The 72,089-nt window shown below is 39.3% G+C and overlaps 2 protein-coding genes across 2 annotated transcripts; both read left to right on the plus strand.

Moving 5' to 3' along the window:
• Positions 1-19,714: 19,714 nt before the first annotated feature.
• Positions 19,715-43,408, plus strand: LOC101407350 (myosin heavy chain 2). Its single transcript, XM_004433059.3, has 38 exons — positions 19,715-19,918; positions 20,009-20,152; positions 21,829-21,985; positions 23,099-23,126; positions 23,210-23,318; positions 23,405-23,497; positions 23,718-23,781; positions 23,906-24,004; positions 24,656-24,759; positions 25,291-25,429; positions 25,791-25,909; positions 25,998-26,147; positions 27,474-27,644; positions 27,770-28,079; positions 28,705-28,772; positions 29,559-29,646; positions 29,737-29,854; positions 31,220-31,343; positions 31,432-31,568; positions 32,964-33,219; positions 34,811-35,053; positions 35,145-35,321; positions 35,404-35,549; positions 35,629-35,719; positions 35,806-36,195; positions 36,853-36,979; positions 37,661-37,779; positions 37,921-38,117; positions 38,815-38,998; positions 39,076-39,241; positions 39,333-39,457; positions 39,628-39,936; positions 40,024-40,227; positions 40,773-40,898; positions 40,989-41,159; positions 41,243-41,347; positions 41,468-41,563; positions 43,256-43,408. Exons 1-38 carry the CDS (start codon positions 19,715-19,717, stop codon positions 43,406-43,408), a joined length of 5,811 nt encoding a protein of 1,936 aa, XP_004433116.2.
• Positions 43,409-47,983: 4,575 nt separating this feature from the next.
• On the plus strand, positions 47,984-71,852 carry LOC101408049 (myosin heavy chain 1). The gene is made up of 38 exons (XM_087440166.1): positions 47,984-48,187; positions 48,286-48,429; positions 48,545-48,701; positions 49,249-49,276; positions 50,031-50,145; positions 50,231-50,323; positions 50,457-50,520; positions 51,189-51,287; positions 51,380-51,483; positions 51,636-51,774; positions 51,987-52,105; positions 52,194-52,343; positions 54,231-54,401; positions 55,209-55,518; positions 55,616-55,683; positions 56,799-56,886; positions 56,969-57,086; positions 57,386-57,509; positions 57,598-57,734; positions 57,832-58,087; positions 60,233-60,475; positions 60,567-60,743; positions 61,571-61,716; positions 61,796-61,886; positions 61,974-62,363; positions 62,950-63,076; positions 64,678-64,796; positions 64,954-65,150; positions 66,408-66,591; positions 66,862-67,027; positions 67,117-67,241; positions 67,654-67,962; positions 68,050-68,253; positions 68,712-68,837; positions 68,928-69,098; positions 69,369-69,473; positions 69,596-69,691; positions 71,700-71,852. The coding sequence occupies exons 1-38, from the start codon at positions 47,984-47,986 to the stop codon at positions 71,850-71,852; spliced, it is 5,817 nt and encodes a 1,938-aa protein (XP_087296292.1).
• Positions 71,853-72,089: the final 237 nt, after the last annotated feature.

Here is a 72,089-nt window from a genome sequence, read left to right on the forward strand (position 1 = left end):
AACAGTCAGGGCTGGGGGTTTCAAAAGTCATCCATGTTGACGGCATCTGCCAGGTATGGCAAGTTCTTGAACTGAAGAAGGCTTGAGCTTCTATCTGGGACTAGCTAGGTTTGGGGAGGCCTATAGTTGGTTCTGTTATAGCAGGAAAAGTGTATGTTTTAGGCAGGCTTCTCATGAATTTCACGGTTCTTTTATCCCTGAACATCTCTTTCTCCTCCCTGACTTTATCGCCCTGCTCTGTCATGACATGACCTCCAGCTTTTGGAGATTTGCTGGCTTCCAACTTCTGACCTGGCTTTGACTTGCTCTCCCATCTTGACCTTATGTTTCAGTACTGTCTGCATACAGACTGTCTTTTCAACTTGCTTCGGAATCCTCTTCCTATTTTTTTCCATGGCTCTCCTTATCCTGGATCATTGCTGTTCTCACAAATCTACCATTGCCCATAATCCGATTCTATGAAGAATACTGGCCTTAATTCAGAGAAAGGAAGAAGATTCAGAGGTCCAAGCATTGAAAAAATTGAATGCCTCCTCTATATAACTCAAGATAAAAGGGGAAATAGAGGCCACCCAGTATAAGTGTGATCCTTTTAGGGGAAGGATTCACACAGATCTCATTGAATCCCAGCTCTGCCCTTACAACCCGGGTAGCAATGAGCAAATTACTGAAACTTTCTGGGCACCAGGATCATAGGGCAAAAGTAAAGAAAATAATTCTCTCCCTGCATAGCGAAGATTAGGGGAAATATTGGACACAAAGAGCCTAGTATCTGGTTGTCATTCAGTAAATGTTAGTTTGACTTCAATTTCACAATTTGCTTCAGTTCTAATGGTTCTCCTTCATTTAAGTGATTGTTCCTTCCAAAACGTATATCTGAAAAAGAACTCAGCACCTAGAATATATAAAGAATTTCTACAATTCAATAAGAAAAAGACAAATAAACCAATTTTAAAAATAGACGAAAGATTTGAATGAGAACTTCCCAACAGAAGGTATCCAGTGGCCAATAAGCACATGAAAATATATTCAACATCATTAGTCATCAGGGAAATGCAAATTAAAACTACAGTGAGATACTTCTTTACATCTACCAGATAGCTAAAGTTTAAAAGTCTAACATTTTCTAGCGTTGGTGAGGATATGGAGAATCTGGAGCTCTCAAACGTTGCAGGTGGGAGTATAAAATGGTAAACCACTTTGAAAAGCTGTTTGGCAATTTATTATAAAGTTAATCACATACCACCCTATGACCTAGTAATTCCACTCTAGATATTTACCCAAAAGAAATGAAAATGCAAGTCCATACAAAAACTTTTACACACGTGCTCATAGAAGCTTTATCTACAACAGTGAAAAAGCAGAAACAACCCAACGTCCATCCACAGGAGAATGGAGAAACAGTTATATTTTTACATAGGTAGATAAACGTCAAAAACATTATGCTGAATTAAGAAGCCAGACACAACAGAGTACAACCTGAAGATTCCATTTATATGAAGTCCCTAAACAAACAAAACTAATTTATGGTGAAAAAAATTAGAAAGTGGCCACCTTTGTGGTTGGAATTGACTGGGAAGGACACAAGGAAACTTTCTGAGGTGGTGAAAATGTTTTATATCTTAATCTAGAAGGTGGTTACATAGGTGAAATTCCGTTAATCTGATTATACCTCAATTTTAAAAAGTTTAAATATTGTGACATAGAACCCCAAATTTACTTGTATAATATAATTAAAATACCATATTTCATCAATACTAAGACATATTTCTCCATACATTTCTGAAGTCAAGATATGACTTAATATCAATGGCATGTCATAGGTTATTGGCAGCATGTTTTCTTTCCTAGAAGTACATAAAATAATAGTACATCTTAGATTCCTTGAAAATTGGTAGCTTCTTTCTAATTTTTTTTTTATTTTGCAAAATTCTTGCTGAAGTCATCAAAATTAAACTTTTCTCAGAGAGTCCCTAGTTTAGCAGTACTCTAAGCACACACTTAGCCTATTCAGTAATCTAGGACTGCCTCAATTTTATGTCCTAGGAAATGACATTCTTTAAGAACTACTTCTTCAAGTAGTGAAGAACTTGGTGTTCTTCTAAACACCAAGTAGTTTAAGGACAAATTAAAATGGCTGCCTGGCTCCAGCCCCACATGGCTCCAGCATCCACATGGCTCCAGCATCCACACGGCTCCAGCATCCACAGCTGGAGCTTCAGCCTCTACTAATAGGCTCAGCCATGCCCCAGCCTTAAGGCCTCATCAAGGCAACGGCAGGGGAAACATGAGCACTGCCAAGGCTCAGCAGCTCCACTATTCTTGCTGCCAATCCCACTCTGTCCTGGTCCAGGCATAAGGACTAGTTTCACAGAATGGAGAGGGAAATATTTCTCTTCCCAGAATTAGTATGAAAGATACTACATGTTGGCTTACTTAGCATCTATTCCCAATCTCATTATTCCACGTCATCCTCTATTATAGAGGTTGGCAAGCGAAAGGCCAGCTTGTCCAACTTCCCTTGTTACTTGTGGTAGCCAGGTGACACAGTTCTGGCCAATGAAACATATTTTGAAGTCTACTGGTGCTGAGGAGGAGAGGAGGCATCTGGGAAAGCTTCTGATTTCTTGCTACTCTGCCTCCCAGTATCTTGCCTTAAACTTTGATGTGATGGCTGAAGCCAAAGAAGCTTTCTTGCAAACGGCAAAGATATAGAACCACACGCCAAGGAGGGTAGAGTGAGAAAATAGAAACAGTTTTGAAATTATAGTTAAATTTTTTATGAATGTTAATGATATTGTGGCTATTTTTCTAAGAGTCCTTGTCTTTTAGAAATCCACATTGAAGTATTTATAGATTAAATGTGATGTCTGTAACTTGCTTCAAAATAGCCCAGTGGGGGCTGCTGGGAAAATGAGTGGAGGTATAGATGAAACAAGATCAACCATAAATAGATAATTGTTGAAGCTAGATATAGATGCATATTCTCTCTACTTCTGTGTATGTTTCAAATTCTCCATAATAAAAAGACTAAAAGATTTGGCAGACACTACCTCTGTGATCAAGTTCAACATTATCAGTTGACTCTCACAAGTGGTTAACATCACCAGTGATTAGTCATGTTGATATCATGTACCCACCGCCTACCTAGATCTGATGCAATGAGAAGGGCACTCCATCTCTGTGGTATTCTTCCCATAAACCTATAACCCCAGGCTAATTATGAGGAAACATCAGACAAAACCATACTGAGGAACATTCTACAAAAATACCTGACCAGTACACTTTAAAAAGTGTCAATGTCATAAAAAAACAAGTGAAGACTGAGAAACTGTCACAGCCAAGAGGAGCCTAAGGAGACATGAAGACTAAATGCAACGTGTTACCTTGGACTGGATTCTGGAACAGGACAAACACATTAGTGGGAAAACTGGAGAAATTCCAATAAAGTCTGTAGTTTAGTTAATAGTAATGTACCAACATTCATTTCTTACTTTTGACAAATGTACTTTAGTTATGTAAGATGTTAACATCAGGAGAAACTGGGTGAAGAGTATATGAGAACTCTATGTACTTTCTTTGCAATTTTCCTGGGAATCTACAATTATTCCAAAATAAGCTTATTTTGAAAAAAGTCTAAAAGAAAAGAGTTTGGATTCCTAGCAGCATTATTGAACCACTGAACCAACACCAACAATGGCTTACCTCCAGATTTCTTGTTATGTGAGAAAAATAAAACATATTTTAAAAAGTGTCACTTAACTAATCTGTTACTTGAGCTGAATAAATATGAACTGATAAAATGTGTTTATCTGATGCAATTAGCGCTTAAATCCACAGCTGAGAATGATAGCACTAATTACCCGGCAGCAACTGGGGCGGGTTCCCTACTCTCAGCGCTGGCCAGCAATCTGTCATCTCAGCAGAATTTGCAGGACCAACGTGTCACCACTCCCATCCCTAGTTTACGTAAGGGAAAGACAGGAAGTGAGGGGGAAGAAGCTGTCTCTTTGGGAACCTGCCTAAAGCAAATGATTAGTAAGACCTTTGAGTAAGTAGTTGTGATACAAGATCAACACAAAAACAAGTTTTCTTTTCAACTATATTCATTGACTAGAGTGAATTAGTAAATATAATAGAAAACAAATCTCATTCAAGTAGCAACAAAACCTACAAAATATCTGGGAATAAAGTACTAAAAATGAGCAAGATGTATGTGAATAAAACTATAACTTGACAGGACATGAAAGAAGACGTGAATAAATGAAAAGAAAACATTATCATGTTCCTGGATATAAAGATGCTACATTGTAAAGATGTCAGTCTCCCTAAATTAATCTATAAATTAAATATATTGTAAATCAAAGTTCCAATGTAAAACCTGAATCTCATATACTATACAAAAATTAACTGAAAGTGGATCATATATCTTAATGTAAAACATAAAACCATAACACATTTACAAGAGAACAGAAAAGAAAATCTTTGTAATCACAGTTCTTGGACATGACACCAAAAGTACAATCCATCAAAGAAAAAAATAGATAAACTAGCCTTTATCAAAATGTAAAACTTTTCCTCTGAGAAAGACACTGTCAAGAGAGGGAAAAGGCAAGCTACAGACTGGGAAAAAATATTTGCAAATCACATATTCAACATACAGGACCAGCTTAAGGAGCCCAGTACAGATTGAAAATGTGGGACCCCTTGTTGAAAACTTATGAAGAATTTCAAGACTGCGACAGCAGAAGTGTGAGCCCCTTCTGAGTGTGGGGCCTTGTGTGACTGCATAGGTCACACTCCCATGAAGCTACCCCTGCCAACAAAGGATTTGTCCAGAAACCCAGAAATAAAGAATATTCAAAACTCGATAGTAAGGAAACAAATAACCCATTTTAAAAATGGCAAAATATTTGAACACACATTTCACCAAACAGAATATAAGGATGGCAAATAAGCACATGAAAAGATGTTCTACATCATTAACCATTAAGGAAACACAAAATAAAACCATGATAAGATACCACTACACACTGATCAGAATGACTAAAATAAAAAGTGTTGACAATACCAAGTGCTGGTGAGGATATGGAGGAACTAGAACTTTCACACACTGTTGGTGGGAATGCAAAATAGTACTGCCACTCTGGAAAACAGTTTGGCAGGTTTTTTTTGCATAATTAATCATATACTCACCATACAACCCAGCAATCCCATTTCTTGGTATTTACCCAAGAAAAATGAAAACTTATGTTCACACAAAAATCAGTATATGAACGTTTAATATAGTGGCCCCAAACTGCCAACAACCTAAATGTCCTTCAGCAGAGGAGAATGAATAAGCTGTGGTACATCCACACAATAGAAGACTACTTAACAATAAAAGGGAAAAAAACTCAAGAACTTGGATGAATCTCAAAGGCATTGCACTGAGTGCAAGAACAGTCTCAGAAGGCTACATGCTGTATGATTCCATTTATATGACATTCTCAAAAAGACAGAACTACAGTGACAGAATAGACAGTGGTTGTCAGGGGTTAGGGTTGGAGGATGGTGTGACAACAAAAGAGTGGCACGAGAGAGTGTTGGGTGATGAAACTGTTCTGTATGCTGACTGTGGTGGTGCCTACACAAATCTATACATGTGTGGAAACTCATAGAACTACACAGCTCCCCAAAAGTCAACTTTACTGTATGTTAATTTTTTAAAGTTTCCAATATAATTTTTAAATGGAACTTGACAAGCTAATACTAAAGCTCAGCCAGAATAGAAAGTGAACAGGATAATGAAAATATTTTGAAAAAGAACAGTGTTTGAAGACCCACCCTACCAGATTTGAAAATATCCTATAAGATTATCATAATTGTATGATATGAAAAGTGTGGTTGGTACAGACAAATAGATCTGTAGAAAGACACATAAATCCATGGAAGAATCAGAAGCAGGTATACATGGAAATTTAGCTTATGATAAAATTTAACATTTTAGACCGACAGGAACAAGATGGACTATTCAATAAATGGTTGGGAACTAATGGATATTTATTTCTCTTAAAGTAAAGTTAAATCACATGATGTATAAAAATAAATTTTAGCTGCATTTAAGAACAAATTGTACAAAACAAGATGATAAAACTGTTCTTCAGAAATTTATGTGTGGGAGTGTGTGTGTGTACACGAAGGTCACGGGAGCATCATTTGTATCAGCAAAGAGATAGAGAGAAAGAAAGAAGACAGAGAAAGAAAAAAATGTCCATCAGAAGTTAAATAATATACATTCATACTATGGAATAGGTATATCAATACATGTTCTGACATGAAAAGATTTTTTAAAATGTAGAGCAAAACGTACAGAATGATTTCTTCATATTATAGCTGCATTTACCAATTGATCTGGAGGGTTATGCTCCAAACTGCTAACAGGGGACAGAGGGGAAAAACAGGAAGGAGAATGTTCACCTTTTACTCTATATTCTTAATTTTTAAAACTTTATCACTACATGTAGCAATGTATTATTTACTGTTAAAAAACTAACTAACTTCACCACCATGTAATCAACATGAAGAAAGACGTCTGAATAAAGAGCCATGGATGTTGGAGAAAGGCTCATCAAGTCTGGGAGAGGCTGTCACCAGTCATTTGTGCTAGGTGACTGCCAGATCCCTTTTGGCCAGCCAGGCTTTTTGGTGAGGCCGGACTTGCCCCTTTGCCATCCAAGGTCCCAGTTCCCCAGTAAGAAGTCATTGTCGAGGAATAAGAAGACTCTTCTGGCTAAGATCCAGGGTTAGGAAGTGTTTACTGATTTGCATTTTCCAATACTTTTCACAGAAAAATAAAAGCAAGAAAAAGAAAACCAAGGCAGTGTTGGACTGTGAAAAGAATGCTCTATTCTGTGCTCTGAAACATGACAGCCAGTCATAGTCAGTGTAACTAAATGAGGTTTAGAGAGTGAATAGCTGACAACTAGACTCACTGAAATCCCTTGATAAGCATTTCCTGTAGGATTTATGAAAGCAAGCCATTAAAGAACACATACTTACACACTTATATGTAATCGTCTACTTATACACACACACGCATACATACAGTGTTATATATAGTGTTTTGCCATTTACAAAACCCTCTGCACATAACTTTGTATTTAAAGTTGGATGGGTGTCATTACCCTGACTTTACAGAGAGGAAACTAGAAGCTTGGAGACTCATGATCCGACAATTGTCTCATCAGGTCTCATGACCATCCCAGGTGGGTGCCTAGGCCTAGGTGAGGCACTTGTGCCACCAGAAGGTGTACCTCACAGAGCACACCAGAGGGAACGTTGCAGCTTCTTTAGAAAAACACAAAGAAAGGTCCCTCTCCTCTCAGCAATGGAAAGAAACAGTTTGAAAAACATGGCTCTAAAAAATACTTATTTAGTGATTATGTAAATATAACACATATATTTATACACATACATAAAAACTCCTTTTGTTAGAATTATTGATGCCTCAAATAATAAGAATAGAGTTCAAAATTACTTCAACAGCATAAACAATAATACTCTCAAGGTAATCAAGTCCTGCCTTGTGTTTTAAAGTTATTCTCAGTCACTTTCATTTTACCTGTAAAATACCTTGCTACAAGGAGGGAATGCCTTCAGCTGTGCTCCTTGTCTTAAAATCCTCTAATATTGCTTGAGTAAATTGGAGTTATATTTGGAAGTCATCGTGAGTTAACTATCACAGGTCATTGAGTAAAATTATCCTCTTATGACACAGTTTACCACTTTAAGTGAGCTAACACCACTTTCTACAAACAAGGACAAAAAAATAAAGAAAAAAATTTTTAATGTAATGTATATAGTTTTTTATAAAAACATTTGTAGCTTCAAGGATATAAGTCAACAATCCTCAGAACTAGTAAAACACATTTTTTAATATTACAGGAAATCTCTTTGCTCATCTTAAGAAAGAGACTTAGAGAGAAATTAAAATTCAGGCGGGACAACACAGAGTGTCTATTGATTTATCTTAAATCTTATGTAAGTATGTGCTAGTCTTTCTCTTCCAACAAGATGTGATTGCCAGCTGAGTGCTCATCTTCTCACAGAACCTAAGTCAACAGCCCCCTAACCCTTCAAGGTTCTTTTAAAACTGCCCCAGGGTCTGTAGTTTCTGTCTTCAGTTATAATTTCTAGCTAGGGATGAATTTATAAAGATGAGGCTTAAAATGTTCTGTTTCCATAACAGCTCATACTTAGTGTGCACTACTCTGGGTGCCTCACCTGCATGACATCCTTTAGTCCTCACTATGTTATAATGAAGGAAGCAACAGACACTGTTGAGTGTGGTCAAGGCCACACAGCAGTAAATTTCAGAAGTGAGACTTGAACCTTGCAGAGCCATGTGAATCCAGAGCGTGGCTCTTCATTGGAGAACATGAAAATAAAGACCTAAATGTGGGATCTAACACTTGAAAAGTGGTAACTCATGTTTAACTTTGTATTTTCTTCATCGGCATTTCATTCAAGAAATATTTATTGTGTCCGCCAGCTCCAGGAAATACCCTAAGTGCTGGTCAGATATGGTGGTGAATGAGATTCTTGGAGCTTACGTACTAGGGAAGTGATTTTCAAACTTTAGTGCATATCAAAATCGTAGACTGCTGTCCCATACACCCCCAGAGTTTCTGATTCGGTAGATTTGGGGTGGGGTCCAACAATTTGCATTTCTAACAAATTCCCAGGTGATACTGCTAGTCTGGGGACCCTACTTTGACAACCATGGGCCTAAAGCATAGACCCCAAGCACCTGCAGGTAATTCTGATGTGGGTTCAGGGTTGAGAACCACTGGAGTACCATCTGCCCATCACTGTGCCGGCTGCCGTTGATCCGGGAATTGCAAATAAGCACAAGTCCAGTCCCTGCTTCCAAGAAATCTACACTGATATAAGACACAAAGTCGAAATTTTAAGAACAAGTGGAAGTGCCTTTCTGGGTGGTGTTATTAAAAATGTGGGTTCTGGGGCCGGCCCTGTGGCCTAGTGGTTAAGCTGGGCGCGCTCAGCTTCAGCAGTCCAGGTTCAATTCCTTGGTGTGGACCTACACCACTGGTCAGTTGCCATGCTGTGGCAGCAACCCACATACAAAATACAGGAAGACTGGCACAGATGTTAGCTCAGGGAGAATCTTCCTCAGAAAAAAAAAAAAAAAAGTAGGTTCTCAGTAGAGGTTGGAATGGGTGGAGAAATTTACTGGTCCTTTAAAAATGAGCAGTGTTTGGGTAGTTAGTAGGAAATTGGGAAGTTATTCAGGGAAATTTAACCTAGAGTCCATTTCCTTCAAATGTGGCAGGGGCAACAAACACTAGTACTAGAAGTAGAACCTGTGACTTTTTCACCAAAACAAATTATAGGTATTTTCCCACCATATTTCTGTAGTTGTAGATATTTCAATTTATTGTTTACAGACATCACTGCTTTGAAATTATAACAGTTACAGGTCTGCCTCTAGATCTTAGGTGAAATGAGAATATACTTGCTTCTTTTATTAACAGAGCTTTTAAAATATTTTGATAACCATATTTCAGTATAACTTTATTTCTTTTTAAATCTTACATGTTTCATTGTATGCATTTAAAAACATTATTCTGGGAAGGGGTCTATGGCACAGAAACAGGTGGAGACAGCATTAACAAGGTACAGTGGTCAAGTGAAGTAGAGAATGCATGGAAGACAGTGAGCAGGGTGTAGGGTTGAAGATAAAAGTAAATTAAGTTTGGATTGGTTGGGTGGGGCCTTAAAATCCAAGGAGAGAATCCATAAGGTTTGGTGGATTAGTTGTCATCCAAGAAATGTAATTATCACCCTCATTTCTGACTAAAGAGCTACATCGGGGCTTCTCAAACTTTAGTACAAATAAAAATCATATGGAGAGCTTAATGAAAACACAGATTCCTAGGCCCCAACTGCAGAGATTCTGATTCAGTAGGTCTTGGGTGGGGGCCCCAAATCTGCATTTCTAATAAGCTCCTAGGTGACTCTGATGTGTCCTGTCCACACAGACCCACTGTGATTATCTCTGAGGTACTTAATGACTTACACACAGAAAAATCAAGTTCAGAGACAGCTCTACGCTGTGTTAACACTTTCCTGCATTTGGCATTATGGTGCAAGTACAAAATGAGAAGGAAAAAAGTCCCATGGCTAAATAAGTATGTGGAAAGAGAACAATAAAGTCAGACTTAACGCTAAGACGCTTTATCATGCCAATGTGCACAGTCACTCTTCAGGAGAAGGGTATAGCATACAGGGTGTCCCAAGCTTATGTGACCACAGAATCTCTTTACCATCAGTCATGCTGGACTAAGTGTCCAAAGGACACATTTTGAGTAAAGCTGGTCTGTGGTCCCTCTAGAAGAATTCCCCCAGGAGGAGAATACCAAGAGACCATTAAAAGCAGTCTACAGATGAAGACTGTTTTGTTCATAAGCCTTTGCCCACAGGTCCTGAGTAGCTCAACCAACATTACAAGATTCAATTGAAGACAGTTTCTAGGAGTTCAATTTCCTTATTTCACCTACATTATTGGTTTTCCTGAATGCCAACTTAGAATAATTTGTTCTAGTAAGACCTAGCGGGGAGGTCCCATCTAAACACCCAGCTACCCCTTGATGAGTCTGAAGCATCCAAGAATGATGAGTGGCTCTGTCATTCCTGCCTTTCTCCTAACTGCACAGGGCACTTTATATTAAGCACATGCATGCATGCTGGGCACACATAAACACACACCGCACCCACACGTGTGTACACACACAGGCATCTAATCTTTAATCCATCACTTCTTCACACAATTTTTACTTTGAGGACTGTTCAAGATTGGCCAGCTAACATTTTCCCTTGATGATATGACATATCTTGAGAGTTTCAATGGTTATTTTTGTTCTTATTGCTCAAGAGGGAAAGAACACAGAACATGAGGCTTGAGCCTCCCACAGGGCAATCAAAACAGAGTAAATTCCTGTGTTCAGTGACAGTTTTTAAAAGGGACAAAGAATGAGAAAATCCACTCAAATTTCTGCCGTCAAGTTTTTTGGATAGACCAAAAGAACAACCAGGTCTCCACAGAGTTTGGTTTCTTGAAGCTTGGCCCTTGGTTGCATTCCTTTTGAAGTATGCTTCTCGAGTCATGCCAAGTCCCAGCTTCTGCACAGGACTAGTACTTTGGATGACATTACCATCCTTTCCTTCAAATAAAAAAAAAGCCTTCTTCCTTGAGACCTAAAAATACTCCTTAGCCTTGGAGTGCAGCCTTGTTTTTATCATCGCCTGTCCAAGGACCAGTTGCTTGACTGGGACAAGCCAAAAGCAAAAAGAAAAAGAAGCAGATTTGAGGAAGCTGACCCACATTTGGGTCTCCTTGAAATGTCCAGCTCACAGAAACAGCAAAAGTCTTTCCTCCTTCAACCATGAGAATTCCACTCCCATACCGAACTCACACTCCTCTTTTTCTTTTCTCTTTCAAGGTTTTTTTTTTTTTTTTTTTTGAGGAGGAATGATCTTGACAAGACAGAATAAAAATTATTTTGATTGAGTTTTTATTCTTGGAGCTAGGATAAAGAAAATAGGATTAGGTTAATTGAATACTTTTTCCAGTCCTAAAAACTGACTTAAAAAATCTCATCATAGTCAAATAAAATAAAATTTTCTCAGAGAAACATTAGGTGGATTTTATGCTAAACAACGTAAGAGATGATTTTAGAGCTCAACGGTATTGCATTTTAAATTCATGGAAGTGTTGTTTTGGTCAGTAGTCCCATATTTGGGGGCTTGAATATTTATTTTATTCAAGTCAAACTCTTGTATCTAGCATTCAAGGCGCTTTGCTGTCACATGCTGCGAGTGGGCTTGGGAGGGCAGCATAGGTGCTGGGTACAAGTCACAGCTGTTTCCAGCTTCAAGAGACATCAGGGGGAGGAAGGACTGGGTCAAGGAAGGGGGCAAAGGGTTAGGTGCCCTGACAGTATAATCAAGTGTGGTCAAGGAAGAGGTCAAGGGCAGAAGAGGAGTCCAACAGTGGAGAGGCCATTATGGTGAGTGTGGATATGGGGGATGGAAAACCAATTAGAGTGCAGAAAGGGGTGAAACATAAGGAAACTAAAGGATCAACAGTCTGGGGACAAGGGCAAAAAGCTCCTGCAGCAGGTGCTCTGGTCAGCTTCATTTGCAGTTTTGGGACAAGACATTTTGTTCTTAATGAGTTAGTCACAGAAATGGCTTCTGACACATCCAGTCTCCATCTGTCTCCCTAGACTTCTCCCTTACATATATGTTAGACTCTAGTCAGACAAGACACCTCCCCTCCCTCTTCCTCAGATTTCAAACTTTCCCTCTTCCAACCTTTATTCATTCTGTTCCTGTTCTTGCACCTAGAACTTCTTTCTTCCTGAACCTCCACCTGTTGAATCCTACCCATTCCTTCATGTACCATTTCAGATGTCACTTCTATGAAGCCTTCCCTGATCCTTCAACTAGATGCCTTCCTTTCATTAAAGAAATGTGTATGTACTGTCTCAGTCGGTGCACTAATCTTAAGGCGATTGAGAGGATAAGGTAGCAAAGGGTTAGGAGGGAGCAGCTATTCCATCCCATCTCATCTGGGGCTCCACACTTAAAATGTTCTGCATTCCAGAATAACTACTGGTATATTTGTATTGGTATATCATCTTACCTTCCCCACAATATTGTAAGACGTCTGTTCAAGGCCAGCAATTTACTAACTCATATCCTAATGGTCAACCTGGAGGAGTTAAAGCAATTCTGGAATGAACAGCACTCAGAGTTACATATATTAGGCATTAAAGCAATGTAGAGTGGAGCAGGAAATCTTTATCTGAGTTCCATTCTGATTAGGCAAGCCATTTCTCACCCCTCTGAATCATGGCTTCTTCAAATATAAAATGAGGAGAGTTTATCTATCTTTTTTTTTTTGAAAGAAAAAAATGAGATAATGCTCATATTTATAGGCTATAAAATGCTATGGAAATAGTGGAATTATCAAAATAATGTTCATTTATTCCTTAGTCATTCAACTAACATGTGTTTATGCCTACTATTTAATAAGTAGGAGGATAATAGAAACCATATACCTACTGATTACATACCTCTTAATTGCATAATCAAACTAACCTGATACAAGCTGTAAGTGAATGTTAGGATGTCCAGAAGTGAATGCATTCTTCTCTACATCTACCATTAAGAAATAATTTCTTTTGACTTTCACTCTTTTGTTGTTCTTTTTCCAAATTTCTAGAATATCCGTATACCTATATTACTTTTATAATTAGGAAAACAAACAACATTGGTGTAGTCTTATGGGAGTCAATTTTGCTTCTCTCAAATTTCTCCGTGAAGAGTCACCAACCTCCCCTTATCTACACACAGATTATGTGCTTTGTGCTGGTAGAACTGCTGGGTGTTAGACACCAAGTATGGTCCATCTTCCTCTCTCCTAAGCACTTAATAGGAAGCTTTACATACAACAAGCCTTTGGATTCTTATATTTTAGTATGGCACAGTTCCAGCAGCTTCCTGAACAATTCTACCCATGAGTGCTCACAGATACAAGCTTTCCCTCTCCTGCATGTATTTCAAATTAGGACTAAATAATGTAGTATTTGAAAGCTCAATCTGCAACTACAAAAAAAGAGCCATGTGATATATGACAAAACCAAATTATAAATGGCTTTTGAATGATTCTCACCATCTCTCTCAATAACTTCAAATTATGAGCACTCCCATAGGCCTCTTGCTAGCCATTTTCTTTCTTCTTTGTAAAGCAAATTCTCAGGAAATTCTATGACTGGACATTCAGAAGTGTAGATTTCTACTGATGGGACTTCATACATGTGGGTTGCTGGTGCAAAGGTATCAAGTTTGGACCAGAATACCAACGCATTCCTAGAAAATGACATCAGCACCCATAGTTTTCAACATGTAGGTTGATGGACCTGGAGTCTAGTCTATGAAAAAGAGAGAGAAGTGGCCACTGGGAAACTTACATCTTGGATCCCGCTCCTCTAGGGCTTAATCTCTCATCTCTAATGCTGTGGTCCTATTTTTTTCAATTCCACCTATTCTTTTCTTTCATTTTTTAGAGGGATCCTCTTTTGACAAATCATCGTTTTTTATTTTTAAAGCAGTAATACATGCACCCAGCACAAAATTCAAAAGATACAGAAGGATATAGTGTGAAATGTCAGTCTCCCTTCAACCCTGTCACCAAACATTCAGTTTCCCTCCTCAGAAGTTACCAGTTAACCAATATCTTGAGCACTCCTTCTTTTTCATTGCCACCACCAACTCCCTAGACCAGGCTCTCATTTCTTCATACCTATCTTAACAGCTTACACCAGTTCGTGTCTTCCCAGGCCAAACTACCCTTCCTTTACCAGTAGACTAGCCAAGAAAAATGTCTAGGTAAGACCTGAGCTGGATGTTGATATACATAAGACATATTCATGATACGAAAGAGAGGAGGGCATTCCATGGTGGCAGTGGGGAGCTTACGTAAGATCCTGGCATATAGTAATGCTCTGTAAATGTTCACTGGGTAATTGAAATGATCAATGAAGCAAGTATGTCTTGTTATAGGAATCAGAAAGGAAACTACTTCACTGCAACAGAGAATTCAGAATAAGAACTAGCAAAAGATGGGGGCCACAGTAATCACAACTGTTAATATCTATTGAATTAGTAATGAGTGCCAGACACTGTTCTTATCTTATTTATTCCTCAAAAACTCTATGACATATCACTTCATTATCGATTCTATAGATCATGAAACAGAGTCTTGGGAAGGTTTAGTAAATTTCCAAGGATACCCAGCTGGTGTGTAGTCAAAAGTCAAATCCAGGATCCAATTTCAGTTGTCAGGGACAAGAGTGATTAGGATAAAGAAACCTGGAGCATCTGGAATTTGTAAACTAGAATTTGGGGGACACTTTCCATATGTTCACACCATCCTAGCTGTTGATGAAGATCAAATAGATGCATAAAATATGGCTCCTTCCTTGCAAAGAACTTGTACACTGTATTTTTTTAAACCTGCCATCACATTGTTTTGAACGTGACCTGAGCCACTTCATTCGTGCTCTCTTGGTTTCCCAGTTATATTATAACCTCCTGAAGACAGGGTCAGTGACTGATATTCCCTTTGAACCTCCTTGCACTACACAGATCAGTATTCACTCTTGAATTCCCTCTATTCCCGAGTTGTCACTAGACCTAAATGTGACAGATAACCCAAGGGGTAAGCAATGGAAAGTCAAAAGCCCCTGATTCTTTTTTTTTTTTTTTGTGAGGAAGATCAGCCCTGAGCTAACATCCATGCTAATCCTCCTCTTTTTGCTGAGGAAGACCGGCTCTGAGCTAACATCTATTGCCAACCCTCCTCCTTTTTTGTTTCCCCAAAGCCTCAGTAGATAGTTGTATGTCATAGTTGCACATCCTTCTAGTTGCTGTATGTGGGACATGGCCTCAGCATGGCTGGAGAAGCGGTGCATCGGTACGCACCAGGATCCGAACCCAGGCCGCCAGTAGTGGAGCGCGTGCACTTAACCGCTAAGCCACAGGGCCGGCCCAAAAGCCCGTGACTCTTTAGAGCAGTGGTCAAAATATTGGTGAAATCAAGAAAAATGCCTGAAGTGAATGTATACCTTTGACTTGTTCGCAGAGTGGAAAAGCAGATTATCCTGACTGACATATGTCTTAAGCCCTAGTTCTCAGAGAACATTTTACCAGTAGCAAGTTATGAGTCTCAAGTCCCCAGGTGGCATAGGGAACAATTAAGGTGTATTTTTCAACCATTGGGAATGAGGCTTTGCATTTTCTTCTTTACATTAAAAAAAATTAGACCATTTCTACCTTTAAAGATAGTATTCCCCGAAGGAGTTTACAAACTGAGGAAGCAGAGTATATAACCATGATATGACTTAAAAGTGAAAAGATACTTTGTAAAGAACATAAAACAAGAAATATTTAATGAAGCATAATGAAAATGCCGATGGGCATCAGGAATTGAACAAGAGACTATCAAAATATTGGTTTGGGCACTAAAATGGCTGCTTAGTATGGGGAAATAGAAACGCAGCTCACCTTAAAGCAGAGCTGCTCAACCAGTGTGTCTTGGGATCGAAAAGGTTATAGATGTGCCATAAAATGTTGATCCCATCAGTCTTGAGGTTGCTGGATGGGTAGGGGAGGCCAGAGCCTTGGGATGTGGTCTCTAGCTGTGAGAAGCCTAACCAAGGGTTCCTCAGAGGGTAGCCCGGGCTGAGTTAGAGTTTGACAGCGTACTCTACAATCCCCAAAGGAGGCGAACACAGTGGTGGCATTTCCCATGTGCTGAGTGGAACCAAGGAGGGCACTGATTTCAGCAGCCAGCTGAGTGTGAGGTTGCCGGCTGTAGACAAGAGACCCCTGAAATTTCTGGGATGATTGGTGTTTCAGGATGCCTGGAACAGGGCTTGGTGTTTCAGGATGCCTGGGACACGGTGTGCAGTCAGAGTGCAGCCAGCCAGCATAGGGGTGCTGGAAGGCCAAGTAAGTTGTCCTGGTGGAGACAGCTAGGACTTTGAATATTTCAGGCGCTCTGTGGCTGATGTCCCCTTTTAGTGGTGACTAACCAAGCTGCAGGGTGACTCCTTTAACACGTGGACTTTCTGAACATTAGAGCTTCATCGCCTCTTGAAATATTTGACATGAAAAAAAAGAGTTCAAGTGAATTCCAAATTTATTCTCATCATCCTAGAAATTTCAACATTATATTTGTCAATGAAGGAAAAAGAAGAGCTGGTAAATTTTTAAAATATAATTTCAACAGTTGTAAAAAAAAATATGGTTTTACTTTTTTATTGCTTTCTTGTGCAAAGTTTCCCCTGATGGTAATTATCAAGAATGCAAAGACTGTATGCCATCATTTTAAAAATTTGATCAGGAAATGTGTGTCATTATTTCAAGTATAAAGCCAGATATAAACAAGTTTTTGTTCCTGGAATCTAGCTGAAATTTTTCCTTAAAAGTTTAAAACAGATGTTATTTGGAAGTTTTAGACATATTCAGTATTTAATATTTTCCTTAATTTTGTATATATTTATTATATTTGTATCACATAAAGAAATATAAAGAAATGTTCTCACCAGCCCCTTTATAGATATAGCCAAATCACTTCCACATTACTCTAGCGTACTACGCTAGTAACATTTTTTCTCAGTGTGCTGACATGAAAAATGTCGAGAAGTACTCGCTAAAAGTACCTTTTATCTCTAAAAAATCTTCAGCCTTTCTTCTTGTGGGCAAGTCAAATGAGTGGGTGGACAGGAGAGAGTGTGCTGTGTGGAGGACCAGCTTGGGCAAAAGCAAACAGGGAGAGAGTAAGTATATTTCCGAAACGACAAGAATATTGGAAGAAAGAGAGGACTTTTTTTCTTTTTAAATTGTTGAAGGCACATAGCTTCATTTTGCAGGGCTGGAAAGAAAGGATCAGCAGGTGAAAATTAACCCTCACAAAATTAAAATAAATATTTGTGTTTGACTCCTATCATTTAATATGTTAAATATGAAAAGTGATGCAAGGCCAGCCTGAATGGTGTGCCCAGCAAGGCCAGAGAGGATTTATGAGAGAAGCCAGGTATTCTGGCTGCCCAGCCACTGCCTTTATCCACCAGGCTGAACTTTCCTTTCATATCATCTTCTCAAATTATCCATAGAAGATTTATCCACATACTCAATAAGAAAAATATGTCTAATTATATCCAACCTTTCTTAATATGAATGAGAATTATGCAGGGACGCAAGACTGCCAAGACTTTTTTTGCCAAACAATTCCTTTTGACTTAAGAAAGAAGAGGCAGCTGCATTGTTTCCATAGCTATCCATATAAAAGGGCCCTTGGAATGAGGCTGACTTGTCCTTCTTTAAAAAGCTCCAAGGTAAGTGGGAACACGACTGGACTTTCCAGAGAGACACTGGCCACACCGCCCGGTGCTGGCCACAGCTGCTCCTTCTGGTACTGCTTCTTCTGAGACTGCACGTTTTACACCTTTGTTACCTACTTTTGTTACGTTCTGTTTACCACAGCAAGTAAGGCTGCAAACGGGATTGGTTTTGTTTTGTTTTTGGTTAACTAATTAAGTGCTTTTCCCTTTCCTTTCACAGAACTGTCTCACTTCCAGGCTACATCTCCTCGCTTGCTAACAAGGTAAGATTGGACTAACCAGTCCCTGGAGGAGAATGCGAGAGCCTCTGAGATGGATCTGTGTCACTTAGCAACCTTTGAGAAAGTGCTTGTCTCAGTAGATACCTTAACAACTGTGCTTCAGGAAAGGTGCTGGAGAGAGAGAGGGAGGACTTGCCTTGTAGGACAATGCGCATATCCTCAGTTAGGACTCAAGCATTGGTAGGGTGACATTTCAGCAAGAGAATAGTTGTTAAGAGTATTATTCCGTTTCTGTAGGAAAAAAGCCTGCACTAAGATTCCCTTGTTAAAAATCTCAGATTTGATAAAAATGTATCCTGCTATTAGAATTCATTTAGTAAACATGATATCTAACAAACAAGAAAGGAAGTACCTAGGAAAATGCTTCCTTTAAACTTCTTTTAAAAAACTTTAAAAAACAAAGTTACCTTACCCAATACTGAGTGTTGTATGAAACCAAAACACTGAAATTTTTGTTACATATATAATGAGGGTATTAATCTGCCCCACTATTACACACTGCATTTCTAAAGAGAGAGACTGGTGGATAGCTGATTAAAACGTTTCAAGTAATTTGATCACATAATGACTGCAGTAGCATCTTTGCCAAACCTTTCATTCTACTGATACCACGGGCAACCTGCAGATAACAGAATGCAGCAACCCTAACCTGCATCTGCGGAAGGAAATTTGGAATAGCAAAGGGAGCTCTTCAATGCAGAAGAATGAGGATAACATTTGCTATGGCTTATATCCTCAATTAGTTTAACTGGGTTAAACTGATTAACTGGATTTAACATGCAAAGAAATTATGATAGGGAAACTCTACTAAGCACCCAACCAAAAAAAAAAGGTAAACAAATTTATAATCCTAAAAAATCCACTGAACGTGAGCACTTCTGGCTGAATATCTAAAGAAGGAAATCAAGTTCTCTTACATTATATGGCTAGAAATGAAAGTTTGCTACATTATAATAAATGACATTTTATATATAAATGGTACCCTGAAAGATTTCAAATTGCTTTCTCAGTTATCATTTTAATTTTTTCAAAGTGTCTTCACTATCTCTCATGGGTTGCGAATTAAGAAAGGTAGATATTGTAATCCCTATTCTAAAGAGGCAGACATCGGGGCTCAAAAAGATCAAGTGCCTTACCCGAGGTCGCAAGCTCCTTAGCAGCATGCTGAGACTCCAACCTATCTCCCTGGTTAGAATGCCAGTCCTGGAGGATAAAAGAACATAATGGACGCAAGGCCCCAAGTACAATGTTGGGTACAGTGACTTCCAATGCATCTGAGTCCTTGTGATTATGTTTGTTTTAATAACTCTAGCATGGTGTACAGTGGACATACCCAGTGGAATTTCCAACTGGGCCCATGAAATATCATCAATATAGAGATTTATTGATATACATGACAGTCCAGAATCTCTAGTGTGAAATGTTTCATCTCATTTAGGACCTCTGAGTTCAGCAGCCATGAGTGCAGACCAAGAAATGGCTGTTTTTGGGGAGGCTGCTCCCTACCTCCGAAAGTCTGAAAAGGAGCGCATTGAGGCCCAGAATAGGCCCTTTGATGCCAAGACATCTGTCTTTGTGGCGGAGCCCAAGGAATCGTTTGTCAAAGGGACTATCCAGAGCAGAGAAGGGGGGAAAGTGACGGTGAAAACGGAAGCAGGGGCGGTGAGTAGAGACCCAGGAGCCAACCACATTTTATTGATTTTTCTTGTTTGGTCACTTAATTGACATAAAGTTATCTTTCCTGTTTACCAGACTCTGACAGTCAAAGAAGATCAGGTTTTCCCCATGAACCCTCCCAAATATGACAAGATCGAGGACATGGCCATGATGACCCACCTGCATGAGCCTGCTGTGCTGTACAACCTCAAAGAGCGTTATGCAGCCTGGATGATCTACGTGAGTGCCTCCCACTAAAGTGGCCCCTATCATCATCACCATGGACCCTGCCAGCCCATTGCTTCCACTGTCGTATAAAAGGGTCACAAGTAGTGACCCATTTTGCTTTCACTAGTAGTGTAACTAGTTAAGTTTCACTGTTGCCATTGTAAAGCATAACCCAACAGCCAGCACTTCATCTTTTGTCTTCTCAACCAAAGCCAGTCAAGGCCATTGTCCACACGGACTGGGTTTGCCATAGATCCCTTGAACAAACATTGAACTAGCTACTACTTATGCCTATTACCACATGCCTACAATGCCTACATCTCCCCCACCCAATTCCAGCTGCAGAATCACCCAGAGGGAGAAGATAAACTTGTTTTAACACCTAAAAATGTTTTTGGTTTTTTTTTTGCTGAGGAAGATTTTCCCTGAGCTAACATCTGTTGCCAATCTCCCTTTTTTTGCTTGAGGAAGTTCGCCCTGAGCTAACTTTGGTGCCCATCTTCCTCTATTTTGTATGTGAGTCACCACCACAGCATGGCTGCTGATGAGTGATGTAGGTCCGCGCCTGGGAACCGAACTCAGGCTGCTGAAGTGGAGTGCACCAAACTTAACGACTAGGCCGTGGGGCCAGCCTCTTAAAAATAATGTTTTTAAAGATCAAATTTCACTCATTTTCACTCCTCCAAAATAATAGCAATTTGGATCTGTATATTCTGATTCTTTCTATGTGGAATGCCATCCCCTTGATGAAACCTTTCCAACTTCCCCAGGCAGAGTTGGACGTTCTGTTATGTTGTTTCTATCCCTGCAATAACAGTGATCACATTTTTCCACCATCATTCATTTACACATCTGTCTCCTACATAGACTGGGAGTTCCTCAAGGAATATCGTCTCATTTATGTTTCACTTCTAGTACCTCACAGAGGCCTAAAACACCATACATACTCAGTAAATATTTTCTAATGGAATCTGTTATGTTACATTGGTATTTTTGTATAGTTTAGCCAGTGCTGATATTCAGCTGGACACCTCTACAAGGTACCTGGTATTTAGAGTCAGCGTCCATTCTGATTGGTTGGTGTGTGACTTAGACCAGTTGTCAAAGATTTTGAAAATCCCCCTATTGTAATCATAATGTGTTTACATCATCTTGTGTTCTGTTTCTTTATAACCGAATAGTATTTTGCAATATTTCCTCAGTCTTGCTGCATACTTTCATGTTTACCTTTTTAAATGCCTGCATCATGTTGTCTTAAGAACATTGAACATAGTTCACCTAACCATTCTTGTATTGCTGAGCACTTAGGTTGTGTCCAAATTTATGTTCATGAATTTGAACTATCTTAATGCTGCAATGGAACTACATGCTTATTTCCTAAAATACAGTAAAATGTCTCATACTACACATACAAAAAAAAAAAAACTTTTGGAGCTCCTGCTATGTGAAAATCACTGTGACAAATCCCAAGGGGAATAATAAGAAGGCTAAATTATAGTCCCTTCCCTCAAGGATTTTCCTATCTCACTGTTGAAACTTCCAACTAGTTTTCATGCTGTTGCCTTAAAGAAATGTAGAGTATTTACTTAAATTAGTGCTCCTTTTAGATAAAATTCATTTAATAAGTGAATTGCACAAATAATAAGAAAAGCATTTGGGTAGTTATTCTTTCTTATTCCCTTGCACAGACCTACTCAGGCCTCTTCTGTGTCACTGTCAACCCCTACAAGTGGTTGCCAGTGTATAACGCCGAGGTGGTGACGGCCTACAGAGGCAAAAAGCGCCAGGAGGCCCCGCCCCACATCTTCTCCATCTCTGACAACGCCTATCAGTTCATGCTGACTGGTGAGTGGAATGCTTTACATGTGCATCTTTTTACAGCAGAACCATAGGAGAAAGAGACTCTAACTATCTCAACGCATTCTTTGAAATGGTCCCCTTTAGTCAAGGCTGGTGTATTTGTGAGGGAGAAGGTCCAGGAATGAGACAGTATAAAAGATGAATTGCAATCCCTAGTATTATATAAATGCTAATTATCTCTTAAACTTTTAAAAGTCAACAGAGATTGGCCATAGTTAGATAATTTACTTTTGAATGACTCAGAAACTAAATAAGCTTGAGCAAAACTATAAACATATCTACATGTGTCTGTACACATGCACACATTCATACACACACAATCACACATACAAACTGTGTTTCCAATACCAAGAGGCAACAAACAAAAGAGTAAAATTTGCCCCTGTGGCCTTATCCTCAATATCAGAAATTGTGACCAATGAACAGTCTCTCTCTATTAAGGATGGCATAAATGCTCTTGCCCTTTGCCCAGAACCAACCTGAACACACTCTAGATTTTAACCTGTATCTGGTGTTAAAACAGTTACACCATGAATCTTCTTCCTAGAATATTGTCTCAGCTAGACCAATCTAAGGTACTATGGCACCTTGGAAAAAGGGCCTAGAGAACTGCTCTTCAGAGAGTAAAACATCCAAACACACCTTTACCTTTCCCTAAAAATATGACTAAAGCCGTGATTACTTCCAAAGCTACCACCTTTACTATATTTACTTCTTCTCACACAGTGAAAATATCTCCAATGCCTATTTTTCATTACTTTTTATACCTACAAGAAATATGTCACTCACGTAAGTTGTCATCTAAATCCAACTGAAGATTCAAATCCACTTTTGATATTTATTTAGTGTAGAGTATGAAAAGAAAAAGTCTGGTGCTTCCTTGCAGTGTTCTGTTTAAATGGTTGCATGTACGCTAAAGTCAGGGGGAAGGGAGCCATAGGGAGCCAGAGGGAAGGATACCAGAAAAGGTGGTGGCCCTAGGGCCCACGAAGCCCTAGGGAGTGCTGAAAAATACTAAGTTCATTCCATTTTACTTTACTTACCATTTACAAAAATACAAGAAATCAGTATTAAGTGTCTATAATTTCTCTTTTGTAGACCGAGAGAATCAGTCAATCCTGATCACGTAAGTAGATTTTATGATTTCTTTTCATGGCTGTGACAGCTGCCAGCTTTGGGACCTCATCTGACTTAGTTTTTGTTTGACAGTGGAGAATCTGGTGCAGGGAAGACTGTGAACACCAAGCGTGTCATCCAGTACTTTGCAACAATTGCAGTCACTGGGGAGAAGAAGAAGGAGGAAAGTGGCAAAATGCAGGTGAGTCTGACTGCCATGGTCAGACTCTGGCTCTCAGGTAAGAAGTCCCTGAGCCCCACATGCGAGGACTGCTCTTGCCTTTGCAGGGGACTCTGGAAGACCAAATCATCAGTGCCAACCCCCTACTGGAGGCCTTTGGCAACGCCAAGACCGTGAGGAATGACAACTCTTCTCGCTTTGTAAGTCTCTTGGACACTATTATGGACACTGTTCACTGTTCAAAATTTATGGGATGTTTGTGAATACATTCTCTGAATAGGAGATAGACCTTTTTCTACCTGATACAAATAGTCTCTGAATTGATTTAATATTAAAGCATTAGCATTTCAAGTGTTTTGACTTTCTTAAAGATGTAATACGATTTAAAAACAAAGTAGTAATATTAGCTTTCCTTTCAAGGGTAAATTCATTAGAATCCACTTTGGCACTACAGGAAAACTGGCTTCTGCTGATATTGAAACATGTAAGTGCTTGGATATCCTTTACAATCATTTCTGTTTCTATGACCTATAAAATAGGCCAAAACTAAAATTTGCATCTCACGTGAATTTTTACCTTCTTATTGTTTCTTATTTGTTTCCTTCCAGATCTGTTAGAGAAGTCTAGAGTTACTTTCCAGCTTAAGGCTGAAAGGAGCTATCATATTTTTTATCAGATCACATCAAACAAGAAACCAGAGCTAATTGGTAAGAAATGTCACAACTCCTCTACAGAATTACTGCATCAGCACCTATCAATGCATGGTCCAACCTAGTAGTCCATGACTGAATTCCGTCAATTTTATATATCATCTTGATTCTGAAAATAGCTTTGTAATTTTGGTAAAAATTTGTGTGTGTGCATCAAAATTCAAAAGGAAAACTGAACATAACACCTCCAAATCCTATCACTATGAAATAACCACTATGAACACTTGGATGAATATCATTCTAGTCATTTTCTGTACATATATCCTTACAGACAAATACATACATACAGTAACTGGAATCATAATTACATGCCCTCTGTAATCTACTCTTTTGATTGAGCAATAATGTATCATGACTTTTTCCAAGTCAACAAATATAGCTCCACATTATTATTTCTAATGGTTGCATAATGTTACATTCTAGAGATAAACATAATTTATTTAACCATACCCTTTTAAGGATATTTAGGTTGTTTCCAATTTTGTACTTTAAATAGTCAACACTGTTGATTATCCTTACAGATATAACTTTTCCCAATATGTGATCATCTTCTTTGGCATCATATAATGGCTTAGGATTTGTCTAGAAATCTCTTGCCTTAATGAAGAAGATAATTCTGTTTACCTTTGCTCTGTTCCATGTACTTAGAAATGCTTCTGATTACCACCAACCCATATGATTTTCCATACGTCAGTCAAGGGGAGATCAGTGTGCCCAGCATTGATGATCAGGAAGAACTGATGGCCACAGATGTAAGTTGAACACAAGAAAATTAGAATGATTATGTTGGGTCAGAGCAGTGGTCCCTCCAGACAGATATTCAGTTTCTAATAGAAATAGCAAAAGAGGATTCAAGGATGAGCATAGATTTGCCACCTGGAGTCAACTGAAAAGATTAAGATGTGCCCCTACAACATTTTACTTTCTCTTAATAGTCTTTTAAAGATCTATCGTTTCTGAATTTACCTAAACCATTTTTAATAAGCTACTTACATTAGACCCATACCACTTCTCAAAATAACAAGTTCTTTAAGTCTACTATCCCTGTTCTTTATCTTAAGCTCACTTTTAATCTTCAGGGGGTATGCACCTGTAATTCTAATGCTCTGTGCTGGTCTTTTGTTGACCAACTCCCAGTACACCCAATCTAAGGAGTTCCTTGCCCCCCATCAGTACTGGTAGTTTCCTCAGTTTGACCAACAAGCCAGGAATGAGAATGTGAACTATTAACAGTAACTGTGTGGATCATAACCTAACAGTTATCCTATTGGTTATATTGGCAGAGTGCTATCGATATTTTGGGCTTTACTAATGACGAAAAGGTCTCCATTTACAAGCTCACGGGGGCTGTGATGCATTATGGGAATCTAAAATTCAAGCAAAAGCAGCGTGAGGAGCAGGCGGAGCCAGACGGCACCGAAGGTACCAACTGAGTCATGCACCTGATTTCATGTTCGTTTGAAAATCACATTTTTAACTTGTTACCCTTGAGTTTTCCTAGGAAGACAAATTCATTTTTAAGAATTGAGTATTAAAGTACATCTAGATAATATATTATGTGAAGCATGGCTATTAGATGGATGTTCCCCATAATTTCTGAAGTTCTTTAGGGCACACTACCCATAATCAAGGTCTTGAACTTTGCCAAAAAAATGGGCAAGGATACTCAAAAAGATATTCTTAAAACACTGCACAAAATGCCTGTAGCTTAAAAAAAATTTTTTTTGAGGAAGTGGGTTGCTTTGGGCCATAACAACATTGTTCTTTCCTTTCTTCCTTTCAGTTGCTGACAAAGCAGCCTATCTTCAGGGTCTGAACTCTGCTGACCTGCTCAAAGCCATGTGCTACCCCAGGGTCAAGGTTGGCAATGAGTTCGTCACCAAAGGCCAGACTGTAGAGCAGGTAGGCGCATAATTCAAATTCACCACCAGGGACGCAAGCATTTTATAGTCCTCCAATAACCTCAAGAGATATATCTTTGTCTTTCAAGGTGTACAATGCTGTGGGTGCTCTGGCTAGAGCCGTCTATGATAAGATGTTCCTGTGGATGGTCGCCCGCATCAACCAGCAGCTGGACACCAAGCAGCCCAGGCAGTACTTCATCGGGGTCTTGGACATCGCTGGCTTTGAGATCTTTGATGTGAGTTGGTAGCTAGTTGGTAAGGGGATTTTACAATAAGGTAATGAAAATATCAATAAGAAGAAATTTGTGAATATTATGACCTTTTCTTACCACTGTCAAAAAGTTATGCTAAGACTTAAAAGAGAGTGATTGGGCAGCTACTAATCATTTATTATAGTGGCAATTCCACTTCTATAAGAAATAATGCACTTAATGAAGACTGTTTAACTTGCTACATGATCCAAAGGGAATTAGGAATTAGCTTGGCATAGTTCCTGGGGGGGGGTGTCCTAAAAATCCCACAATGCAAAATGAAGTTAACATAAAAATATCAAAGTAAACCTGTGCAACACATGATATGCTCTGAATATATGGTAGAAGAATCATTCAAAACTACTTAGGCAAATAATAAGAGCTGAGAAAAGGTTAGTAATTTAGAGTCAGCATTAATAAACTCAATGCAATTAACTCAATTCTCATTAATGCGATATCATGGGATAAAAATTCATATTTAATTATGAAATACATTTTTCCTGTTTATAGTTTTTAAGAAATTTATCTTTTTCTTTCTAATTATAAAAGCAAAACTTGGGCGTTGCAGAAAATATGGAAAATCAAGGAAAAGAATTCCACATTAATTCTGCTATTTATATCTAGCTAATGTTAACATTTGGGCATTTTTTTTAAATACAAGTGCATGTTAACATACCGTACATAATATTTGCTATCTTAATTTTTTTTCATTTCACATTAAGGAAGAACAAGGGTGACAATTATTGTTCACTTCAGTGCTGACCATGATAACTTCCACACAACATTCAACTCCTCCCAGCCAGCTTCTAATGGGTTGCAAATTAGCTCTTAAATGAGTCAACCAAAAATGCAGAAGATAATGGGAACAAATATGGAATGATTAAGTAGGAACTCAAAAAAATACCTGAGTAAACTTAAGCAAGTACAGGAAAGAGTAATTTTTTTTTTTATTTCATTTTATTTTTTTTTTAATTTTTTGTTTATTGCAGTAACATTGGTTTATAACTTTGTAAAAATTTCAGGTGTACATCATTGTACTTCTATTTCTGCATGGACTACATCGTGTTCACCACCAAAATACTAATTACAACCCATCACCACACACATGTACCGAATTAGGAAAGAGTAATTTTAATGATTTAGGATTTTGTATAAAATGGTAGCAGAGAAAACAGTACATTTCACAGGCCCCCAATGATTTTGATATCTATAATCTAAAGGCTAGTCAACATGTATTTTTAAATTAAAAAGTCCTACATTTAAAAATGCTCAATTTGCTAAAGAGAAAAGTAAACATATCTATTTATTTAGTTCAACAGCCTGGAGCAGCTGTGCATCAACTTCACCAACGAGAAACTGCAACAGTTTTTCAACCACCACATGTTCGTGCTGGAGCAGGAGGAGTACAAGAAGGAAGGCATCGAGTGGACGTTCATTGACTTTGGGATGGACTTGGCTGCCTGCATTGAGCTCATCGAGAAGGTCTGTTTTGCATTTCAGAAACTATGTTTTGTGCAAACTAAATTATTCATTGCATCTTAATTTAACTCTATGTACAGAAAAAAAAGTTTAAAGACAATTATAACTGTGTTGTGGTCTGCTTTTAGCCTATGGGCATCTTCTCCATTCTGGAAGAGGAGTGCATGTTCCCCAAGGCCACAGACAATTCCTTCAAGAACAAGCTGTACGAACAGCATCTTGGCAAGTCCGCCAATTTCCAGAAGCCCAAGGTTGTCAAAGGCAGAACTGAGGCCCACTTCTCACTGATTCACTATGCCGGGGTTGTGGACTACAACATTAATGGCTGGCTTGACAAGAACAAGGATCCCCTGAACGAGACCGTGGTCGGGCTGTACCAGAAGTCTTCAGTGAAAACTCTGGCTCTCCTCTTCTCTGGGGCTCAAACTGCTGATTCAGGTAACGCTCAAAATCCAACACTTTCTCTAGGTATTACAAAATGTGATGTTATATTGAGGCTGGTGATCTCATAGCTCTGGCAGAAGGGTTGCAAGGCCAAACCCACAGTACCCAAGTTTTGAGGAAGTAGGCTGCTTTGTAATTGTACACTTGTGGCTCATTCCAGCACTGACAGAGGTCCTTCTACAAAGGGCCAGAGAGGAATTATTGGGATCTTAACCAATGAAAAGCCTTGGCTTCTATGATTCTCTTCTGCTTTTTCCTCCACATCTGCTGGATATTGAGTATCTGGGGGTATTTAATGCAATATAGTGACAAACTTCTGCCTCTTGATTCTAACTTCTATTGATGTTTTAAGATTATTGTTTCCCCAAATGTCCTAATATTGAGGAGTCCATCCCTACACTGTGAAGTGAATGCCCTTCACTTCATTTCCTAATGGAGAAAGAAAACACAGAAAAGTGAATGCAAACTTAGTTGACAGATAAGATTCATTCAAACTCATACAGAGAGGCCAGTAGTGTCAAAAAATGCTCTACTTGAACAGAAAAATTAGCAAAAAGGCAAGAAATAGCCCTGTCGATTCAAAACTATATTTGAATGACACCTTTTATTTTTTCTCCAGAGGCACCTGTCAAGAAAGGTGGTAAGAAGAAGGGCTCTTCTTTCCAGACCGTGTCTGCCCTTTTCAGAGTAAGGAAGAAACTGTTGTTGACACTCCCCTGTTACTTTGGGAATTTGTTTTTAAAAGCACAGCCTCTTCTTTCCACAGTCGTTTAGGAAAGGACCGACATTAACTAATGACTTCTGTTAATTTAGCTTTGGAAAGAAGAGCTTTCAATTACTCAGGAATTATTAGCTCATCTTTCATGCTAAGCCAAATAATCAAGAATATTTTAAAATAAGCAATAACATGTACTCAGAGAGACTAAATCATCAGTAAACTAATGAAAATCTTAACAGCTAGCCTATAAGGAACCTAATATGGTATCCTTGTTCTTAATCCAGTCGATTCTCACTTATAAACTGGTAGGATGGGTTCCCTTATAGATAATCTTTATTCCGTGAAAGTTGATAGAATTGGAAAAGGGGAGCTATCTTTAAAAGAAAAAGCCCAAATGTGGTGCAGGCTTGCATTGCCTTATTGGAGAACCATAGAGTTTAGTAGAAAAAAGTAGGACCATCTAGTACGGGAGGGCAATGATGTAAATATATGTGGGTGGCCAGGGGCCAGGGTAGGAAGGGGGTGCTTGTATACACTAAAAGGAATCACGTGTCAGGCTGCTTTATATGTGTAACTGTTGCCAACTCAAGTGGAGAACAAGGTACCGAGAAAGAAACTGCATCTCAGGAGAAGCCTATCAAGGTGTTAACTTAAGTAAAAATGGTCCATATTAGTCATTCAACTCAGCTACAGACATCATCAAATGCTCATAACCATGTCTAAAGTCTGAGATAGGATTTTGTCTGATTTTACAGGAGAATTTGAACAAGCTGATGACCAACCTGAGGAGTACCCATCCTCACTTTGTGCGGTGTATCATCCCAAATGAAACAAAAACTCCTGGTAAGAAGTTCTAGACTGACAGCTCAAAGCATGACTGCTATACCTCCTTTTTACAAAACTCTGTAGTGAAATAAATATGTATTTATTTAGGGGCCATGGAACATGAACTTGTCCTGCACCAGCTGAGGTGTAATGGTGTGCTGGAAGGCATCCGCATCTGTAGGAAGGGATTCCCAAGCAGGATCCTTTACGCAGACTTCAAACAGAGGTCAGACTCTCCTAATTATAGTGTATTGTAAAGTTTAGTATAAATATATTTAGTGCTAGCAAAACAATTTAGTGAAAAATATGCCTCTATTATTTTTAATTTTCACCAAAAAAGGGTAAAAAACTATAAGCCTCAAAACACCTTTAAAATATAGACATACCACATATTAAGCACTCCACAGACTTTTCTTTGGATTTGCCAAGCTCCTGGCTTAGCTCATAAATGTACACACTAACTTCAATTATTATGAGAACTACCATTTTTGAGTGCTTAATATGTTTGGATTATCTCATTTAATCCTTACAAAAACTCAGAAGACGTCAGTTCTAGCAATATCTCATTTCATAAATGAATAAGCTGAGGCTCAAAGAGATTAAGCCACTTGCCCAAAGTCACATGGTTATTAAGTGGCTGAGTCAGGAACTCTCCCACGCATGTATAGCTACCAATAAGTCACTTTCTGTCACTTCTTTTTTTTTTTTTTTTTTTTTTTTTTAAAGATTTTATTTATTCAGTTTTTTCCCCCCAAAGCCCCAGTAGATAGTTGTATGTCATAGGTTCACATCCTTCTAGTTGCTGTACGTGGGACTCGGCCTCGCATTGGATGGAGAAGTGGTGCCTCGGGGCGCTCCTGGGATCCGAACCCGGGCCGCCAGCATCAGAGCGCGCGCACTTAACCGCTAAGCCACGGAGCCGGCCCTCTGTCACTTCTTTTGCATCTTCCATCTTTTTCTCTCGCACACTAGTTTCCCAATGTTTCCCAGAACCATGTCACAATAACAGCTCACAGCTCCTCTTTCCCCTCCCTAGATAAGTCCATCTTGAGAATCAAATAAGAGGCAAAGGGGACAAGGGGCTGGGTGGCAGCTGCAGGGAGCTGTCCTAAGTCTGGGTCCGGTGGAGTTGACAGAGAACTCCAGTGCTCAAGACCTGAAGCACCCCTATGTTTTATTTCAAGTAATTGGGACAGTTCCTCATACCAAAGTGTATCTCCTACCAGGTTCCTCAATAAAAATTTGCTTTCTTGGACTCAGGATCTTATAAAGCAAATGCACTTAGGAAGGAGAACATGTTACATTTTATTGGTCATCTACACCTTAACGTGAACAAGATTATTGAATCCTTTCCTGAAAACAAGGTCTGATGATGCAAAAAGGAAAGTTGCAACTGTGCAGGAAGGTAAAGTGGAGTAAAAATAGATAGTCAATACTAGACTGACCATCCATGTATACAACATCCTTCCTGTGAACAAAGAATAATAATTGTTTTAAAAGCTCTGATTTTTTCTAATGGATCATTTAGTGTTTAGCTACTATTAGTGTCCTCAGTAAACCAAGTTTTAAAAAACTATACTTACTTTAATAGATACAAGGTATTAAATGCAAGTGCTATCCCCGAAGGACAATTCATCGATAGCAAGAAGGCTTCTGAGAAGCTCCTTGCATCCATCGATATTGACCACACCCAGTATAAATTCGGTCACACCAAGGTAATAGTCTCTAAAGTCGGCCTGATGATATCCCTGTCCCTTTGAAGTTTATGTAAAGTTTCTGATCTGCATCTCTGTCCACACACAGGTCTTCTTCAAAGCTGGTCTTCTGGGGCTCCTAGAGGAGATGCGAGATGACAAGCTGGCCCAGATAATTACCCGAACCCAGGCCAGGTGCAGAGGGTTCTTGGCAAGAGTGGAGTACCAGAAGATGGTGGAAAGAAGGTATAAAAACGTATTGTTTATTTAGTCACATCTTCCTTCTTCAGAAACACATTTGAGATGGCTTACAGTTAAGACTCAGGTATGATAAGGCCACCAATGTAAGAAGGAATGAATAAGAGTCCTGTACTGAAGTGGGGACATAAATGTCCCAGAAAACTGAAGGTAGGGGTCATCACCATGGAATACAGCCTGAGCATTCAGGTAAAAGAAAGAGAAGCATAAAGTGTGTGCAGTTTTTATCTAACAAAAGAAAATATACCAGTGAGTAAGCAGAAACAGAATTTTGCCATAGCACTTGGTTCTAATACAAATTTATTGGGTAGACCATTAAATAAGATACATTGAACTGCACAGCAGGCTATTTTCAACAGTGGTTGTATACGAGCTGCAGAAAAAACTTCTTTCATCTGATTATTTCTATTATCAAACTACTATGATTTAAAATATTAAGGGCATTTATCTGTGAAAGATTTTTTTCAGTAAGTTAATACAACGTCACTGAGGTACATAGCTTTCTAGTGATCTAATGGGATGCAGGGACAGAGTTCTAAGACTAAAAAGCCAGGCGTCTCAAACTGCAGTATGCATATGAATGAGACCCATAGTGAGAAATGCATTTTATATTGTCACCTGTCACCCAAAATATATGTGTGTGTGTGTAAATACATAATTTACATGAAACAAATTTTATTTCTATCACTGTAGTTATGCTAATATTTTCTATTGTATTCTATTTCATTAAAAATAATAAGTTTGATCATGACCCATTATATATATATTTGGGCAGTTAATTGCCTGTATATGAGGGTAATTAATTTTCTAAAATAATTTAGTTTAAAACAAATGTGATGATATTACAGAGTAGAATGCAAAATTCACACAACATTAAGATATAAAACCAGAGATTATCAAAGAAATTCTGAGTTTTATCCCATGCCCCACATCCCTCAAGCATCCAGTTCCCCTTCACTGCTCTTAGTGATGTTCTAGTAGGAAAGTCTGAGAAGCACTGATGTAGAGCAGTACTTCTCAAAGGGTGGTCCTTGGACCTGCAGCATCAGTTAGTTTTAACTAACAAACTAGTTAAAAATGTAAATTTTTAGGCCCCACCTCAGATCTTCTGAATCTGAATCTCTAGGGATAGGGTTCAAGAACCTGTATTTGAACAAGCCCTTCAGATGTTTTCTATGCACACCAAAGTTTCAGAAGCACTGATGTAGAGAAATGAGTGATTAACAAGTCCTTGACCACCATCCCAAAACATAATTTCTTTCATCCGTACTTTTGAAAGTAGCTGAGGAACATGGTGGGGGCAGAACCTCCAACTCTCATTGCCAAGATTTCTTCTCAGTTCATCACCCACATAATATCTAATTTGCATCAATTAAATTTCAGAGAGTCTATCTTCTGCATCCAGTACAATATCCGAGCCTTCATGAACGTCAAGCACTGGCCCTGGATGAAACTATTCTTCAAGATCAAACCTCTGCTGAAGAGTGCAGAAACTGAGAAGGAGATGGCCACCATGAAGGAAGAGTTTCAGAAAATTAAAGACGAACTTGCCAAGTCAGAGGCAAAACGGAAGGAACTGGAAGAAAAGATGGTCTCACTGTTGAAAGAAAAAAATGACTTGCAGCTCCAAGTTCAGGCTGTAAGTAGTAGTATCCCTGGGTACTGCTAACCAGGATGCAAGTGCTAGAACTCTGGCCACGAGCGGCAGTTAGTTGGGTAGTCAGCATGGGAAACACTCACCAGAGGGAGAAAGTTAAAGCACTCTGATGGTCCTTATAATGTCCAGGTATTCCTTAATAAACTCCCCCAAACCAAACTCCCCCACAACAGGACCAGGGCACTGAGAGGTAGAACTGACCGTTGTTTTCCATTCTACACAATTTCATCAAACTCTAGGATTTACGACTTCTTTTCCCTTTGAAGACAGTCCTCAAAAGTGATTTTTAACATGAAAGTATCCCAAATAAAATATTAAAAGGAGGATAGCATGAAGAGAGTGATTTTTTTCTCTGAAATTTCCTTGAACTTCTAGATGTCCATGGGTCTTAAATCACAATATGTACAGCTGACCAATGGCAGTATTCTACACCAAATTTTATTGGATTATTGTTTGTTATTGATCTCCAAAACTCAGATTCGCTCTTTCCAATCCATCTCCATAGTCAGTGCCTCATCACATCATACCAGGATTGCTGCATCAGCACCTAAGTTGCTCTGCCTGCCTCCAACTCTGTCTTCTTCCATCCAGTCTGCTCACTGCTCAGTGCTCACTCCTAAACTAATCATTTTAGAACTGCTTCCATCAATTCTGAAATGTAATTTATAAGACTGTCTTTCATTTGGAGTGAATTGAATTGGTCTGGTATAATTTACTCTTCACAAAATCATATATGTATTTTTCCTGTTGATTAAGATTGGTCTCTTCTGTCAAGTTTGAGTGGTATAATGATTCCCTCTTCTAGATGACGGAAGGAAAAAGAGCTGTTTTTCTGCCCCCACCCTCTTCAAATCTATCCTGAATTCTCTTTTGTTGTCCCTTGAGAATTACGGAGAATCTGTCCTACCCCAGTATATTCACTACCAGGCTACATGCAGCACATTTTATTCTTTTATGTATTCGAAGGCTGATAGGGAGGCTCACTGATGAATGTATGTATCAATTTCTCTCTCCTTTCCTGCCCACCCCCAACCATCTTAATTGGAAACACAGCAGTTCGCCAAGAATTTCTTGATTACTTTATGCCTCAACTTGAATTTAGAGCATCATAACCAGGATCATCCATCAGTACTACAAAGAGAAATAGTTCAGTAACAGCTGCATCCTGAATTTCTCCTGCTGGAATGCCTTTTCTCCTCCTGTTCCTTCCCCCAATAAACTGGTTTCTACAAGACCAAATCCCACCCAACTCTCAAGGCCCAACTCAAATGCCACTTCATTCAAGAAACCATCTCTGATACAACTTCTGTGATCTCTTATGTCACTAATTGCTTTCTGAATTAATGGTAGCTTTTGGGGGAAAGGCTTTCTGATCTACTGTAGAATATACTTTTCTAAAGGAACAAGACAATATCTGGTACATTTTGGTTTTTCCACAATGTGGAGTATCTTGCACACAGTAGGTGGTTCATAACAATTTAACTCCAAAGAACCAACAGCAGAGATTTACACCATTATTATTGTGAAATATTTCATTATTTCTTCCCAATTTTCATTTTGTTTCCAACTCAAGGAAGCTGAAGGCTTGGCTGATGCAGAGGAAAGATGTGACCAGCTGATTAAAACCAAAATCCAGCTGGAGGCCAAAATCAAGGAGGTGACTGAGAGAGCTGAGGATGAAGAAGAGATCAATGCTGAGCTGACGGCCAAGAAAAGGAAACTGGAAGACGAATGTTCAGAACTCAAGAAAGACATTGATGACCTTGAGCTGACACTGGCCAAGGTTGAAAAGGAGAAACATGCCACAGAAAATAAGGTATGAATCATAATCTGCTGTCCCATGTAGAGGTTCTGCCATCCAACTAAGCTGCTTTATGGCAGAGATCATTTCTTTTTCATTTTTCAAGGTGAAAAACCTCACAGAGGAGATGGCAGGCCTGGATGAAACCATCGCTAAGCTGACCAAGGAGAAGAAGGCCCTCCAAGAGGCCCACCAGCAGACCCTGGATGACCTGCAGGCAGAAGAGGACAAAGTCAACACCCTGACCAAAGCTAAAACCAAGCTAGAGCAGCAAGTGGATGATGTAAGTCTAGGATTTTCAAGGAAATTATTTTCTTCTAAAGGAAGCTAAGCACTCCTTTTGACTCCACATTATTTATATTTAGCTTGAAGGGTCTTTGGAGCAAGAAAAGAAACTTCGTATGGACCTAGAAAGGGCTAAGAGGAAACTTGAAGGTGACCTCAAGTTGGCCCAAGAGTCCATAATGGACATTGAAAATGAAAAACAACAACTTGATGAAAAGCTCAAAAAGTAAGTATGAACTGCTTATGAACTTGATTCCAATGGTGGATATGGACTCAACTGCTATCTTTTGCTACTTTTCAAAAAGGAAAGAATTTGAAATTGGCAATCTGCAAAGCAAGATTGAAGATGAACAAGCACTTGCCATTCAGCTGCAGAAGAAGATAAAAGAGTTGCAAGTAAGTTCATATTTCCATTAGTCTGGCTCAAAAGAGGCACAGCTATGACATAAAGAAGCTAAGTTTGTGCTTTTCACCACTCCCAGGCCCGCATCGAGGAGCTGGAGGAGGAAATCGAGGCAGAGCGGGCCTCCCGGGCCAAAGCAGAGAAGCAGCGCTCCGACCTCTCCCGGGAACTGGAGGAGATCAGCGAGCGCCTGGAAGAAGCCGGTGGGGCGACTTCAGCCCAGATTGAGATGAACAAGAAGAGGGAGGCTGAGTTCCAGAAAATGCGCAGGGACCTGGAGGAGGCCACCCTGCAGCATGAAGCCACAGCGGCTGCTCTTCGGAAGAAGCACGCGGACAGTGTGGCTGAACTTGGGGAGCAGATAGACAACCTGCAGAGGGTCAAGCAGAAACTGGAGAAGGAGAAGAGTGAAATGAAGATGGAGATCGATGACCTTGCTAGTAATGTCGAAACAGTCTCTAAAGCCAAGGTACTAGAGCTTCTGGGAAATTATTATTAATAACAATAATCTTTTATGTACACATCATAGTTTGCACAGGGCACTTTACCCACATTATGTTATTTGTTCTTTGCAGTAATCCAGGAGGTAAGCACAAAAGATATTAGTATTTGTATTATTTCCACTTAACATATGAAGAAACTGTAATTCAAAGAAGTTAAGTGCTTCAGCCCCATCACACTGTTAATAAATGACAGCACTACCTTTTGAACATTGGTCTTCTGTGTTCTCTCGCTCTGCAGTTGGAGAAAACAGCTCTCCAATATTCTCAATTATCCAATAAACAGAGCTTCACTGTACATGAAGTATTTATGAACATGCTTTTAGGAAATATACCATACAATTCTTAGACTATCTTAAATTTAGAACATAATCTTTAAATTTTTTTATTAATATTGAATAGAGCTCCACAATTAGCTTTTTAAAATTCCAGTATACAGTATTTTCAATGTAGGGCCACAATCATAAATATAAAAAAAATTTTCTAAATATATACATATTACATATAAGAGAATTTGATTTATTTTATACGTCAAAGTAAATATGTTTCTGTTTTAGAAGAAATTGAGCTATAGCAAAATTAGATTAAAACGTCTTCATTGCCTTCTTTTACTTTTTCTCATGTAGGGAAACCTGGAGAAAATGTGCCGCACTCTGGAGGACCAAGTGAGTGAGCTGAAATCAAAGGAAGAGGAGCAGCAGCGGCTGATCAATGACCTGACAACCCAGAGGGGACGCTTGCAGACAGAATCTGGTAACTGTCCTCTTCTATGGTGTCTAAGAGTAGAGATGATGTGGTTAAAAACAACTGATTTGTGATGTGAGAGCCTAATAAAAGCAGCTGAGAACATGTGTGATTTACTACATAGCTCAGACTCTCAACCTACTCGCAAGGTCCCTTGGGGACAACGTTGGAGATAAAGACTTCAACAGGACTGGATCAAGCTCTGCTCCAGAAAGGCCACACTGAGGGGATGCCTGGGGTTAGGTGTCACACCAGCATGGGTCCAGGGCTTTTTTTCTAGACCATGCTTCTTTTCATCTATGCCAGAGTGAACCAAATTCCTGAATAGGGCAATGGATAACCCAATCTCTCAACAGTCTTATGAAACTGGGACTATGTAGAATTAAACATTTTAACTCCCTTCTTTGACAGTCATCACTAGGTTTTGCACAATATCATATAACTCTGAAAGAATTAGTTATGGAGAGAACAAAAATAATGTAAGATATATTTATTCATTCAGATTAATACATAATTTTCACCATAAAAGTCATAAATTTGACATTAAGCATGAAGATGTCAAGAGAGAATTCAATCATCTGAGCACTCAATTGCAGGGGAGGTGTTAAGAGTTAAAATTTACTTCTAATATAAGCTTGCAAAATTCTTTCTTAACTTTAAAAAAATGGTGCCATTTTGTTTGCCTATCAGGTGAATTTTCACGTCAGCTAGATGAAAAAGAAGCTCTGGTGTCTCAGTTATCAAGGGGCAAACTAGCATTTACTCAACAGATTGAGGAATTAAAGAGGCAACTTGAAGAGGAGATAAAGGTAATTATCATTAAAAGACTCATTTTCTTCCCACAACCTGACCCTAATTGGAGTCCATTACACCAACTTTTAAAGGGTCTTGAAATTTAAGAATTCAACATTTAGATATCCAGTAAAATGAATGTGTAACTATCTCCACAGGCCAAGAACGCCCTGGCCCACGCCCTGCAGTCCTCCCGTCATGACTGTGACCTGCTGCGAGAACAGTATGAGGAGGAGCAGGAATCCAAAGCCGAGCTGCAGAGGACACTGTCCAAGGCCAACAGCGAGGTTGCCCAGTGGAGGACCAAATACGAGACAGACGCCATCCAGCGCACAGAGGAGCTGGAGGAGGCCAAGTATGTGCACAGATATGAGAAAATGTGCAGAAAACTTTGAACATTGAATCATAAAGATACAGCCTTTGAACATTCAGTGCATTAGCCCACAAATGTTCATTAATTCGCTTCTCATCAGTGCCCTAAGAATAAGACATGAAAAAAGCAAACATGATCCCTGCCCTTCTAGCCTAAAATCTAGTTACGGAAACAAAGAATAACCAACAATTATCCAGATAATTGTTTGCCAAGTACACCAAGCTTATTGCTGCTTCAGGATTTTTGCACTTGCTGGTCCCTCTGTCTGGAATACTCTACCCCCAGACCTCCCTCTAGCTCACTCCCTGACTTCTTTCAGATCTTGACTCAAATGGTACCTCCTCGGAGATGCCTTCTCTGAATATCTAGAATAGTTGCCCACACCTTACTCTATTTTATTTTTCTTCATTTCACTTATATCTGCAATATGTTATTATGCATTTTCTCACTTGCTTATTCTTTCTCTCTCTCACCTGTTTGGAAGCTTCGTGAGGCAGAGGCCTGTTTTGTCTTGTTCACTGCTGTGTACCCAGTGTCTGGTTCATAAAAGGAGCTCATCAATATTTGTTGAATGAATGAATTGATATTATTATGAAGTTTCCAGTACTTTTCAGTGTGGTAATAGTTCATAATCCTTGTTTTGGTTCACTTCTCTCTACAAACATATATAATCTTCAAGGAAGAAGCTGGCCCAGCGGCTGCAGGCTGCTGAGGAACATGTAGAAGCCGTGAACGCCAAATGTGCTTCCCTTGAAAAGACGAAGCAGCGATTACAGAATGAGGTCGAGGACCTCATGCTTGATGTGGAGAGAACTAATGCTGCCTGTGCAGCGCTGGACAAAAAGCAAAGGAACTTCGATAAGGTAATTACTGCAGTAGCCTCTGCTCTGTACTATTTTCCTCTATCCTTTACAGCAGATAACCACTCTTGGTTTTTCAGATCTTGGCAGAATGGAAACAGAAGTATGAGGAAACCCATGCTGAGCTTGAGGCCTCTCAGAAGGAGGCCCGTTCTCTTGGCACTGAGCTGTTCAAGATGAAGAATGCCTACGAGGAATCCTTGGATCAGCTAGAAACTTTGAAACGAGAGAACAAAAACCTGCAGCGTGAGTCCCTTTCACTTTCAATAACATTCAAACTTTTCTCTTACGTCCTCTGTCTGACCAAATCTCTATCTGTCTTTTACCCAAACAACAGAGGAGATCTCTGACCTCACGGAACAGATTGCAGAAGGAGGGAAACGTCTCCATGAACTGGAGAAAATAAAGAAACAAGTGGAACAAGAAAAGTCTGAACTTCAGGCTGCTTTAGAGGAAGCAGAGGTACAGGTCAAATTATACATTATAAACAAATAAATTCAGAAAAGAATTAGGCCCATCCACATAGATTGAATAACAAGACAAACAGCACAAAATTAGTGGAAGGAAAGGTGTGCAGAAAAACTTCCAAATACTTCCGTTCCCTGCTAATGTCACTCCTTGCTGTCATTAAGGCATCTCTTGAACATGAAGAGGGAAAGCTCCTGCGCATCCAGCTGGAGTTGAACCAAGTCAAGTCTGAAATTGATAGGAAAATTGCTGAAAAGGATGAGGAAATTGACCAGTTGAAGAGAAACCATGTCAGAGTCGTGGAGTCCATGCAGACCATGCTGGATGCTGAGATCAGAAGCAGGAATGATGCCATCAGGCTCAAGAAGAAGATGGAGGGAGACCTCAATGAAATGGAAATCCAGCTGAACCATGCCAACCGCATGGCTGCTGAGGCCTTGAGGAACTACAGGAACACCCAAGGCATCCTCAAGGTAAATGGGTTCAAGAGATGGTCCCAGGGTGGTTAGGGTGACTGCAACTCTGAGAATGGGGTGTCTCAATGATCGTTCATTCCACAGGACACCCAGCTACACCTGGATGACGCTCTCCGGGGCCAGGAGGACCTGAAGGAGCAGCTGGCCATGGTGGAGCGCAGAGCCAACCTGCTGCAGGCTGAGATCGAGGAGCTGCGGGCCACTCTGGAACAGACCGAGAGGAGCAGGAAAATCGCAGAACAGGAGCTCCTGGATGCCAGTGAGCGCGTCCAGCTCCTGCACACCCAGGTGAGATTCAGCACAAAGAAATTACCTTCAGCAAATGTTTATGTGTCCCAGAAAATATAAGCTTGAATTTTTTATAAGATAGTCAGGTTTTATACTTCTACCAAATTTTCACTGTATTATTGAGAAATCTTTTGCTGTTTTATTTTGCATAAATTATTATTGATTCACTTCCTAAAATATTCCAAAGGTGCTCATATTCTTTTGTGCTAACATCTTTATTGAACCTCATTATCAATACTGACATTTTTATTGTAGAGAAATGGAATGTTTGAACATCTGTTATAATTTTATCCCTGTGAATGAATCTCATTGGTAAATGGCAGCTATAAAATTATAGAGATGTTTGGTCTAATTATGAACTATGTACTTGAAGATGCCGAATATTCTATAACATTTCTACTTCATTTAATTGTACTACATAACAAAATAATATTGAAAGGCATTTGACTTGCAGATTTTTAAATGAAATTTTTTTTCAAAAAATGGCTACCACTAAGTACTTTGGTAATATGATAAAAAAAAATGTATAACTTATTTTTAAACAGAACACCAGCCTGATAAACACCAAGAAGAAGCTGGAGACAGACATTTCCCAACTGCAGGGAGAGATGGAGGACATTGTCCAAGAAGCTCGCAATGCAGAAGAGAAGGCCAAGAAGGCCATCACTGATGTGAGCAGAGGGCAACACCGTGGTGGTCAAACTTGCATCTTGATGTGCTATCTCAGCTTCCTCAACTGATTTTGCTTTACTGCTAATTAGGCAGCAATGATGGCTGAGGAGCTGAAGAAGGAGCAGGACACCAGTGCCCACCTGGAGCGGATGAAGAAGAACCTGGAGCAGACGGTGAAGGACCTGCAGCACCGTCTGGATGAGGCTGAGCAGCTGGCCCTGAAGGGCGGAAAGAAGCAGATCCAGAAACTGGAGGCCAGGGTGGGTATTTTAATATCTCTCTATTTCCATTTGCTCGCAACACCTTACTGGATCAAAGTTCTTAAGAGCCTACTTATTTGCAGGTGCGTGAGCTGGAAGGAGAAGTTGAGAGTGAGCAAAAACGTAGTGCTGAAGCTGTCAAAGGTCTGCGCAAACATGAGAGGAGAGTGAAGGAACTCACTTACCAGGTACAGCACTAGTTTTTATCAGCTAAGCACTCCTCCATGTATATGTGAAACACTTACATGCAATGATACAACAGTCATGTGCTTTTGAAGTAAGGCCCTATGGTTTTTATAATCTTTCAGACTGAAGAAGATCGAAAAAATATTCTCAGGCTTCAGGATCTGGTAGATAAACTTCAGGCGAAAGTGAAATCTTACAAGAGACAAGCTGAGGAGGCTGTAAGTATCCTTAAGATTGAAGGGAAGAGAGAAGTCCTCTGTTAAGAAAAGCTAACAGATAATAATTAGATTTACTAATCCTTGTAGTAATAGGCTGTTTGCTTTATACAGACTGTGTACTTTTTCAAATATGTGTGCAATTTGTACTTATTGCTTATTATTTGTAATATTAACAGCTTGATTTTAAAAGTAAAATTTCAAACTACAAAGAAACCTCAAAAAATTTCAAAGCAGAAATACCACAGGCCACATTCTCTAGTCTCAGTGTGATAAACTTGCAAAGCAATGATAAAATCTAAATTAAAATTCCCAAAGACTTAAATGTTAAAAAAATGTACTTTCCTAAATATTTTTTGGTTAAATTGCAAATAAAAAACATAATTACTGAATAATTATTCATTATAAATAAAATTTCAAGGAAGATGTTACTTTTATAAACCTATAGAATGAAGTCAAAGCTGTCCTTGGAGGATAATTCATAGCTTTATATGCTGTCATTATGAATCAAAAATAAAAATAAACGAATAAACTGACAGTCCAATAAAGAAATTACAAATAATAAAATAACGAAAGGAAGACGGACTGTTAGAGATAAATGTAAAAATTGATGAATTAGAGTATACTATTTTCTAATTTGATAATTTCAGTAATATCTGATAATTTCTGGTGAGTTAATAAAATAAATAGACTTATAACTAGCTTAATCAAGGAAAAAAAGAAAGAAAATACAAACTCACAACATTAAGAATGAGAAAGGGGACAAACCATACAAGTAGAGGATTATTTTTTTTAATGTAAAATATAAATCTGTCAACACAGTTGAAAGCTTAAAGAAATTGATGATTTTTATAGGAAAATATAAATTACTAAGTTGGCTGAATAAGTTATTTCTGAATTAGTTCTAAAAATGGACTCAGGTCCAGATGGGTCTTTCAAAATTTCAAGGAACGGATAATCCCCTAGCTATGTAAGCTGTTCCAGAGCATGGGAAAAGACAGAAAGCTTTCCAAATCATTTTAAGAAGCTTGCATAACCCTCATACCAAAACCAGTCCAAGAGCGAATAGGAGGGAAAAAACTAAAGGCAGTTTTACCCATAATGTCATTATAGCAAAGATAAATTACTAAGTCACTGAAACCCTTACTTTATTTGGGGTATTGTCCATCAGTGATTAAATCAGCTAAACTAAGGATTACTTAATATTAGGGAATCTGTCAAGAGAATAATTACATCCAAAGCAGAAGAAAAAAAGTAATTGTTTTGAAATGTGCCAAAATAATATATGATAAAATTCAACATTTATTTCAATTTAAAGGAACTATTAAGAAATTTATCCTTAATATGATAAAGAATATCTAATTCGAGCAAATGGTCATCATCTTATAGCAAGCATTAACAAGTATGACTTTAATATTCTTAACTTCTTGCCTGCTCTTACATTTTTTCTTGCTCTACTTGTGGCATATATCTTTCAATATGTTTTGGTTGCAAAAATAGGGATGCAATTATTTATGAGACACCAAGCCACAAATAAATTATAAAGTTAATTTCAATGATAAGAAAAATCCAGGAGATGGTAAGACAATAATGTTTCCTGTTGAATATTTTAACTTCTCTGTAGATGCCCTTCGGCCTATGGAGTCTAGAATGATACACAATATGATTTCCTTACAATTCTATTTTTATTCTCAGGAGGAACAATCCAATACAAATCTATCTAAATTCCGCAAGCTCCAGCACGAGCTGGAGGAGGCCGAGGAACGGGCTGACATTGCCGAGTCCCAGGTCAACAAGCTGCGGGTGAAGAGCCGGGAGGTTCACACCAAAATCATAAGTGAAGAGTGATCATGCCTTCATGCTATGGAATGACTGAAGAGAGGCACAGAATGTGAAGTCTTTGGTCATTTCTATCTGTAATTACTGTCTATTCTACCCTACTGCAAAGGAAATAAAGAGCATAGGGTACTTTGCAAGCAATATCCTTAGACTGGTCTTTTCTTTTTTCTTTTCTCTCTCTCCTGAAGCCATGTCAAAGCTTGAATAATCACAAGGCTATTAAGAATCACATTCAGCCTACCACTAAGCAGTAGTTAGGTTTTCAATTTTATTTTAGGTCTATAGTAATACTTTAAGACCACAGAGTTGTCTCTTATCAGGAAAGCCTATTCTGATGAACAGAAATCTAGAAGTTATTTTTATTTCTTTCTAACCTTTCCCTAATATTAGGTTATAGTAGGATCTTAGAAAGCTCCTGCTTCCCCTAATATGAACCTAATTTTTCAGGTCTATGCAAAGGATGGCAGCAGCTATATTCTCACATAGGGGGTTCAGATTGAACTATATCATTAATTCTCCTTGCTTAATAACTGTTATCAAGAATACAAATCCAAAGTATTACTATTAGCCCATGAAGATTTTCGTCATTAATACCAATATACTGTATATTCACAGTATGTGCATTGGGCAATGGATATGACATGAAAGAGTGAGATGTGACCCTTCTCCCTAATGAAAGCTACAGGGTGGCTATAAAGTCTGGAGACAAAGAGAATATTATTCTATATATCATAATGTAATATCAATAAGTTGTTTATTAGCCTATGTTTCCAGACTTTATGGCCTCCTGTATAATCATGTAAAGAGTCAAAATAAATGATTAAAAGTGTCAATAAAATATGAATCCCAAAATAGATTATTTAAATGTATATTCAATACACAGAATGATGAGTATGAGTTTGGTGCAAAAACTAGATATGGTAGCAGTCTGAATTACTCAGAGAAGTTTTCCTAGAGGATAAATTGGATTCAGTTGAGATGTATAGCCAAAAATATAACCTTCCTGGACAGCATAAAGGAAAAGCTGAATGGCAGCTTCCCACCTGAAGAGCAAGCCCGAATATATTGTTTTAAATGGCATTGTGAGAGAACAATTTGAATAGATGTGTGGGAAGCAGCTTAACAGGTATTCCGGATTCACACTGTCACACTGGCCTCAGTGTGGAAGAGTGTGGACTCGCCCTTCTCACTGCATCGGCCCCTCTTTCACTTTGTTCCCACATCACCTGTAAATGCTTAAGCGCCTCGCAACTTGGCAGTAATGACTAAAACAACATCTTACTTGTTACTTATTGAAAAATCTATCCAGAGCAGGTCAAAGAGCTGTCTTAAAATTCCCATCAAATCTTGTTGAGAATATTATTAAAATGTTCTCTCTTCCTGAGAATCACTGCCCACATTTTTCAGATGCCTAATAAAGAAAACAGACATGTAAGAAAGTAAAACGATGTACCTGTGGTAACAAAGCAGGTTAGGAGTTGGCTAGGAAAGCCCCTCAAACACATGTCTCTTGTAAGACCCTTCCTGATGGCTTTAAACTACTCCAGGTAGAAGAGCGTCACCAGCAGACCTGAGAATCAGGTGACCAGGTCTAGACTGCTGTGTGATCTGTGAAAACTCTCTTCTATTCTTTGAGTCTCAGTTGCTTTATTAGTAAAATAAGGAATATGAATTAGATGGCTGCTTACAGTAATAAAATCCTGTGGCCATTACAGCCAGTATCTCCAGATATCTGCTTTCATAAGGCAACCGATTTCCATCAAATCAATTGAAATTTAAGTACAATAATACAGGAATGGCTGCAAAACAGGGTATATTAAGCAAATTTGGTCTCAGTCCCAGACAGACAATGCTGACTTAGAGAGATGCAAGGGCACAAAGACAATTAAACAAATTTTTTAATTAAAACTTAGAATAGGAAACAATGTTCAGGTATTATTTGTGAGCAAAATGTGAAATATATACCATGGGTAGCTGATGGAGAAGTCAAACATGCTGCATATTTAGACAGAGAAATGCCCTGTTTTCTAATATTTTCCTATGCTGAGTTTCATAGAGGAAACAGGATTTCACAAGCAACTTGTATTTAAAAAAAAAATGAGAGAAGCAGGATATCTCCATGAGGCAAGGCAATACAGTTTTGGAACAAGTTTGAAGTGGGAGTGGTATGATTTGATAATGAATCAGAGGCGGCTGGAGGAAACAAAAGAAGTCATCTATCTTTGGCTGCTCTTCATGAAGCAAGCTTTAAAATTAAATTTCCAAGTATCCTTGAAAAAGCACAATAAATTGCAAAAAAAAACCACATCATGCCCTCTTGGGAAGAACTAACAATCTGTTTCTAACTCTCTGGTAAAGAGCAGAAATTTCCCTTCCTAGTATAAGATTTACAATCGTGCAGGCAGCTGAAAAGACTTCACACAGGCCACTCAACAAAACAGAAGAGCAGCAAGCAACAAAGTCCAGGGATTCCAGAACAGAGCTGTCTTGAAACAACACCTTACATTATCCCAAAGGCAGATCACTTTCAGATTGCCAACAACTCAAATTATTTATAGGAGATTGATTCATATACTTAACCCAATGTGAGAGGAAATGTTTCTAATTATATCCAAACATCTTTAATATGAGCAGAATTATGCCTGGAGACCTTCATTGCCAAAAACATGATTTGCCAAATATGTTTTAGGAAAGAGGAGGAGGCTGCATGTTTTCCATATCTGATCCTATAAAACTACCCTTGGAATGAGTATGACCTGTCTTTCCTCATAAAGCTTCAAGGTAAGTGTGTATGAGGACAGGGCTCTTCGGAAGGACGGTAAGGGATGTCTGGCTGCCTGCATGTATGCCACACATCCTGGCTCCTGCTCCCACTGCCTCTGGCAGCCCTTACAGTGAAGCACCAACTTATTCCTTAGCAATTTTAATTAGATGTTTTAGTGTTTCCAGTCATTTCCCGGTTCTCAGTTAAGAATTATGATATAATTGGGAATTGTTAGACTTTAATCAGAAGAAATTTGCTCTTTTTCTTACAGTTCTGACCCACTTCAAGACTGCATCTCTAAGGTAAGATACCGATTTTTTTCTCATTCCTCACAGGGTATAAGAAATCTTCCACAGTGGTTTGCAGAGTGGTCAGGGGGTTACAAATTAAAAGCATTTCAATTCATGGCTGAGCATGCTCCTCTTGAATAACTCTGAGGGGGCCTTTAAAAACTGGTTCTCATTAATTTATATCCTTTGGAATATATAAAAATGCTTTCTTGGAGTCTTTAAGAGTTTTATATACAATTTTTTCTATTTCCAGCATTGCAGATTGTCTTTTAAATAATTGAATTATAACACGCAGTACAACATTTCAGAGTGCTATTATTCACTTATAGAGGAAATGTAAATTTCCTGTGCTACAGCTTTTACTCAGCACGACATAATATAAAAAACCTTGAGATGCTGTCTAAATGGATAAATAGAACGGACTGAATCCTTGCCTTAGAGAAGTGGCTAAAATCTGCATATTGTTTCACAATCTGTAAAATGGAAATTTAAAAGATATGATGTTAAAAATGATTGTAAGCATTTTTAGCAAGACACAGCATTTTAATTGTGTTATCCAAATCACTGTAGTTTGAATGGAAAAATATGGAAAAGCTTACCCAAGTGCTTTGAGTTTTCCTTGAAAAGATATCTTTATTATTATAAAACAGATTACCTATGAATATTATTGAATGTTGGTTAAAAGAAAAGCTTCTGTGAAATTTTTATGAGAATATTAGTAATAAAGCAAGAAAATATAGGTAATAACATTTTATAATAAGTCTTTGAGCATACTAAAGACAGGTGAAGAAGCTGAGTTTGTCAAAATTATGATACAGGAATGAGAGAAATTGATGTATAATAGAATTTTTTTTAACAAAATAATGCAAAACAAGCTCCCCACATTTCTGCTTTCCTTTATTAGGTAGTCTTTGTAAATCCCAAATCTATGAGGGAAAGATTTTCACTATATACAAAATAGTTCCCCTATAATTTTGGCAACATATTTCTATTATTCTTCCAATTCACAAAGTCAGCTTTGAGCCCTTCCTTGTACCCAGCATGTGTTCTAAGAGGTGTGAGGAAGCTATAGAAGGAAAAGTGCTCCCCGCCTGCAAAATGCTTATAATCCAATTAGAAGATAAGAACTACACATGAAAGAACTGGAAAACATCTTGCCATGATTTTGGCTTTGTGTTTTGTATAAGGCAATGAAAGGCAGCTTATAAAGATTAATCTACATAATAAATGAGATAGAAAAAGCAGCTATATCACACAGTAGGTGAGCCAGACCCAACAGTCTCTTTCCAAACCCATGATGAAGTATCTGTCAGCACTGGCACAGAACACAGAGACTGACATTTCACCTCCAGCCAAAACAGGCAGGGGCCATACCCAGCATGATGCTAAGAGCTCAACTGGTCAGTTAGTAAAGAATGTTTTGTTTTTTTAAATATGAATCTAATGGTCCAGTTTCTGAATTTCTATAATATCTTTTCTTCCTCGGCCAGGTGGGGCCTTTGACTGGGCCTCCATCAATAACTTGCAGCCATGAGTTCAGACCAGGAAATGGCTATTTTTGGGGAGGCTGCTCCTTACCTCCGAAAGTCTGAAAAGGAGCGAATTGAGGCCCAGAACAAGCCTTTTGATGCCAAGACATCAGTCTTTGTGGTGGACCCTAAGGAGTCCTTTGTGAAAGCAACAGTGCAGAGCAGGGAAGGAGGGAAGGTGACAGCCAAGACTGAAGCTGGAGCTGTGAGTAAAACATCTGAGATGATTCGACTGTGCCTCATCTGGGGTTAGGTTAGCTGACACTTATTTTTTGACCGGGCCTCTCTTATCTGACCCGACAGACAGTAACTGTGAAAGAAGACCAAGTCTTCCCCATGAACCCTCCCAAATATGACAAGATCGAGGACATGGCCATGATGACACACCTGCATGAGCCTGCCGTGCTGTACAACCTCAAAGAGCGTTACGCAGCCTGGATGATCTATGTGAGTTCATTCTCATGGCTTTCTGCTCATGCAGTAGTCGATATTTTCGAAAAACAGTAGATTTTTAAGGTCCCCATGAAATAATTATATTCCTTTTGTTTTCTTTTTCGGGCAGACCTACTCAGGCCTCTTCTGTGTCACTGTCAACCCCTACAAGTGGTTGCCAGTGTATAACGCCGAGGTGGTGACGGCCTACAGAGGCAAAAAGCGCCAGGAGGCCCCGCCCCACATCTTCTCCATCTCTGACAACGCCTATCAGTTCATGCTGACTGGTGAGTGGCTCAACCATTTTTATTACCACCTATAATCACAAAACGTCAAAGCTAAAAAGACCTATAGAAATAAGTGAATCCAACACCCTGGTTGTACAGAAGAGGTGACTAAAGCACAGAGAGATATATACCGTCAAAACAAAATCTGAACCTTGGCTTGATTACCTCTATTTTAACCTATTAAACTATAGTCTAAACCCTAAGCTTATTACTCATTTTTCAATTACATGCATTAATCAGCAGAAAGCCACGCCACTGAAATCTACAGATGACAACTAGGGAATGTGTCTGGCTTTGGAAGGAACTCTTTATTTTAAACCAGAAGGATACACTCCCTGTGGGGCTTAAAGAAGTTAAGAAATGACATTTCATGTTTCTCTTCCCCAACTTAAGAGGCTTAAGAATTATATGACATATAACCTTACAATAATATCCTGAAAAACTCCATTGAAAAGACACTTAAACTCAATGCCCTAACTGTTTCCCTATAGAAAGTTTTCTTTGCATAACTGATATATATGCTGATTGTCCACTGTTTTTCTTCTAGATCGGGAGAATCAGTCTATCTTAATCACGTACGTATTACTACTCTGAGACTTACTAGTCTTTGATTCTCACTGGGAAAATGACAAACCAAAAGAAGAAATTAGTTAACGCCCCCATCGATACTAAAGCAGTGCAATGATCAGATTGAAACTAGATATTGTTTACAGTTTATTGTAGGGTTTAGATTGCATCAGAATGTAAAACAACAATGCCCTATATTACATCATTTGCTAGCCCAGTCTTGACAGTTCCACAGAACTTTCCTGGGAGTAGAAGACATAAAACCCCTTCCCTGTGCACAGCCAGACCTGGTACAGGGCAGTGAGCAACAAAAAGCCTTCTGAAGGCTGAGCAGTTTGGGAATCTTACCGGTGGTTCATTTTTAAGGCCTACTTGAGGAATGTCTATTCCTTCAAAGACCTAACTTGGGCCATGTCTTTAGTCTAAGGAAGCTGAAGAACACTTGCATTGCTTCAGACAGGTTTTTACTACTTGTTTCATTTACTATATAGTTGTTGAGCGGCTGCTTTTTGAACCCTGCAAGCCCACGCATTTTAAGCACTCAAGAAATACGTGTTACACGAATAATGAATAAATTTCTCTACTTCCCGTCAGCAAAGCAACAGAAATAATAGGAATAATATGTAAGCTGAAGAGAAAGATCTAGGAGACTCTGACAAAGACGTATAAAGATAGATGCAAAAGGCAGTAAATGCTGATGGTGGAAGTAGTTTCACTTGTCATATAGCTTACTTTCTCACATGTTTGGTCACTGTTTGACAGTGGAGAATCTGGTGCAGGGAAGACTGTGAACACCAAGCGAGTCATCCAGTACTTTGCAACAATTGCAGTCACTGGGGAGAAGAAGAAGGAGGAACCCACTACTGGCAAAATGCAGGTGAGTCTGACTGCCACGGTCAGACTCCGGCTCTCAGGTAAGAAGTTCCCGAGCCCACATGTGAGGACTGCTCTTGCCTTTGCAGGGGACTCTGGAAGATCAAATCATCAGTGCCAACCCCCTACTGGAGGCCTTTGGCAACGCCAAGACCGTGAGGAACGACAACTCTTCTCGTTTTGTAAGTCTTTTGGTCACAGAGGGGTTTTCTCAGCCCTAAATGCCAGGGGAAGCATGTCTGCATTATTATTTCAATCTCATCATTCTTGTGTGCTTTAAGGTTTGTATATAAGATCATCTTTTTTACTTGCAAGGGTAAATTCATCAGGATCCACTTTGGTACCACGGGGAAACTGGCTTCTGCTGATATAGAAACATGTGAGTAACAGAACCTTCTAAAGAGAATCCAAGAATGACGAATGATGATTTGGACGAAAATTTGCAGCTCTCGCTGAGCCTGGAGCCTGTGAACCACCAGTCTGCTGACAAACATGCCCGTGGTTAATGCCAGTCTTATCCACAGTCCACTGTGTGCTTATTCCACTTCAGTCATGAGCCTATGATTCCGTTTAAACTGCCAGGAGATGTTGGGTTTGTCTGAAGTATTCCAGCCTCAGAGTGAATCTCAAATTGTTCTAATAAGAAACTAACACTAGGGGGTAAATGAGTTACCTATAGACTGAATATATATGATTTCTTCCTAGTCTGAGCCCTGATGAATGTTGCTCTTAGTAGCCTTCTATTATAAAGGGAGTAGAGACCCTAAAAAGGAAGAGGTTATCAAGAATCAATTATGTCCCCAATGTCAAGGATCTTCTGTATGAGAAATGAATATCTTTTGGTTCAGGCATGCTTTAGTATCTTTTTAGAGGTAGTAAGAGCAACTGCAATGGTGTCTGTAGAAACATAATATGTGGAACCTCATGAGAACATTCAGCTGAAATCTCAAGGGGCCAATGAGATATAGCTAATGACCTCAAGTTCCAAAATCACTCCAGGAACTTGATAATTTTTCACCCTAATCCAATGTCTCCTTTCCATTGCAGATCTTCTGGAGAAGTCTAGAGTTACTTTCCAGCTAAAGGCAGAAAGAAGCTACCATATTTTTTATCAGATCATGTCTAACAAGAAGCCAGAACTAATTGGTAAGAAAGAGCTTAAATTTATAAGCCAGAAGTTAATCGTTTTATTAACATCTTCTAACATAAAACACATACTCTGAATTCCGTGTATTCAGAAATGCTCCTGATCACCACCAACCCATATGACTATGCCTATGTCAGCCAAGGGGAGATCACAGTCCCTAGCATTGATGACCAAGAAGAGTTGATGGCCACAGATGTAAGTTACAGATGCAGCTTTCTTTAAAAATACTTTATATACGGGAACACAGTAACAACCCGTTGTAGGTGTGGTTAAGGATATAGTATAAATTGTCCTAAAAAAGTTACAGTCTTCTGCCGTAACGTTCATCCTCTTGTCTCTCCTGGTAGAGCGCCATTGAAATCCTGGGCTTCACTTCTGATGAAAGAGTGTCCATCTATAAGCTCACAGGGGCAGTAATGCACTATGGGAACATGAAATTCAAGCAAAAGCAGCGTGAGGAGCAAGCGGAGCCAGATGGCACTGAAGGTACCAAATGAACCTCCATGTGGGTTTAATGAGAAATACAGGCAAAATGTCCATTCCAAACTCATGCCTCCTTTACAACTGAGCTTCTGATGGACAGACGCAAATTTATCCCCACACAGACTTTCTATGAAATGATTCACTCCCTACTCTGCCCCTGTGGATTGTGAAGCCCACAGTAGGTCATGTTGGGTACCTGAATTGTGTTTCTGCAGTTGCTGATAAGGCTGCCTATCTTCAGGGTCTGAACTCTGCTGACCTGCTCAAAGCCATGTGCTACCCCAGGGTCAAGGTTGGCAATGAGTTCGTCACCAAAGGCCAGACTGTAGAGCAGGTAGGTGCATAATTCAAATTCACCACCAGGGACACAAGCATTGTACATTCCTCCAATAACCTCAAGAGATATATCTTTGTCTTTCAAGGTGTACAATGCCGTGGGTGCTCTGGCTAAAGCCGTCTATGATAAGATGTTCCTGTGGATGGTCGCCCGCATCAACCAGCAGCTGGACACCAAGCAGCCCAGACAGTACTTCATCGGAGTCTTGGACATCGCTGGCTTTGAGATCTTTGACGTGAGTTAGCAGAAACTTTGTAGCAGAAAAAGTTTATAAATCTTGCTGTCACACTCCATATTAGAAAAGGTCTATGAAAAATAGCTGCACTACAAATTAAATTGACACATGAAAGAAAAGCAAAAGTCCATGAAAGGGCAGGAACTTTGGGCTGAGACAGATCTGGACTCACACTCCACCTCTGTCAATTCCTACCCATGTGAACCTGGATAATAGGAATGGTATTGACCAACCATTGGGCAAATTCAACTAGCACCTGTATGTAGAGCACCTAGCCCTCCAGATAACACACTCACTCCTAAGATCTTTCTGGCAGTTACAAGATTTCTGAATTTAAAGCCCTAAGTACAGTCCCCAAGCACATCGTCAGCACTCAGTAAATGATAAAGAAGGTGATGAGGGCGACAATGGCAGCAAAGATGGCACTGGAGAAGACAATGACAAATTCAAAAAAAGATTTTGAGATTCCTATCTGCCCTGCAATATCCAGGAATAGAAGATGGAAATGGCATTGTAAAGAAACTCAAATTCATCTGCCTAAGAAAGAACACCTCCCATATAGCTTAGGAAACAAGGTTACCCAGGTCCTCTACCTGACAGCAGTCTTGGATGTCTGATCCTCAAATCACATTTCTACACCTTTCTCTAAGAGTGGACTGACAGACACAGGATGAGATTTCCAGAAATTCCCAACCCACATGGGAAGAGAGGAATAACCTGCACCAAGCAGGAACAGGGAGAGCAATCCACATGTCTTCAAATAAGAAAACTAATGACAGTGCAAACTTGCAACCTCTTTGAGTTTTTTAAATAATAGTTTTACTGAGATATAATTCACATAACATACAATTCACCTACTTAAAGTACTCAATTCAGCGGTTTTTAGTACATTCACAGATATGGGCAACCATCACAATGGATTTAGAACATTTTCCTCCCCCTGACAAGAAACCCCATCCCCATTAAGCAGTGACCTCATTTCCCCCTCCCCCATCCCTGGAAACCATTAATCTGCCTTCTGTCCCTATGGATTGGCTATTCCGGACATTTCATAGAAATGGAATCAGAGAATACGTCGTCCTTTGTGACTGGCTTCTGTCACTTAGGATAACATTTGCAAGGTTCATCGTGTTGTAGAACCTCTGTGACTTCTGTGTATGGTGATACTGCTCTTGGACAAAACCACTCCCAATCGTGTTTACATCGAGGTGTCTTGAACAGTGGGGCAGAGCAGATCTCCTCAAGTTCTGGGAGGCTTACCAACTCTGGCTCTGTTGCCAAAGTGCTGGAGCCTGGAGCCCCTGCCCCGGCCCTTCCTAGCATGATCTTGCACAGGTTCTTCACCTCTCTAAGAGTGTTTCCCCATCCAAGGAAGGTGCAAACTATACCACCTTTAAAAGGTGGCTGTGACGATTACATGCAATAATTCATACAAAGCCCTTAGCACAGTGTCTAGCATGTAGTAAATATTCAACAAATGTTAGCTGTTGAATTGGTATTCCTATTATTAATAATATACAGACCAGAACAGTCAGATGGAGCGAACTTAGCTAGTTATACAGCATAATGATAAAGAGAGAAACTACTAAGAAAGCTCTGATCAACAAAAATAGATACTGCAAAAACCAAACAATTATTTTATTGCATAGTAAAGCATCACTCAGAGCCTGTTTATTCCTGTTGAAGAGATAGTTCCAACAAGTGTCATGACACTTTCTAGCCAGCAGCCGCAAAAAAGATACAGGAGGGAGAAAGGGGCTTGCTATAGGCAGGACGAAGCCACACCATCCTAGAAGAGCAGTTAGGCTAACCAACTAAGAAAAGCCCCTTTCCAAGAGAAGCGTTTATTATAAGATGAATCTTAATTTGTATTTTCTACTTATTTAGTTCAACAGCCTGGAGCAGCTGTGCATCAACTTCACCAACGAGAAACTGCAACAGTTTTTCAACCACCACATGTTCGTGCTGGAGCAGGAGGAGTACAAGAAGGAAGGCATTGAGTGGGAGTTCATCGACTTCGGGATGGACCTTGCTGCCTGCATTGAGCTCATCGAGAAGGTTCGCTTGCTTTTTGCAGATCGCAGATCAAACTGCTGAACAGTACTTAAATTAAAAGCATAAAACCTTGGTATAGAAATGGTAAAACATTTCTATTTGTAAACAAAATAGGAAAACTTCCTTCTTTTGCCCACTCTGAGATAGGTACTCTGGTAGAAGGAGACTGAATATTTTCTATAAAGTCCAGAACTCTACATAGCCCCACAGTTTGCAAGGCAAGCCTTATATTTAAAGCCATGTTTCCTCAAAAAAGGGCGTTGATGAAAATAGTTTTTAATTCTTATTTCTTTGCCATCCTTGGTTTCATTATGACAGGCATTTGAAATATGAATTTCTAGTACTCTAAAGCAGAGGTTCTCGAACTTCAGTTGTGCCCAAGACTCACCAGAAGTACTTAATAAAATTGCAGATTTTCCTAATCTCACTCCTTGAAATACTTTTTGGTAAGTGTGGGATGGAGCCTTGGGATCTGCATTTTCATCAAGTGATTCTGGTGCTACTAGTTTGCCAGTCACACTTGGAGAAATATTGCTCTAAAGCCTTTGGGGCAAAGACACAAACTCCACAAGAGCAATGCCCTCCATTTATCTTACTCTCCATCATATCCGGGAGCACAACACAGCACCTGCATCTTGAAAGGCACTCAAGAAATATTTGTTAAATGAACAACTTCTCAACAAAGACATGAGTTTTCATTGACTATAAGGAATTAAAGGATGAATTTACTCAAATAAGATCCTAATGTTACATATTATTTCTACAAGCAGACAAAGTTCAAATGGCATTTGTTTCTTTTTATTCTTTTAGCCTATGGGCATCTTCTCCATCCTGGAAGAGGAGTGCATGTTCCCCAAGGCCACAGACACTTCCTTCAAGAACAAGCTGTACGAACAGCATCTTGGCAAGTCCGCCAATTTCCAGAAGCCCAAGCTTGTCAAAGGCAGAACTGAGGCCCACTTCTCACTGATTCACTATGCCGGGGTTGTGGACTACAACATTAATGGCTGGCTTGACAAGAACAAGGATCCCCTGAACGAGACCGTGGTCGGGCTGTACCAGAAGTCTTCAGTGAAAACTCTGGCTCTCCTCTTCTCTGGGACAGCATCTGCTGATGCAGGTAATTTTCAATAGAATTAATCTTTTACTTAATGTATAAAACACAATCAGAGAAAGCCTGTATGATGATTGCTTGTGTTTCCCTGCCCCCCACTTAGATGCTGCTCCGAAGAAGGGGGGTAAGAAGAAGGGTTCTTCCTTCCAGACCGTGTCTGCGCTCTTTAGGGTACAAACTTCATTTTCTGTCTCTAATGAGATTTAGGAAATTAAATTTTACTTTATTGTGTGGCGAAGAGGATGTAATCTTGTAAGGATTCTAGAACTGGATGTGAGTCAAGAAGAAGCTCAGTGGCTAGTGGCAGAGCTGAGGCTCAGGGAGGTTTGGGGTAGTTTGGCAGAGATATCTCAGTAGATAGGACACAGACATCAGGAGGCTGAGAGTGAACTGCAGAAGTTAGTATCAGATCGTAAAATTCAATTTGGGGGCTGAAAAATGAAATAATTTGACACTTAAAAGGTCCTACTGGGATGGGATTAAGCAAAACATGAGATTTGCTGGAGACTTTGAGAGTCTACAAATGATGTAGGTGCTCTGGTGTACACTGGCATAGAATTGAAATGAGTAGTTTTGAAAGCTGAGGACAGAAGAATGGTAGTGGGAACTGGAGCTAAAAGAAGGAAATAAGAAACCAGATGCAATAAGAAAAAGCTTTTTAATGAAAATTTACTTTTCTTTCAACAATCTCATTATAATAACTGAAGATCTAGTTATTCTGAAAAACCAGGATTTTCATAGGTTGGAAAACTTCTCACACTTAGTAATATGGCTGTCAGTTTTCTGCCCGTTCCCAGAATGAGGCACTAAAAGGCCACTTTCTATGGAACCAGCAGGAGGACACAACTCTGTAACTATGATAAGGAATCAGTATGTGCTAGAGAAGCAGATACAATTGAAAGTCAGGTAAAGAAAGAAATGGTAGATTTGGAAAAGACACTGAATTATTTGTAAAACCAGACCACTTATCTAGGCAAAAGAGTATGGGTGGAGTATTTCCAGATGTATAAAATGTCACTAAATTTACAACATATGCTAGAAAATTCAACAGCAGCGAAGGACATCTTTAACAGCTAGTAGAAAAATATGTTTATAATGCACAAAAATAGGAACTAGAAGGACATGTTGGGAATGTGGAAATTCCAGAGATAACCCTTTGCAAATTCAAATCTGGATACTATTCATTAGAATTGAACCAATGTCATGCATTGTGATGATTATGTCTGTAAATATGAATGTATGAAAATAGTGCGTTTTGTAAACTAAATATTCAAATGGTTCCACAGGAGAATTTGAATAAGCTGATGACCAACCTGAGGAGCACTCACCCTCACTTTGTACGGTGCATCATCCCCAATGAAACCAAAACTCCCGGTAAGACACTTCTGAGATCCAGATGAGCTCCAGTGTGTTTGTTTTAGACCATGAAATAAGGTGTGTGTATTCTTCCTTTTAGGGGCCATGGAGCATGAACTTGTCCTGCACCAGCTGAGGTGTAATGGTGTGCTAGAAGGCATCCGCATCTGCAGGAAGGGATTCCCAAGCAGGATCCTTTACGCAGACTTCAAACAGAGGTCAGACTTTCTCACTGTGAATTATTTTAAGAGGTTTTTGTCATTTGCTTTAATTTTTCAATGAAAGAATCCTTTATAACTTCTTTTAAAATTGAAGAGAAGAGAAACAAATTTAACAGACTCTGTAACGACATACCAAAAGTTTGACACCCTTTGAATACACAGAGAATATATAAAGAGGTAGATATGATTTCTTGTTTATGTTTGTTAGACTACAAGGGCTATGTTGTTTCTATAGTTAGGCAGGAATTTCCTGTTGGTGACAACAGCTATATCATTTATTTGTTTGGCTTAAACAGATACAAGGTATTAAACGCAAGTGCTATCCCCGAAGGACAATTCATCGATAGCAAGAAGGCTTCTGAGAAGCTCCTTGGGTCCATTGACATCGACCACACCCAGTATAAATTTGGTCACACCAAGGTAGTATTCTCTAAAGTCTGCCTGATGCTATCCTTGTCCCTTTGAAGTTTATGTAAAGTTTCTGATCTGCAACTCTGTCCACACACAGGTCTTCTTCAAAGCTGGTCTTCTGGGGCTCCTAGAGGAGATGCGAGATGACAAGCTGGCCCAGATAATTACCCGAACCCAGGCCAGGTGCAGAGGGTTCTTGGCAAGAGTGGAGTACCAGAAGATGGTGGAAAGAAGGTATTAATGGGAATACTTTACTAAACCTCATAGCCTAGGCATTTTAATTCTGCTTCCTGTTATAACCTGACTTTGAATATTTCTGTTCCTATCACAGAGAGTCCATCTTTTGCATCCAGTACAACGTCCGTGCTTTCATGAATGTGAAGCACTGGCCCTGGATGAAGCTATATTTCAAAATCAAGCCCCTCCTCAAGAGTGCAGAGACAGAGAAGGAGATGGCCAACATGAAGGAAGAATTTGAAAAAACCAAAGAAAGCCTTGCAAAGGCCGAGGCCAAAAGAAAAGAGCTGGAAGAAAAAATGGTTGCTCTGATGCAAGAGAAAAATGACCTGCAACTCCAGGTTCAAGCTGTGAGTATCAGAACCCATTTCTTGCAATCTGATGCTAAAATTTCAGTTCAGCGCTTGCTAGGGGAAAGTCTAAATTCCACCGTACTAGGAACTGATCGTCAATCTTTCCTAATTCACAACTTCTTGGAATGTTCTATAAAATCTCATATACAACATCACTAAGAAGCACTGTGGTGGGATTCCTTGTTCTTGAGAAGGAGAAAATAAAACCATTTTTCCTTTCCCTCTATTGCTTTTCCTAGCAGAATATGGGCAGGAAATAAGGTGATCTTTGCTCCCTAAGATTCTCTCTACTGAAAAATGCAAACCATAGCAGTGAACAAAGAACAATATTGACAGTGAAGAGGAAGGAGACTTTGTGATGAAAACGTATTAACTTGAAACGAATATTCTGGACTTTTACATCTATGGCCCCCTGGCAACTTCCCTTTAACTCTATCTTTAGAAACTCCCTAGTACCTGAAAAATTAGGATCATTGCAAGGATAATGGCAATACTTTCTACAAATAGTGTCAATTTTTATGCAAAGCATGAGAGATAGGATTGATGTTCTTGTTCTGATGTCCCAATAAATATCCCAAGGCTTGGGAAGAAATATTTGATCAAACTCCACTGTCAAACCCATTTTTGTGACTCAAATGACAATAGAATTTTAGTTGCTGCCACTGAAATCTACTATAGAGACATTAATGGTTACCCTCTAGTTCTCTGAATTCAGAAGGGAATCTCTGTTGGTTCCATTGGGTGTATAGGTTTTGGACACATAACTAGAAAATTTAAAGAAAGATTAATTGTAAATACCTAGGTTGGCACTGTGACTTTCCTTGTAGTTTATGTAGACCAAGGTTTTCCAAATTGAGGAGGGGTTCCTTACACCTTCAAGAATCAAGGGATACTTGTAGCAGGTATCTAGGCTTGATCCAAGCATACCCCTCTCCTTTTAGTACAGTATGACCTCTTTTCAACATTATCCTATCAACTATCCATTTAATAAATATTTGATGAAGTTTCAAGCACTAGGATACAACTTTGAGGAAGAGACATAGTCCCTGCCCTCACAGAGTTTATATTCCAACTCCTATTTCTTCTCATGAGAAACATGCTTGCCACTTCTCTAAGCACCACCATTTTAACAAGCTTCGTTCCCCTTAGTTCGTCCAGCTGCTCCCTTTAATTCCCAGCTATTCTATCACTATAGGACATGTCTTCTCTTTAAGTCACTTTTCTGCTATTACCCCTCCCCCCAGCAACTTGCTAGATACCCCACCATTTTGTTTGTTTTTCACATACCAAACTTTTCTGGAAAAAAGTATTAAAGAAAACTAACTGATCTGAAATTATATGCCAACATATTAAACACAGGTTATCATGTAAGAGAGGAAAAAGTTTTACTAAACTCTCTTAGGGTCCCTGGCTGAGTCTAAAAATTAAACTGACAAAGATGGATTAACAGGAGAAAAACATACAAATTTTATTGAATTTTTACATATACATGGGAACCTTCACAAGAGAATGAAGATGCAAAAAGTGACCAGAAAAGGAACCTTTTATACTTTCTAGACAAAGAAACAATAAATTTATGAAGAATTGACAAGACAAAGGGGTTTGGGCTAGGTGTGCTAAATGGTGAAGAAATAACTAGGAGGATAAGGGTTAGTTTAAAAAGGTTTCTTTATACAGCCTTCTCAGCCCCCAATTCCCCATCTCTGGTGATAAAAATGTCTTCTTTCCTCCTAGTACAGAAAGGGTACCTTTCACATGGGAGTTTTATGACCTGTTTCAGGGAAGAAAGGTGAGGGGAGATCAGAGTGGGCTTCCTGCTTCTGTCGTTTTCTCAGACTCCTTCAGCTTACGATATCCAGTATGCCAAGGTGCCATATTTTGGGATAGGGTGCCTTGAACCTCATCATTAGCAAATATAATTGTATCATAATTTCACCAGGAACCATGACTTAAATTTCTTTTTTTTTTTTAATCTCCAGTGCCATAATAAGTGCCTAATAAATATTTCCCAAATGATGGAAAGCAAATGAAAATTAACCTAGGGCTTTAAAACACAATTCACTTGTTTGGTTTCAAAATCTTAATAAAATCTGAAAATGTCCAGAGAACTAAAATCTAAAAGCATCTACTGTCCATTCTCAGGAAGCAGACAGTTTGGCTGATGCAGAGGAAAGATGTGACCAGCTGATTAAAACCAAAATCCAGCTGGAGGCCAAAATCAAGGAGGCGACTGAGAGAGCTGAGGATGAAGAAGAGATCAATGCTGAGCTGACGGCCAAGAAGAGGAAACTGGAAGACGAATGTTCAGAGCTCAAGAAGGACATTGATGACCTTGAGCTGACACTGGCCAAGGTTGAAAAGGAGAAACATGCCACAGAAAATAAGGTATGAATCACATTCTGCTATCCCATATAGACGTTCTGCCATCTAACTAAGCTGCTTTATTGCAGAGATCATTTCTTTTTAATTTTTCAAGGTGAAAAACCTCACAGAGGAGATGGCAGGCCTGGATGAAACCATCGCTAAGCTGACCAAGGAGAAGAAGGCCCTCCAAGAGGCCCACCAGCAGACCCTGGATGACCTGCAGGCAGAAGAGGACAAAGTCAACACCTTGACCAAAGCTAAAACCAAGCTAGAGCAGCAAGTGGATGATGTAAGCCTTACATCGTGTAAAAAATTATTTTTTATTTTGCAACAAAGTAAGCATGAGTTCACATTCTCATGATGTAATGAGTCCTTTGCAAGCACTTCCGATGAATAAGTGGTATGGGACATCATCCCTGCTACAAGGACTAAGAGGGATACACAAGAAGTAAAAAAAATCAAAGTTAGTTGTGAGTAACAGACAATATAGGTAAAAAGAATTAGGGGAAAAGAAGGTTAGAGAGTCCACCAAGAAAAGCAAACAATATGGATCTTTAGCTGGGGTTGAAAGGCGAGAGGCTATGGCAAGATGAAGAAGACAGAGGGTGCTCTATACAGGGAGCAGAATAAGAGCAAAGAAGCAATAACGATCCCTTAGGCTTTCTCTCACAGGAACAAAGGGGATTTTGAATAAGGAATGTGAAAGATAAATTTGGCTTTAAACAGGATCTGATACAGAATAGAGAACCCACTGTAAATGTCTGAGTAAGAGAAGAATTGACAAAGGTCATGGTTTGGAAATATTGCTATGGTGTCCATCCCGTGGGGTGAAGCGCTGATCACAATGGATTCCAGTGGGGAGATATTGAAAGCGCGATGTTTTCCTAGTCATCTACTGTAAAAATATGGTAATGAGTTGCATTTCACCTTTTAAATAATGAATCTTTGGCCTAGGTAAATAGCAATCAGAATGGAATCAATGATAAAAATTTGCCTAATTCAAAGAAAAATCAAAATAATTTCCTGATTAGATATGAGTTAAATGTTTGCAAATTCAACCTGGGAAAAAAGGTGGTAACATTCCAGGAACTGTATTCACGGATTATTAACTTTTAGCTTGAAGGATCTTTGGAACAAGAGAAGAAAATTCGGATGGATCTAGAAAGAGCAAAGAGGAAACTGGAGGGAGACCTAAAATTGGCCCAAGAATCCACAATGGATGTGGAAAATGACAAACAGCAACTTGATGAAAAGCTTAAAAAGTAAGCAGCAAGAACAAAAGAATCATGGGGAAATTACTATTAATATTTCTGTGACTGACATAAAGTGCTTTTCTAATAGAAAAGAGTTTGAAATGAACAATCTGCAAAGCAAGATTGAAGATGAACAGGCCCTTGCAATGCAACTGCAGAAGAAGATCAAGGAGTTACAGGTAAGTACATGGTTTCCATCAGTCTAATTCAACATGAAAAAATTACTAACACAAAGAAGCTAAGTTTGTGCTTTTCACCACTCCCAGGCCCGCATCGAGGAGCTGGAGGAGGAAATCGAGGCAGAGCGGGCCTCCCGGGCCAAAGCAGAGAAGCAGCGCTCTGACCTCTCCCGGGAACTGGAGGAGATCAGCGAGCGCCTGGAGGAAGCTGGTGGGGCGACTTCAGCCCAGATTGAGATGAACAAGAAGAGGGAGGCTGAGTTCCAGAAAATGCGCAGGGACCTGGAGGAGGCCACTCTGCAGCATGAAGCCACGGCAGCCACCCTGAGGAAGAAGCACGCGGACAGTGTGGCTGAACTTGGGGAGCAGATAGACAACCTGCAGAGGGTCAAGCAGAAACTGGAGAAAGAGAAGAGTGAAATGAAGATGGAGATTGATGACCTAGCTAGTAACATGGAGACTGTCTCCAAAGCCAAGGTACAATCGTGGTTTAAGTCATAAAGAGACTTCTGTAAGACAGGAGTGAGTGAGCCTTTCAAGAGTCACTAGTAACTGGCAGGAGGAGACCAGGTCAGCACAAGGCAGAAGACTGGCGGGAGGGAGGGGCAACTCAGGTGTGATGGGGCAGAGCGCTCATCGCCATACCCAAAGAATATGCAGAGTGAAAACTTAAGCTCTTTCAAGTAAAAAAATACAGCTCAACTATAGATTTTGAGATTTTTAAAACACCTCACCTTGATTAGGCTTTTTGTTTTTCCCTTAAGCACAAATACATAATTTGTTTCTCCAAAAAAATCTCGCGAGCTGAATCAAGCATCATTATTCTTATATCACAGATAAGCCAAATGAGTAAACAGTTAAATTCACAAAGCAATTTAGTGGCAGCACGTTTAGACTATGTAACTTGTTACTCTTTCCATCACAATCTAAGGACTCAGTCGTTTTGTTTGTAAAGGCAGTTTATTCTCAAAATATATGAGAACTGTAGTTCCCGTGGGATGCTTGGATTATTTGAAAATTTCTATGGTCCAAATACTTGCTTGAGATGTCTTGTTAAATGCAGGGAAACCTTGAAAAGATGTGCCGCACTCTGGAAGATCAACTGAGCGAACTTAAGAGCAAGGAAGAAGAGCAGCAGAGGCTGGTCAATGACCTGACGGCCCAGAGAGCGCGCCTGCAGACAGAAGCAGGTGGGTTATTTACCAGTGTTGACCTTGAATGACAAATTTACCTTGGATGTTCAATTTGCTGAAAACCTCTGCATGGAGTTACCTGAAATCACATATTACCTCCCTGGGAGGTACCCACTCATAATGAACACATTATTGACCGCTGGCATGGACGTCTTTCTTTCTTTCCTTCTTATTTGTTTGGTTTTAATTGTTGTTGTTGTTGTTTTTAATAAAGAGATCCAGACTCTTTTGTTTTCTAATATTTTAAGGCAGATTTCATTCTAATCAAAACGTTATCAAATAAAAAGTGTATCCTCACAGAATTTATTCTCACTTTTCAAAATGCTTCCACAAGCTATTACTTTACTATCCTCATTAGTTTGTATAATGTTATCCCCACTTTAAAGATGACAGATTATAGTAGTGATGAAATAGCTTGTCCAAAAATGCTTACTCTGGTCTTTTTCCTGAAGTCTTGCCAACTGCTGGTAGTTACCACCGTTTCGCAGGGAAATACTCAGGACTACAACCCAGCCCAGGAGCATTCAAGTGAGGTTTGTAGGATTGATTATCCAAATTGGAGAGTCTCTGCATTTACTCCTTCCTCTAGCAACTTGTCCAACTTTCTACCAAAGTTCCACTTCCCCAAGTGAGAGGTAACAAGATAGAAACTGCTTTATGGGTCATTTGGACTATTAAAGTAATAGGCAATCAAAGTGTTGGAAAACAACTTTACTTTTTTATATGCATCCAAATATTGTTCTTTCTACAACAAAGCTCGAAGTAAGGTTTTATTATTGTTATACTGGTGATAAGTACACTTTATGAAAAACAGAATTGTATTCTCAAAGAATCAAAAGGCTCCTTGTAGTTTCTCTTCCTCGATACATGTTTACTCTTAGTAATTTAGTAGTACAAAAAAAAAAGAAAGTTGGTATTCTTATTAAATGTTAAAGAGATAAGGCTTCCAGGTAACCACTTCAAAAACGGTGCTGAAAGGTTTTTCTCTCTTTTTAACATAGTGTACTTTCTGAATTATGGTGCTTAAAGAACTGGAGACAAATTTAAATGCCATTTAGTTTAGGAACTAATTAGCTATCCATAAACCAACTCATTCTGGGGATGGAAGGATACTTCATAGTTTCTAAATATAAAAATGCTTCCAGTATTTTCTTTTGAACATCACTTCTACTTACAGAGGGAATTGCTCAAAGTCTCCTATTTTCCACAGAATAAATTCTTTGTTTCCACCAAATTTCAATGGAAGGTACACTAGTATGACACTATTGCCTTACACAAAAAGCACTGGAATGTTTTCCGGTTTGATTTACATTTCTTTTCACATGTTTCTTCGTCAATTTCTATTGTGATCAAATAATGTTAAATATCTCACAAAATCTTTTGTGTGGTTCATAAGCATGTAATCTGCCTCAAAGTTTTCCATACTTCTCATTTTTACACAGATTTGCTCATCAGGGTTGAAGTGGATGTTGGTGGTTTGTTATAATCCATGCTCTCCATCATGTTTCAGCCTCAGCTCCCTTTCCTTGCTCCAGTTTGTACTTTAGAGTTTTAGTTATCAGAGTAAGGTTGAGTTTTCTGGTTCTTGGTCTTTATAGGTGAATATTCACGCCAGCTAGATGAAAAGGACTCATTAGTTTCTCAGCTCTCAAGGGGCAAACAAGCATTTACACAACAGATCGAGGAACTGAAAAGGCAACTTGAAGAGGAGATAAAAGTAAGCCCTACTTGTTGTTGTTCTCACTATCCTTGTTTTTGAGGTTGTTTATTTTTAGCTTACTTCTACAGATTTTCTTCTGGCTGCCTACAGGAGCTTACAGACCAAATATCACTTTACAGATATAAAGTTAAGTCACCAATCTCTATGTTCTCAGGCCAAGAGTGCTCTGGCCCATGCCCTGCAGTCAGCCCGCCATGACTGTGACCTGCTGCGGGAACAGTATGAGGAGGAGCAGGAAGCCAAGGCCGAGCTTCAGAGGTCAATGTCCAAGGCTAACAGTGAGGTTGCCCAGTGGAGGACCAAATACGAGACGGATGCCATCCAGCGCACAGAGGAGCTGGAGGAGGCTAAGTATGTTCTAGACTTAGTCAAAATGGAAATATCTCTGTTAACAATCAAAGTGCATCTGCTATAAGTACTACATGAGCAAATGTCCATTGTTCCCAAAACAAATAAAAAACTAAGGAAAAAACATGCATGAACATAAAGCTAACCAAAAAAACCAAATACTCTAGGTTGTCTGAGGAAAGAAATCAAGCTACAGGGTAGAAAGAGAAAAGATGTAAGACGAGAGAAAGCTGAATGATTATTTTTTAAAAGGGGGGTAACTTTTGACATCATTCTATCTATACAGGTATAGATAGACTAAGAGTTAACTGTATTCTCCTGTGCCTCTCCTCCCTCTTAGCTACTAACAAAAATGTTGGTCCAAGGTGATAGGTATGTAAGAAACAAATAATCAGGCTTTAAAGCACAGCTCCTCCTTTTGAGATGTGAAAATATGTCTATTTATAGGGTAAAAAAGAAATATATTGTTAAAGACTAAAAAATAGACATAAAATTCTGTAATAAGAAAGAATAAATTGTTTTATAAAGGACTAAATATTTGATGCAATCAAAAGTTAGAGGGAGAATCTGGACAGGAAGGGACCTACTTATTCAACAGACAGTTTAAGGAGAGATCTAATCATTTATTTGGTGAATAATATACAACTATATAGTTGGAATTATGTCTTGGTGGATGCCTTAGAAGACACTCTGAATGGAGCTCTCAAAGCAAAATTTATATTGATTTGAGAAAGCTTCTTTTTATTAAAGGTTTAATGAAAAGCTAGTAAAATAAAGGATACAATTAGACAGACAAAATCAAGTATATTTCATTTGAATTCAATTCATATAACATTTGAGTACTTAATATGTGTGACAGCCTACAAGGATACAAAGATTAGCAAGATACAAACTCTACCCTCTAGACATCAAATTTCAGTGAAGAAAAGACATAAATAACAGTAATTCAAGAAAGATATTAATATTCCATAAAGGAAGAATAAACCAGCTACCTTGAAGAGTAAAATGTTAGCTTGGGCTGATCATTGATGGCCTTAAAGCCAGACTATGAAGTATGGCGATATTGAAATTTGGGTTGTTTTCAGTATTTGGTTGGTAGGAGAGTGGGAATGAGCTAATACAGAACTGGGCCTACAAAACGAGCTTGGAAAGCAAAACATTAAGGAGTCTGACTCTGGAAATCACTCTCTTGTACCCACTTCGAAACACTCAGTTCTACTGATGGCCATTCACTTCTATCGTCCTTATTTCACCTTTCAGGAAGAAGCTGGCTCAGCGTCTGCAGGATGCTGAAGAACACGTAGAAGCTGTGAATGCCAAATGCGCTTCCCTTGAGAAGACCAAGCAGCGGCTCCAGAATGAAGTGGAGGACCTCATGATTGATGTTGAGAGAACTAATGCTGCCTGTGCAGCCCTGGACAAAAAGCAAAGGAACTTTGATAAGGTATTCTGCACCAGTTTCTGCCTCAGCATTCAATATATGATTAAGGATAGCCTGCCACCTTCAGTGTGCCTTATTCAAACCATCTGAGGACTGTTCTCAGTAGCTCCTGCTCCATGGATAGGTGGGGGAGGAGAGGGGTCTCCTACTCTTCTCACCCTAATTATTTCAGTCCCAGATCATCTCAACGCTGTTTGAGAGTTGCCAGAATAGATGGTTTTCATCCCATCAAACTTTCTTCGCTAAATTTCTGGACCATTCTTTGCACCTCAGGTCCTGGCAGAATGGAAACACAAGTATGAAGAAACTCATGCTGAACTTGAAGCTTCCCAAAAGGAGTCCCGTTCACTCAGCACAGAGCTGTTCAAGGTTAAGAATGCTTATGAGGAATCCTTAGACCAACTTGAAACCCTGAAGCGGGAAAATAAGAATTTACAACGTGAGTACATGTTACCTTTTCTTTAACAAAAGATTTGAAAGAATGTTTTCCCTTATTGAAAAAATTTTTATATTTTTGTTCACCAACAGAGGAGATTTCTGATCTCACTGAGCAGATTGCAGAAGGAGGAAAACGTATCCATGAACTGGAAAAAATAAAGAAGCAAATTGAGCAAGAAAAGTCTGAAATTCAGGCTGCTTTAGAAGAGGCCGAGGTAAACATTTTATCACACTCTAACACAATTACAAGAGGAATTAGGGTCTACTGAATACAAGAACTCATGAATCAAGAGAAAAAAATAATTTTTAGCCTGTATACTAAGTACACATGGATGGAGGATGTGTAGAGGATGGAGAATTGACCATGCATGCAACTAACATAACCGTATGTCAGAAGTTATGGTAGACACTGAGAAAACAAAGATGAATAAGTTAAGGGCCCTGCCCTCAAGGGCATGATCTAGCTGGGGAGATAAAAATATATAAAACCAACAAGCAAACACTGTAGAAACTTAATAACAATGGAATCAAGATGTATTATGGCAGCACAAAGGTAGGAACTAATTCCTATTTCTAGAATATATACACTTCCATTCCCTGCTAATGTCACTCCTTGCTGTCATTAAGGCATCTCTTGAACATGAAGAGGGAAAGCTCCTGCGCATCCAGCTGGAGTTGAACCAAGTCAAGTCTGAAATTGATAGGAAAATTGCTGAAAAGGATGAGGAAATTGACCAGCTGAAGAGAAACCATGTCAGAGTCGTGGAGACTATGCAGACCATGCTGGATGCTGAGATCAGAAGCAGGAATGATGCCATCAGGATCAAGAAGAAGATGGAGGGAGACCTCAATGAAATGGAAATCCAGCTGAACCATGCCAACCGCATGGCTGCTGAGGCCTTGAGGAACTACAGGAACACCCAAGGCATCCTCAAGGTAAATGGGTTCAAGAGATGGTCCCAGGGTGGTTAGGGTGACTGCAACTCTGAGAATGGGGTGTCTCAATGATCGTTCATTCCACAGGACACCCAGCTACACCTGGATGACGCTCTCCGGGGCCAGGAGGACCTGAAGGAGCAGCTGGCCATGGTGGAGCGCAGAGCCAACCTGCTGCAGGCTGAGATCGAGGAGCTGCGGGCCACTCTGGAACAGACCGAGAGGAGCAGGAAAATCGCAGAACAGGAGCTCCTGGATGCCAGTGAGCGCGTCCAGCTCCTGCACACCCAGGTGAGTATAACAATAGAAAGTACAAAATACAAAGGAATGAAAATGAAATTCTTGCTCAAATCTTAGTTCCATCTAAAAATTTATTCATAACATTTCGTGGAGGATAAAGTTTAAAATATTTAATATTTTTGGATTAACAATAATTTTGTTTATCTGCACTATGACATCCAGAGTTGACTGTCTTTTAAAAATACATTGTTACCTACAACTAGGATATACAACTATGTACTGGGGCTTTGGGGAGAAAAAAGAAAAAGAAGAAGATTGGCAACAGATGTTAGCTCAGGGCCAATCTTCCCTCCCCAAAAAAAATACATTGTCAACTCAGATAATTTCTGGAACAAGGAGGGATACTAATTATTTAATTTAATTAAAGCTTTTTTGAGTTCATTAGAACATAGGGCATCCTAATTTTGCTCTCATGTACTTAATATTTCTAAATTTGATATTTTAACCAGAATACCAGCCTGATCAACACCAAGAAGAAGCTGGAGACAGACATTTCCCAACTGCAGGGAGAGATGGAGGACATTGTCCAGGAAGCTCACAATGCGGATGAGAAGGCCAAGAAGGCCATCACTGATGTGAGCAGAGGGCAACACAGTGGTGGTCAAACTTGAATCTTGATGTGCTATCTCAGCTTCCTCAACTGATTTTGCTTTACTGCTAATTAGGCTGCCATGATGGCTGAGGAGCTGAAGAAGGAGCAGGACACCAGTGCCCACCTGGAGCGGATGAAGAAGAACCTGGAGCAGACGGTGAAGGACCTGCAGCACCGTCTGGACGAGGCTGAGCAGCTGGCCCTGAAGGGCGGAAAGAAGCAGATCCAGAAACTGGAGGCCAGGGTGGGTCTTCTAACAGCATATATCCCATCTCATTCCACTCCAATGCACGATTTTGAATACCTAGCATAGCTAGATGATGTGGGCCACACAGAGATGAATAAGAGATATTCCTTGCTGCCCAAGAGCTTTTACGGGGGACAATTAGACTAGGGCATCAAAAACTACACATAAAGCTGAGTAAAAGAAGCACGATGGGTCATTTGAAGAAGTAGAAATCTACTGAGTGAATGGACTATAGTAAATGTTATTAAAATGCCCATCTTCTTGCAGGTACGTGAACTTGAAGGAGAAGTTGAAAGCGAACAGAAGCGCAATGTTGAGGCTGTCAAGGGTCTGCGCAAACATGAGAGAAGAGTAAAAGAGCTCACTTACCAGGTAAGGAAAATGGCCTGTCTAGGTTTTAACCCCAGTTTGCAAGGGACAGAAAACCAAATGTACAACAAAATGTGATGGTAATTCTACTTTCAAGAAACTCACTCTTTAAAATATTATTTCAGACTGAGGAAGACCGCAAGAATATACTCAGGCTCCAGGATCTGGTGGATAAACTGCAATCAAAGGTGAAAGCTTACAAGAGACAAGCTGAGGAAGCGGTGAGTTCAGAACCCCTTGGGGTGACTGAGCAGCCTCCAGCCTCAGATATGTCCAAGCCAATTTAATTAAAGGGATGAAAGAAAAGAAGGGTAAAATGAGGAAGGATCAAAGGAAAATGGTTCAGTGGAGATCTGAAGAATGAGAAGAAACCAACTCCTTGAAGAGCCAGGGAAAAATGTTCTAGGGAAGGGGAAGAGCCAATGCAAAGCTTTTGAGTGGAAAAAGAGGCTGGTTCAAGAAGCAGAGAGAACAAGGGAGATTGCAGTAGAGACTGGGCTGGAGAGCTAGGCAGGAGGCGGATCACAGGGTCTTCTAGGGCATGATAAGAAGTCCAAATTGTAGTCTAAGTACAATAGGACACTAGAATGCCACAGGAGGGTTTTGAGTCACTCATGCCCTGATTTATGTTTTTTAAAAAGAGTATTCTGGTACTATGTGGAGAATGGATAGTCAGATAACACAAGTGGGTACAGGGAGACATTATAGAAGGCTTTTCGGGTGGTCCCGTGGCTTGGATCAGGGTGGTAATGGAGCAGAGAGAGAGAAGTGGAGAGATGCAAGATATGTTTTGGAGGTAGAAACTACAAGATATGCTAATAGGTTACACTTGGGAGGCAAGACAAAGGCAACCAAGGGTAAATTCATCAAGTTTATGGCTTGAGTAACCAGGTGGATAACACTAAAATGGGGAAGTAAAAGAGGAACAGATTTGCAGGCAAGAAGGAACTAGGAATTCTGTCTTGGAAACATTCTTTGAAATACCATTATATACATAAGTGAAAGTGTTACGTAAGCAGTTAAATATTAAGTCTGGAGCTCAGAAGGTCTCAGTTCTGTTCAAACCACTAGATTTTCAAGCCTCCACCTTATCTCATTTCCCCAGCCTGTGATTCATCTGAAATAACAATGAAATAATATCAATTTCCTAAGTATGGGAGTATGGATATACATACCTATATATCGCAAATTCGTTCCTCTGTTCATTTATGGTTTTTATTTTTCCCCTGACCTTTAAGTTCTGAGAGAGAGACCTAACCTGTCTCTAGCTCCTACTTTCCTCATCTGTAAGAGGAAGATGTGAAGTTTTTTTCAAACTCTATTATTTAGTGATTCTAAGTTTTATTAACGTTCTAAATTTGAATGACATATTTTGGACAGTTCTTAAAGAGCCTTTTAGAAAAGAATGATTGCTAGAGACTAAACCAGAACTGGCCTTCTCAAATTCACTGCTATATATTCAAAATAATCAGAGACCACTCAGACTGTTTTAGGAAACAATAAACTTCTTGCTTAATTTCTAAACTGCAATAAGTGGCAATAATTTATATTCAAGGCTATCAGTTTGGTATAACATAGACTGCATAACTGCATTTTTAAAAGGTCTTGTTAGATTCTCAGGATTCTGGAAAAAAAAAAAGAGGCTAGAAAGTTGGCATATTTAGTAGTAGCTCTAAGATGTTTAGATGTTCTAAAAGAAGAACTTTTAGAACATCTTGGAGACAAATGTCACCTGTCCATCCTTGTTATCCATGAGTTCAAGACCCGTAAGAGGAGTTAATACCAAAAAAATAAACAAAAATTCAATAAGCATTTCTCGAGTTTTTTTTTAAAAAGGTTTACTGGAGGGGCCGGCCTGATAGTGTACTGGTTTAAGTTCACGTGCTCCAGTTCAGTGGCCCAGGGTTTGCAGGCCCAGATCCCAGGCGTGGACCTAATCCCAGGCGTGGACCTATGCACTGCTTATCAAACCATGCTGTGGCAGGCATCCCACATATAATGTAGAGGAAGACAGGCACGGATGTTAGCCCAAGGCTAATCTTCCTCAGCAAAAAAAAAAAAGAAAGATTGGCAACAGATGTTAGCTCAGGGCTAATCTTCCTCACCAAAAAAAATAAAGGTTTACTAGAGTGGATCATTTTTAAGCAAAAAAAAATTCAAGACCCACTGACCTAACAAACTAGAAATTCTGAACTTTTCCCCTCATGAATGCATTTCCTTCATTCTCAGGAGGAACAATCCAATGTCAACCTCTCCAAATTCCGCAAGCTCCAGCACGAGCTGGAGGAGGCCGAGGAACGGGCTGACATTGCCGAGTCCCAGGTCAACAAGCTGCGGGTGAAGAGCCGGGAGGTTCACACCAAAATCATAAGTGAAGAGTGATTCATCCAAATGCTAAAAGTGACCAAAGAAGTGCACAAAATGTGAATATCTTTGTCACTCTACGTGACATCTTTGTACGTATGATTTTTGCAGATAAAAAATTTATCGGCAGAGAACCTGTGAGTCTCTTTTTTCCCCAATGTGTCAATTTATCTTTTAATGCATCAAGAAAAGAAACAAACATTTTGCTTATATCATATGGAGAAAGATTTAGTCACCAAGAATAAAACATGATGG

This window comes from Ceratotherium simum, chromosome 16 (assembly GCF_057802395.1).
Source record: "Ceratotherium simum simum isolate JZ-2026a chromosome 16, ASM5780239v1, whole genome shotgun sequence".
Classification (NCBI taxonomy): Eukaryota; Metazoa; Chordata; class Mammalia; order Perissodactyla; family Rhinocerotidae; genus Ceratotherium; species Ceratotherium simum.

Excerpts from the sequence above, each read along its gene's own strand:
- LOC101407350 (XM_004433059.3), top strand. The coding sequence starts at position 19,715 with ATGAGTGCAGACCAAGAAATGGCTGTTTTTGGGGAGGCTGCTCCCTAC. Across the intron at positions 24,005-24,655 it reads CAAGAAACCAGAGCTAATTG|AAATGCTTCTGATTACCACC; the intron begins GTAAGAAATGTC and ends CCATGTACTTAG. Across the intron at positions 36,196-36,852 it reads AAACAGTCTCTAAAGCCAAG|GGAAACCTGGAGAAAATGTG; the intron begins GTACTAGAGCTT and ends TTTCTCATGTAG.
- LOC101408049 (XM_087440166.1), top strand. The coding sequence starts at position 47,984 with ATGAGTTCAGACCAGGAAATGGCTATTTTTGGGGAGGCTGCTCCTTAC. Across the intron at positions 57,510-57,597 it reads ATAAATTTGGTCACACCAAG|GTCTTCTTCAAAGCTGGTCT; the intron begins GTAGTATTCTCT and ends GTCCACACACAG. Across the intron at positions 61,887-61,973 it reads AGAAGATCAAGGAGTTACAG|GCCCGCATCGAGGAGCTGGA; the intron begins GTAAGTACATGG and ends CACCACTCCCAG.